The sequence below is a fragment of the Dromiciops gliroides genome, chromosome 3 (assembly GCF_019393635.1).
Source record: "Dromiciops gliroides isolate mDroGli1 chromosome 3, mDroGli1.pri, whole genome shotgun sequence".
NCBI lineage: Eukaryota > Metazoa > Chordata > Mammalia > Microbiotheria > Microbiotheriidae > Dromiciops > Dromiciops gliroides.
The window spans coordinates 81,016,946-81,089,034 of NC_057863.1; the positions used below are offsets into that span (position 1 = coordinate 81,016,946).

Sequence of the window (72,089 nt, forward strand, 5' to 3'; positions counted from 1 at the left end):
ACAGGGGTTTTTTTCTGAATGTTGAGAACATTTTCTATTATGAGTTCTTTGAAACTGTTTTGGATCATTGCACTGCTGAGAAGAGCCAAGTCTATTACCATTGTTCATCATACAATGTTGTTGTTACTATGTGCAATGTTCTCATGGTTCTGCTTCAATCAGCATTAGTTCATGTTAAGTCCTTCCAGGTTTCTCTGAACTCCTCCTGCTCATCATTTCTTTTTTTTGTGTGTGAGGCAATTGGGGTTAAGTGACTTGCCCAGGGTCACACAGCTAGTAAGTGTTAAGTGTCTGAGGCCAGATTTGAACTCAGGTACTCCTGACTCCAGGGCCTGTGCTCTATCAACTGTGCCATCTAGCTGCCCCTCTGCTCATCATTTCTTATAGCACAATAGTATTCCATTACATTCATATACCACAACTTGTTTAGCCATTCCCCTATTGGTGGGCATTCTCTTGATTTCTAATTCTTTGCCACCACAAAGAGAATTGCTATAAATATTTTTGTACATGTGGGTCCTTTTCCCTTTTCTATGGTCTCTTTGGGATATAGACCTAGCAGTGGTACCACTGAGTCAAAGGGTATGAACAGTCCTGTAGCCCTTTGGGCATAGTTCCAAATTGGTTTCATTCACTTTTTGGTTTTTGTTTTTTTGGGGGGGTTTTTGGTGAGGCAATTGGGGTTAAGTGACTTGCCCAGGGTCACACAGCTAGTAAGTGTTAAGTGTCTGAGGCTGGATTTGAACTCAGGTACTCCTGACTCCAGGGCTGGTGCTCTATCCACTGTGCCATCTAGCTGCCCCTGGTTTCATTCACTTTTGATTTAATTATTTTTGTTGTATAGTTGTTATTTCTATTTACACTGTTGTAGTTATTGTGTATGTGTATTGTTTTCTTGGCTCTGCTTACTTCACTGTTTATCAGTTAATATAGATCTTGTCATGCTTCTCTATATTTATCACAGTACATCATTTCTTAAAGCACAGCAATATGTCATTACATTCATATACCACAATTTGTTTATCCATTCCCCAACTGACAGGCAGTTACTTTGCTTCTAATTCATTGCTATCCCAGAAAGTATGACTGAGGGGCAGCTAGGCAGCACAGTGGATAGAGCACTGGCCCTGGATTCAGGAGGATTCAGGAGTTCAAATCCGGCCTCAGACCCTTGACACTTACTAGTTGTGTGACCCTGGGCAAGTCACTTAACCTCAATTGCCTGCAAAAAAAAAGCAAAACAAAAACAAAAACAAAAAACCAAAAAGTATGGCTGCAAATATTTTGGTGGATTATGGGGACTTTATATCAGTTGGCTTCCTTGGAATACAAGCCCGTTGATGTATTTCTGGTTCAAAAGGTCTGGAGATTTTTGTTATTTTTGTTTGCAATAATTCCAAATTATTTTCCAAAATGGTTGTCATTTCAAAGCTCTACCAACAATATATTAGCACACCTATCAGTCCACAACCACGCCAACATTTGCTATTACCATTTTTGTCATTTTTGCCAATTTGCAGGGTGTTAGGTGAAACCTCAAGGTTGTTTTGATTTGTATTTCTGTTTGTATTACTGATTTGGAACATTTTTTCATGTGGTTGTAAATACTATGCAATTCTTCTTTTGAAAATCATTTGTGGGACAGCTAGGTGGCACAGTGGATAGAGCACTGGCCCTGGAGTCAGGAGTCCCTGAGTTCAAATCTGGCTTCAGACACTTAACACTTACTAGCTGTGTGACCCTGGGCAAGTCACTTAACCCCAATTGCCTCACTAAAAAACAAAAAACAAAAAACAAAAACAAAAACAGAAAATCATTTGTTCATATCCTTTGATGGACTTTTCTATTAGGGAATGACTATTAGCCTTATGTTTATTGTTTATATATATTGGATCCCAAACCCTTATCAGAGAAATTTTATACATAGATTTTTTTTTCCCCATTTGACCACTTCCTTTCTTATCCTAGGTATATGAAATTTTTCTGTACAGAAGTTTTTCAGTTTCATGTAATTAAAGTTTTCTAATTTATCTTTTGTAAGTGCTTCTTTCTCTTGTTTGGGTTAGAATACATCACCTACCCATAGCCATGAGAAGCATATGTGGGCATTGAAATTAGCCTCAGGCTCCACAAGCAGAGCTTCACCTCTCCCTCCATTTCACCTGGGGGTGGGGGGGCCTCTGAGCTGGGCTAAGCTGTGTGGTCGAAAAACTCCAGGCCACGGCGGGCACAGCCGTGCACACAGCGGGGAGGCACAGAAAAACCCTCAAAGACACTGGGGTTTGCTTCACCCAGCCTCCAGCTCTGCCCAGGGTGCACAGGCTCAGCCGGCCTTGGCATTGGCCAGTCCTGGATTTTACCTGAGAGCAGGTTAATAAAAAGGGGGGCTGACAAGAGACAAAGTTGGAGGGGAGATGGTACAGTGGGTAGAGAAAGCGAGGAAGGGCTATGATACAGAGACGCTAGAAATGCCAGGGGGTTGGCAACAGAGGTGAGGACTCTAAGGGGCTTTTCAGGAGGGTTGACAAAGTGAAAGGGGCTTGGAGTTAAAAGAAAGGAGCGGAGCAGTGAAAGTGGAGTTGGAGTGAAGGAGTGAAAGTTGGAGAAAGCTGGAGCATACCCTAAAGCAAGAGGCAACAGCCCTTATTATATTAAAAGCAGTCAGGTTGTATAATTTGCATTTCTTGACCCTTATTGTTTACATTGATTCTATAAATAAACTCTGCTTTGATTATTTAGTTAAGAGACTTCTTAACCATTTGCTTATCAATTTGGGAGTGGAGCAAGTATGGGGGAACTTTTTAAATGGCCCATATTAAATTAATAGTTGTCAGATAGCCAGTGAGTCAAAAATCCCCAGATTAGTCCTCCAGTTAGATTAGTTCCCCCCCCCCAGTCAGGTTAGACCCCAGTAAGTTAAAATATTTTTACAATTGAATGACAACCACAAAGGGACTTACCGCCCAATTATAATTTTTCATATAAGTCCAATTATATAATTTTTTCAGATTAGATTAGATATCATTAATAATTTTTTTACACCTATCATCTGTTTCTCTTCTAACTTTTTAATAGTATGATTTTTAATATTTAGGTCACATATCCATTCTGGAATGATGCCACCTGCTGGAGACTTACTGTAGGAAAGCTCCACCATGAGGAGAAGGCCTCTTAGGGCAAGGCCATGCAGATTTTATTTGGTGTCAGGACGTGACATTGGCTTGTGGGAGGAAGAGAGAGAGAGGCTGGCTCTCTTGCTCTCTTTTGTCAGGACTCTAGTAGAGAGTGGAGCTAAAAATGCACTCTCCCTTTGATAGATAGATGAATCTAGGCCTTTCTCTTTCTCTTCACCAAATCCTTATTCTCCCTAATAAATGCTTAAAAGTCTAACTCTTGCTAAAGCTTATAATTTATTGGCGACCACTGATTAGGTATTTTATACAGACTAGCTAGAATTTTAGCACCTTACAATTCAAAATGTATTATGACATATGGAAAAAGGTTAGAACAACATCTTATTCCATATACCATAATAAATTTTATAATTAAATCTATACAAGTTTTTGTATGCTTTGGTAGATTGATCACCAGATATTTTATGCATTTTGTAGTTATTTGGAATTGGATTGCCCTTTCTATTTTCCCATTCTTGTGTTTTGCTATCATTATATATTGATTTGTTGCTGATTTTTGAGTATTTTGTGGCCTGCAATTTTGCTGAAGCTATTGTCTCAATTAGTATCATTGCTGATTCCCTAGGATTTTCCAAGTACACCATCCTATCAACAGCAAATAGGGATAATTTTATCTCCTTTTTATGCCTTTACCTTTATACCTTTAATTTCTGCCTTTCATTTTCTGATTAGTCATTTTTATTTCTTCTAGTTTTGTTGTAATTTAATCTTGTTCTCTTGCTATTTTGTTGATTTGATTTTCCATTCCTTCCAATCAGATTATCTAAGTATTTAACAATTTTATTAGTCTTTTCAAAGAACCAGCTTTTAGTTTTAGTTATCATTTCTGTGGGGGGGTTTTGTTTCCAGTGTATCTCTCTCCCCTCTAATTGTTAATATCTCCTCTTTTGTGCTTATTTTAGGTTTCTTCATTTGTTGGCTTTCTAATTTTTAAATTTTTTTTTATTTTAATTTTTTTGTGTGAGGCAATTGGGGTTAAGTGACTTGCCCAGAGTCACACAGCTAGTAACTGTTAAGTGTCTGAGGCCAGATTTGAACTCAGGTCCTCTTGACTCCAAGGCCAGTGCTCTATCTAATGCGCCACCTAGCTGCCCCCAACTATTTCTATCTTTTTACATTTTTAGCAATATCTCTGTACCCTAGTACATTGTCAATTTTTATAAAAGTTCTATGTAGTACTGAGAAATGTTTACATACATATATATTTTTTGCAGTCCCACTTAGAAGATTGCCATAAGTCTTTTTTAACTTTAGCTTCTCCAGCAACTTCAATTTTTTCCCTTTTGTTCATCTTTTCCCCATCCTCATCCCCTAAGCCTTTTTTTACACCTCTAGCCCAGACACATTTGAAAACAGTTAATAATTTCCTTTGGGAGCACCATCTTCAAAGACAAAGGGCAGCCGAGTTTGAAAACTATACATTGAGAGAGACAGACAGAGAGACAGAGAAAGAGAGACAAAGAGAGAGAGAGAGACAGAGGGAGAAAGTTATCATCTACCAGGAGTCAGAGATAAGACCAGACAGCCAGAGTTATCTCAGAGTATGACACTGATAGAGACAAAAAAAAAAGGCCTCTGTTCAGTAGACCTTCCAATAAAAGCTTATGGAAGGGGGAGGGAGAAAAATCTGAAATTGTAAAGCTTGTATAAACAAAAGTTGAGAACTATCTTTACATGTAACGGAAAAAATAAAATACCTTATATGTAAAAAAAAAAAAAAAAGCTTATGGAAGGCCACAGGCAAGAATCACAGAGAAGACCAATTTGAACGGATTTGAACTCAGGTACTCCTGACTCCAGGGCTGGTGCTCTATCCCCTGAGCTAGCTAGCTGCCCCGCATTCACTTTTTTTTAAAAAAGCATTTTATTATTTTCCAGTTACATTTAAGGATAGTTTTCAACATTTGTTTTCACACGATTTTTAGTTCCAAATTTTTTTCTCCCACCCTCCCTTCCTCCCTCCCCAAGATGAAAAGCAGTCTGATACAGGAATTTGATTTTCAGTCTGCACCAGTGAAGAGAATGAGATAATGGATTTATTGAAATGTGTGTGTGCTATGCTCACCCATGCTTGTGTATATAGACTTAATGTATGTTTGTATGCATGTGTCTATATGTATGCGCACATATATATGTGTATGATATGATTATGGATTTGAGTCAGATTAAACTCTGAGGATGGGGTCTGGAAGGTACCCAGCCCTGACCCAATATAGTTAGTTTAGAAGTTTATTGCTTGTCAAATTCTCACTGTCTCCTTTAAGTTTAATTGCCAATTATTTCTTTGACTTCCCAACATAGCCGAAGATAAATTTTAACCCTGTCATCCTTATCTTTAGAGACAGGGGCCTGGAGAGGGGAGTCAGTGGGAACTGTGAGATTTGAAACATCTCTCACTCCCCTGTTCCCTTTTCCTTTGGTTTGACCTTGTTCCCCCTCCCCTTTTCCCCCTTGCTCCTGGAACACGTATGCATGTCTCCATACATTGATCACGAGCTGAACACGCACCTTGGATGAGACAGGATTGGATGTTAGATTGTGAGCTCATCCACCCTAGGTGTACGTGGGGACAGTCCTTTTCAAGATTACTATAAAAACCGAGAGGATTGGGCATATCTTTGCAAGACTTCAATGTGTAATTGGGTTTTGCCCGTCCTCATGAGGATGTAATAAATCTGTCTCTGCTTGACTTGGTGGTCTCCTCGAGTTATTTGGGTAAACTGAGGCAGTTTGCTCCAAACATATGGATGCATGTATGTATCTATGTATACAAGTATATACTTATATATGTATGAGCTTTAAAATCATAAATAAGAGACATCTATATCATGTTTAGTATCTGAGACTGAATTTGAACTTGGGTCTTCCTGACTCCAGGTCCAGAACTCTATCCATTGTGCCACTTTGATGCATATCTAGATATAATGTATACATACATTACATTTTTACATGATGTAACATATACATACACAGACATACACACACACACACACACACACACATATATACAAGGAGTGTCTTAAAAGATTTATAGTTTAAAACTGCACTAGACTTTTGGGACACCAAATACATATAGCAATCAAAGTAAGCATTCCCCCCTCAACTCCCATACACACGCACTCAGGCACGCATACACAAAGAGAAAGGGCAGACAGACAGACAACACTTAGTATACCTTACACTATCTATTGAAATGAAGTTTGGTTCATTAAGCCTTCAACTCAGGAAGATCTGGGTTCAGCTCCAAACTCTGATGAATACAAACTACCAGACCCTGGGCAATTCACTTAACTTTTCAATCCTTCAGGAAACTTGCTAAGACTATAAATTAGAGTCAGGAGTGTGACTACATTTTCTACATTAACATTTTCTTTATGCTTTCTTAAGTCTAGACAATCAACAAAACAATAAAGGAAGCCTATTAACATTTGCAGATTTCAGAGATGTAAATGCTCACACACAACATTTAGCAATTGCTCTCTCTAGCCCATAGGAACCAGCTCAAGCACAAACCTGGTTAAGGTCTAGTTATTGATTTATTTTGGGTAGGGAGAATTTCCAAATCACGAAATCACTGGTCATCAGAAGTTCTTAACCTTTTTTGTATCCTAGAGCTCTTTGGCAATCTGGTGAAGCCTACTTAAACCCTTCTCAGAATAATGTTTTTTAAATGCATAAAATAAAATACACAGGATTACAAAGGAAACCAATTATATTACATATTATTTTAGGGGAAATCGGTGGGGGTTTGGGGTAGGGGTTCTTAGGAATTCCTCTTTAAAGAATTACACTCTCTTGCACACAAATGCAATTAGAATAAAATAATACTTTATTTAGGCGCTAGGGAAAGGAAATCAAGAGAGAATTCCTTGGACTTCTCATGGGGAGAAGGCATGGCACAGAGGCATGGTTCTCTGAGATACCTATCTCCTCCAGCAGGAGACAGGCAGATAATTTTATAAAGGACTGATGCTGGTCCGATGGGACTATCTTCTGACTGTGGAAAATTCCCTTATTAGGGGAGGATCATCCCCCACTGGTGGTGGGTGGGGAAGTTAGGTGAAAGGTGACTCCAAGCCATCTCCACCCCCCCCCCCTCACACCACAAAGGCAGCAGCCTATCTCTTTGGGTGTGTCTGTCCTTTGGTTTAGCTTCTCATGGAGAAGCTTCCTTGATTTCCCCCAGATAACTTCTGAGGTACCTCAGGCCCATAACAGTGTGATAGATAGATTTTTTTCTTTTTTTTTTTTGGTGAGGCAATTGGGGTTAAGTGACTTGCCCAGGGTCACACAGCTAGTAAGTGTCAAGTGTCTGAGGCCAGATTTGAACTCAGGTACTCCTGACTCCAGGGCCGGTGCTCTATCCACTGCGCCGCCTAGCTGCCCCAAGATCATTTTTTTTTAATAGTCTAGGAATAGGGGCAGCTAGATGGCGCAGTGGTTAAGCACCGGCCCTGGATTCAGGAGTACCTGAGTTCAAATCTGACCTCAGACACTTGACACTTACTAGCTGTGTGACCGTGGGCAAGTCACTTTACCTCCGTTGCCTGCAAAAAAAAAAAAAATAGTCTAGGAATACTCCCAGAGAAGATTGCTGTTGTCTCCCTTTTCCCCCACAGATAAATCCTTACTCTTTCAATTTTTCTGCTAGATAGGAAACTTCCTCTCCTGAGCTTCATATTTTTCTCCAGCAAGGGACCATATACATTTATTAAGTCTTTTGTTTTGGCCCAGTGAGTCAGGGGTGAAGAGGGGTGGGAAGGGGTGAAGAAAGCAGAAAAAAAATAACTGCCCCATCCCCTTTTGGTGATGAGTTTTTCTCAACCTACAGATAACAATCTAGTCTTTCCAGGCCTTAATAATAGTATTCAGTATGTGTCACACACACACACAATTGAAAATAAATGTGGGGGGTAGCTAGGTGGCCAGTGGATAGAGCACTGGCTCTGAATTCAGGAGGACCTGAGTTCAAATGTGGCCTCAGACACTTGACACTAGCTGTGTGACCCTGGGCAAGTCACTTAACCCTCATTGCCCCCACAAAAAAACAAAGAAAGAAAGAAAGAAAGAAAAGAAATGTGGCAGATTTCTAGTCCCTGTGGAAGGAGAGTGCTCCAAGAGGAAGGAGCCATATCTTGGGATCATATCTACAATCTTATAGGCTTGAGTGACAATAGTGTAGCCTCCTGTTCCTTTGAGTTTACTAAGAACTGACTGATCCTCACCCAGTCTCCATTGAGTTTGGCCTGGGGCTGACCAGACTTTATCAAATTTAGCTTCTGATGATTTATTTATTTATTTATTTTTTAGTGAGGCAAGTGGGGTTAAGTGACTTGCCCAGGGTCACACAGCTAGTAAGCGTCTGAGGCTGGATTTGAACTCAGGTACCCCTGACTCCAGGGCCGGTGCTCTATCCACTGCGCCACCTAGCTGCCCCTGATTATTTTTGTAGATCTCCCAAAACTCTCCTCCAGAGATTCCCAACATTCCTTCCTTCCTTCCTTCCTTCCTTCCTTCCTTCCTTCCTTCCTTCCTTCCTTCCTTCCTTCCTTCCTTCCTTCCTTCCTTCCTTCCTTCCTTCCTTCCTTCCTTCCTTCCTTCCTTCCTTCCTTCCTTCCTTCCTTCCTTCCTTCCTTCCTTCCTTCCTTCCTTCCTTCCTTCCTTCCTTCCCAATGAGGGTTAAGTGACTTGCCAAGCTTTCTTTATGTACTTTTTACATCACAGCTTGTTCTGTAAAACAACTTACCTTGTGAACCACTGAGAAACTTACTCTTCCCTAGGGCAGTCTCATAGAGTTCTGTTACCCCATATAAACCCTGTCCCCAGTCCCCATTTTTTGGTATTCCTAACAATCTGCTTTGTGATACTCCCAGTTATAACTCCTCTGCTCTGATTAAAGACTTTAATTCTGCCATATTAATCGTCTCATTAATTGTCAGGTTGACAAGTTTTACATATTCTAGTATTTATATATCAGTCACCAAAGATAGTCTACTATGTACCGGGCACTGTACACCAGAGACAGAAAAACATGAAACGCCAAGAGCTTACATTCTGTTGTACATCCATATAGGTATATAGAAAATGAATACGGGTAATTTTGAGGAGGGGGGCACTAGGAGATGGGGGAGGATCAGAAAAGGCGCTATGCAGGAGAGGCGGCATTAGAGCCAAGCTTTGAAAGAAACTTCGAATTGTGAGCTGCCTAAGGGAAGGGACTGTCTTTTTGTCTTTCGGTGCATGCATGCCCAGCGTTTAGCACAGTGCCCGGCTTATGGTGGGCACTTAATGAATGGCGGCTGGTTTGACCTGACTTGGCTAGGCTTCCACTCTGTTTTGGTCCCCTTTTGTAAAACGAGGCTCTCTAAGATTCCCCACTCCCGCGAAATCCTAGAAGCCAGCGGCCCGACCCCCGCTGGTTTTGCAGTATTCGTCCATTGGCTTGCCGGTGAAAGCTCCGGTGGTCCGATTGCGGTGGGCCAGCCCCCGGAGGCAAATCGGGGGACTTCCCCTCCCCTTTCTCCTCCCAGGTCCCCGCCCCCCGCGCTTCCCGACTCTGGATGCGCCGCGCCCCCGGCCTCGGGGGAGCCGGATTGGGCGGAGACCCGGGAGGTGGGCTGAGCTGGGCGGGCTGCGGAGGAGGGAGGGGACAAAGCCGGGGAGGAGGAGAAGCTGGAGAAGCAGGAGAAGGAGGGGCCGAGCGAGCTGCCTGCCAGTCTCCACCTCGACGTTCGGGCAGGAGGTTTGGCCGAAGCGGTAACCTGCAGCCGCGGCGCTGAGCGTGGACGTGAACGTGAACCTTCCGGCCCTTCCCCTTCTTGGACCTCGCCTCCACTGCGGGCTCGCCCGGCGGCAGGTAACGGGGCGCCAGCTGGGGCACCGGCTTCCTGCGGCTTGCGGGGTTGGACCTGATGACTGAGAAGCTTTCGCTTTGCACTGGGCGGAGCTGGGAAGCCGATACCCTGCCACCCCGCCCCTCCCCCTCCAGGCCTCTCCAGTTTAAAGGTCTTAGTGTACTCGAACCGTGGTGGGGGAGGGAGAAAAAGGGGGACGCGCCCGGGAATGAGGAACTGATCCCGCCCTTGCCTAGCACGTTCTCCTTGCAACTGTTCAGGCTTTCAGTGAACATTTATTAAGCGCCTACTACGTGCGAGGCACTGTGTCAAGAGCCTACTATGTGCCAGGCACTGTGTCAGATGCCTACTATGTATGTGCGAGGCACTGTGTCAAGCGCCTACTACATGCGAGGCCCTGTGCCAAATGACTGGGGATACAAAGAGAAAGAAGTTATGGCCAGACGGGAGACATCTGTACACCGGGGACACTTTCGGGGCTCCCTAGATCACAGAGACTTACACCCCCGCACCCCGAGGTGCGAGAACGTTTCCTACTTACAGATAGGCACGGGGACACGCCCGTGGCCACACGAATGCACAAAGAGACAATCGTGTTCCCTTAACCTTTAACTGAAAAGTGCTTCAGGGGCCTTTCAAAAGTGCCCTTTGCCCCCCTCCAGACAAAGCTAGACCCGAAACCAACCAAAGCTAGCTAGCCGACCCACACTTAGAAACTTAACCTGATCTTGACGAGGGTCTTTTGAGCTGGTCTGTGATCTCTTCATTACTATTTTATCTTGGGGAGAGGGGGGTTGTGCTATTTGTTTTCTCCCAGGAATGAGTGCTTTGGTTTGGTTTGGTTTTTAATCTTGCCTTGGCAGGGGTGGGATGGTGGGGTGGAATCCTTTTAGATGAATAAGAGAACTAAGGTTTTGGGGTAATAATGGTTGGTTGACTCAATGAACTTTAAGGTTTGCAAAGGGCTTTATCCCATCGGATGCCTCTCAACTCTGAGCATCAACGCTCTACCCATCTTACAGATGAGGAAAGTGAGGCCGGGAGGGGTACCATGATTACATATAATAAGTAAGTGTCAGAGGGAGGTTTCAAATCAGGCGTCTTCACCTGACTGCTAGTGCTGGGTTCTCGCTGTTGCACCTCCAAGCCGGTGAGGCCATTGATGAGGTGGCTGTAACCCTAAATGATATGAATGGAACCCCTCCTTACGGTGCTGAGACTAAAAAAAGCTCTGGCGATGAGTTCTTTAGATCAGGGCTTCTTAAACTTTTCCCACTCGCGACCCCTTTTCTCCCGAGAAATTCTTACGCCACCCGGGGATGTAGGTGTATAAAACAGGCATACAAATGAAACATTGCCAAATTTTCCGCGCCCCCCACATTCAGTTACGCAACCCAACGTGGGAGTCGCGACCCACAGTTGAAGAAACTCTGCTTCCGACCTCAGTGTAATTGGTCTCCTTCGGGAATAAATTGATTGAAGTGAATGAGCACCCCAGTAATCAGTTTTTTAGGTTCTGCTTTCTTCCCGGAGCGAGGCCGTGAGGTAGATAGTGAACAGAAAAGTAGCCTCAAAGCTATCTTCTAACCACCATCCCCCCCCCCCCCAAGTCCCTATCTCCTTAGCTATTTGACCCTGGAGAGTCCCCTCCAGGCACTTCTTAGGGCTCCGGGCAGACTAGACTCCGGCTGCTCTGTATTGCTAGAAGGAATGAATTTCTTCAACCCGGAGTTCTTACGGGAATGAAATCACCGGTCCCACTCCCTAACCCCATTTTGCCTGAAATTGCTTCGTAAAAGGGACCGTTTTCATCCTGAAACTCTGACAATTGCATGAACCGAAAGCCTTGCACTGTATTTCCTCTTCCGAAAATAGCATGAAGGGGGATAGCAATACACAGTGACTTCTCTCAAACCTACTTGGTTAATTCCAATTTTCTGAAACTGCACGACTGTGCCTTGGGATTGGGATTCATCCGCTTTAGGTTTTCCTGAGTTTAGAGTTTGTAGGGAAGTTTGCAAAGGAGTCCTTACTTAGCCAGGGCTGTGGAGGAGATAGGAAACGAGAAGGAAAGACCTTGCAGGGGCTACTCTGATGGGATTCCTTATTCCTCTGACCAGATGTAAACTGTTTTGATTATAGTAAGTAGTTGTAAGATGAATGTTGCTAGTGGCCATTTGCATAGTGATAGGCCAGTGAGTAGAAACTGGGGACATTTTATCCAACCGAATGTGAGCAGGCCATTCCTAGTACTGTAATCAAAAAGACATAGTATGTAATGGTTTGCATCAGAACTATATATTCTCCTCACGGTTAAAAATAAAGGCAGCAGGGGCAGCTAGGTGGCGCAGTGGATAGAGCACCGGCCCTGGAGTCAGGAGGACCTGAGTTCAAATCCAACCTCAGACACTTAACACTTAACTAGTTGTGTGACCCTAGGCAAGTCACTTAACCCCAATTGCCTCACCAAAAAAGAAAAAAAAGTTTGAGGGAAAAATCATGTAAAGTATACAGATAGGATCTAGGATACTTGCCAAAAGTAATTCCCAGGTAGGAAATGGGTGGGGCACCTTCCCTGTAATTTATAGCCAAAGAGAGTTGCCTTCACTGAGCATGGAGAAGTTAGTTGCCGGAATATGTTTCAGAGGCAGAATTTGAACTCAGTTCTTCCTGACTGAGGTTGGCTTGCCATCCTCTATAGTAAGCTAAGTGAAAGAAGCCTAAAATGTTTCAATCCAGCATTAGTGTAGTGGAGGAAGATTGGGGGGGGGGGGTGGGGAGAAAGAGAGAGAGGAAGAGAACTTAATACTGAGAAGGAACAACGAAATAACTCAATAGCTAGAAATTCTACCTTACTATTAACTCTGCTTGTTTAAGAAAAATTGCTTAGTCGTTACTGTTGCGCAATAGATATTGGGTCAAAGATCATGTGTTGAGGAAGAGTGTTACATTTTTAAAAAAATTAATTTCCAAGTCAGAACAAATGTAAAAGTGGGATGCAGAATGGAAAGTAAAATTATTTTTAATACTGCTAGTATTTATCATATTATTAGAAGTAACTTATAGGGGCAGCTAGGTGGTGCAGTAGATAGAGCACCGGCCCTGGAGTCAGGAGGACCTGAGTTCAAATCCGGCCTCAGACACTTGACACTTACTAGCTGTGTGACCCTGGGCAAGTCACTTAACCCCAATTGCCTCACTCAAAAAAAAACAAACCAGAAGTAACTTATAGGTAGAAGAATCAGAGTTAATCGTTTCCCCTTAGGACGAGTTAATAGGAAAAACAAACCAGCTTTGAAGTTTAACGCCCCCCCCTCCTTCTCCCACCTTCTCTCCATCACTGTGCTTCATACTGGAAATGTAGCCTTTTCTTCTTTGTTTAATGGTTTATTTAACTGTATTGTTTTACTCAGTTCATTCTTTTTATCCTGGTTCCTGATCTGTGACCCCTGGCACAATTTAAGAATTGTTAGGATCTAGGGGCAGCTAGGTGGCACAGTGGATAGAGTACCGGCCCTGGATTCAGGAGGACCTGAGTTCAAATCCAGCCTCAGACACTTTACACACTTACTAGCTGTGTGACCCTGGGCAAGTCACTTAACCCCAATTGCCTTACCAAAAAAAAAAAAACCCAAAAAAGAATTGTTAGGATCTCATCCTTGCCATCTGAATATTTCCCCTGAGTCTAGATGAGTAGAGGAATCTATCTTTTATCTCTGGGAGCTGGGGAGTTACTTTATTTATTAAAAAGGTGGCTGCAGCAGACCCAGTAATGGTTTTGGAGTCAGAGGACCTGTGCCCACCTCTTGGGTCTACCATCTATTCCTTGTGGTGTGAGTTTAGGCAATTTATCTTTGGACCATAGTTGATTTCTTCATATGGGCAACGATGACATAGATGACCTCTAACAACCCATCTCTAAATCCATGATCCTATGAATCATGAAAACCTGTTTTTTTGGTTTTTTGTTGTTGTTGTTGTTGTTGTTTGTTTTAGTAAGGCAATTGGGGTTAAGTGACTTGCCCAGGGTCACACAGCTAGTAAGTGTTAAGTGTCTGAGGCCAGATTTTTTTTTTTTTTTTTTTTAGTGAGGCAGTTGGGGTTGAGTGACTTGCCCAGGGTCACACAGCTAGTAAGTGTTAAGTGTCTGAGGCCAGATTTGAACTCAGGTACTCCTGACTCCAGGGCCGGTGCTCTATCCACTGTGCCATCTAGCTGCCCCAAAACCTGGGTTTTTAAGGCCCAGCTGTTTTAAGAGAGAGTTATCTACCATTTCACCTTGATAATGATTTTGTTTTATGATTCAAACCTATGACTATGACTTCATCTGTGTGGAGAACTTTTATTTCCACACATAAACATGAAACTAAGAGGCAATGTGTATAAATGTATGCATGCATACAAACATACACATATATATATATGCATTTATAGATATATGTAATCTAGTAACTGTTAGAGACAAGATTTGAACTCAAATCATTACTTCAAGCCCAGTACTCTATTCATTTCTACCATACTCTGCTCAACCTAATGTTATATTTACAATAATATTTTTATTTTTTAAAAAGATGTCCTTTTGAGTTGGTCTCCAAATAAAAAATGCAATCAGTGTCTCTTTTACATTTTGTAATGTTATTCATCCTTGGAAAATTGCTTATCCTTTCCTTTTTTAAAGATATATTGAAGGCAACATGTCCAAAAAAATCAATGGAGGTTCTGTGGTGGAAATGCAAGGAGATGAGATGACTCGAATCATTTGGGAACTGATTAAGGAAAAACTCATTTTCCCATATGTAAATTTGGATCTACACAGGTAATTAATTTTCTTTTCCTATGGTTGACAGGCTAAGAGGATGTACAACTAAACGTTTCCAATATTAGGGCACAGTTTCTATTCTAACATTGCTGTCTAAAATTCTGATGGAAAACTGTTTTGTTTTTGTTTTTGTTTCTGCTGGGGTAGATGTAGACATATCTCGAGCTTCATTAGAAGGGTCACCTTGACATAAGAACAGAAAACTCTGTAGAGTTCTGTTTGTCTTATTAAAATGGGGATAATAGGTCACTAACTAGGAAGGGAAAAATGAGCTCCTTGTTGATGTAAGGTGTTTGCACATACAAGTAGCTCTAGCTGAGAATGATTTATCTTTTTTTTAAAGGAACAATGGCTTATATTGGGAATTTTTGCTTCTTTTACTCCCATAGAGGAGAATGAAATGGCAAATGAAACAGTGAAGTCAAATGTATTTTTCTAAGACATTTTGTCACTACTACATGCATTTTTGTTCACTCTATTGTTAGATTCCCGGTAGAATTTATTTTAACCTTCCTTTCTTGTCCCTTCCCTCTTTTATGCCATTTTGTAACTGAAAGTGACCATGAGCAAGGCCATAGAGCCTAACCTCCCACATTCAAGCAGCTCATGAAGAAATAAATGAAGAGGCAGCTAGGTGACGCAGTGGATGAAACACCGGCCCTGGAGTCAGGAGGACCTGAGTTCAAATTTGGCCTCAGACACTTAACACTTACTAGCTGTGTGACCCTGGGCAAGTCACTTAACCCCAATTGCCTCACCAAAAAAAAAAAAAGAAAGAAAGAAAGAAACAAGATCAAAATTTATACTAGCCTGTTCCCCTGTGCATGGTATGCCTTACCCCTCGAAGCCCACACCCCCTACACTCACTTTAAATCCCTATACATTCTTTAAAAGATCATCTTGACAATTCTGCCCTTCCCCAACCCTCAACATAATGATTTCCTTGGACTTCACACAGCACTTTGTCTGTACTTGTCTTTGGTGTTCATGTAGGATGGTTATTTGATCTTCCTACTAGATAATAAGCACCATGAAGGCAAATGCCAAGACTTGTCTAAACTTTGTATCTGGAGCAGACACTTAATAAATATTTGTTGAGCAACAGACATCGTTTTTCCTCCTGAGAGCATAGAAAACACCAGCACAATTGAACAACGTTATTTCAGTCAAGTGATTTAGTTATAAATCTGATTTTGGTCTAGACACTAATCAAAAAGGCTATCGGGGAGCTATTTGGGGTGTGTGTGTTCATTCTTCAAGTAGACGCTATTAGGGTGTCTCCTATTTTGTAAGATACTGCCGGTTTTGATATGACCATGAACATGAGCAAATGCCTATAAATCCAGGTTAATTATATACGGCATCAGGCTGTTAAAAAACCAACCAAATAAAACCCCCTTTCTAATAGCTTTAAAAGATATTTAGTAAACTCTTTTGTGTGAAATTTCTGAGGGAACTCTTTAATATTGTTGTTACAAGAAACATTTTCCCTTTGCCTACTGACTTTCTTTTTTCAAATTTGTTGTTGTTGTTTTTTTAATTATCTTTTGAGATTGTCTCCCCTTCTTGGGCAGCTAGATGGCTCAGTGGATAGGGTGTTGGGTCCAGAGTCAGAAGACCTGAGCTCAAATCCAGCCTCAGACACTTACTAGCTCTGTGACCCTTGGCAATTTACTTAATCTCTGTTTGCCTTAGTCCACTGAAGAAGGAAATGGCAAACCAGTGCAGTATCTTTGCCAAGAAAACCCTGTGGACATTTTATATGGGCTGAAAGTACATCAGGCAGCCAGCCACTCAAGGGCCCAATCACACCCTCGCCCCTGCCCCCCATTGACCTTTGACTTGTTTCCTACCTGGCTAATTTCTCCTTCCTTGGGCATCCTGGTAGCTGCCTGCTTTTTCAGGGGCTTGCCATAAGGTGCTAATTTTTGTGTGTGTGTGTGTGTGTGTGTTTTTTTTTGCAAGGCAATTGGGGTTAAGTGACTTGCCCAGGGTTACACAGCTAGTAAGTGTTAAGTGTCTGAGGCTGGATTTGAACTCAGGTCCTCCTGATTCCAGTGCTCTATCCACTGCACCACTTAGCTGCCCCTAGGTGCTAAATTTAGTGTAGGTCCCAGATGGCCTTTAGTCCTAGTTCATCTCAGAACTCCTGAACTCAAGCTGTCCACCAGCCTCAGCAGGGATTACAGTACTTCACCAAACCTGGTTCCATGAATCCTCCAAAGAATATCCAGCCAATATCCTGGAGTACGCTCCCTTCTACTCTTTCACTTTCTATTCTTTTACATCACTTGGGCTGTGTCTCTCAGATGATCATTTTCACTACATGACCAAGGAATACCTCCTTTTCTGGTCTTATAAGTCCTCAGTAGGTTGTCTACCTGAGTAGTGACATGGACAGTAGTCTGAGGCAATAAGGGTAATGAGAAGGGCTGGGAAAGGTGGGTCGATGTGCATGGACTGTGACTTTTTGCAGACCTGAAGAATTTTGTTATCAAAATAGCTTTTTTTGTTTAGTTAAAAAGCCACTGGGTCATGGTGACTTGTCACATACCATATTTTATTCACGTGACTTCTGATTTCTTAAATTCTACACAAGACAATCACCTAAATCCTACTGTCTTACTTGAGGCTGGAGCCAAAGGTGAGGGCTGTATTCTAGGGACCTTGAAAACCTCTGACACAGAATTTTAAATGAAATTATTTTAGTTTATATCACTAAGTGAAATAGGCCATATTTCATCAATTCATGAGATAAAATTATAAATATGACACTTTCAGCTCAAGATAAGAGGATGTGTTGTCCTTCTTCCCCAAAGATAATTGAATAATACATTTAGAGGTAGAAGGGACCTTGAAAGGATTTGAAAATATTTTCATTTGAAAAGTGGCTTGAAAAGATCTCCATGGGCATGCATGGTTAATGGAGGCTATTCAAGAAAAGGAATGTGTGGAAACTGGAAAGGTATGCCAGAGGCCAAAGAAATAATTCCAAAACTATTTCCTTAAAGAGAAAAGTGAATGGCTGTTTCCATTATTGATTTCCTTCACTTTAGACAGCTCCATCTGTAGCCAGTTAGCTTTGTCATCTCATAAGTATTGCCTGACTTGGCCATCTTTTGGTATTTTCAGCAGATAACCCACTCACTGTCTTTTTAATGATGAATGAACCCCAGACTCAGTGGGAAGGTATAGTATATAGGCTGTGCCACTCCAATTAGATGCAGAAGATTTGGCAGTTACAAATCCAGTAGTAATGCCTTGTGGCAGTCTCCAGAACAAAGGGAAATTACTCAATAACTGGGGAAAGGGTCATGGACTTCAGCTGACTGACAGATCTTTATATTTGTGCAATAACTGCCTCATGGAAAATTCTCACTACTTGAAAGATAAAATGCCAACTTGGCTTACCTTTTCCCTACTTTTTTTTCCTTTTTTTTTTCTTTTTCTTTTTCTTTTTTTCTTTTTTGCGAGGCAATGAGGCTTAAGTGACTTGCCCAGGGTCACACAGTTAGTAAGTGTCAAGTGTCTGAGGCCAAATTTGAACTCAGGTTCTCCTGAATCCAGGGCCAGTGCTTTATCCACTGTACCACCTCCTACTATTTTTTTAAAAATTAAAATACTATTAAAAGTATTTTATAATTATGGTTCTGTCTTGTTTTAGGGTTTTTTGGTATCCATGTATAGAGAGGGTAAAAAAGGAAATTTAAAGAAATATTCTATGAATTGCTTGCCAATTACACATAGCTTACTCAAAATCTATTGCTTTCTCAGTTGGTCACTTTTAGGTTGTACTATCGTTACAAGCTAATAGGTCTCATATGTAATTGGTTCTAAATGCAAAGTGAAGGAGTATGATAAATATATCTTTAACTTTTTACTAACTGGAAACTGTCTCCTAGCATATAAGGTTCTTAAGGGCAAGTACTATTTTTTTTCTTTTGTCCAGCTCCTAACATAGTATGTAAGTGCTTGTAATAAATTCTTGTTGAATGGAATTGCCATCAGTAATTCAAGGATTCATCTGAAGTTTCTGTGCCATATTTCCTCTCTCTCCCCACTTCTGTCCCCAGCTATGACTTAGGGATAGAGAATCGTGATGCCACAGAGGACCAGGTGACTATTGATGCTGCAGAAGCTATTAAGAAATATAATGTGGGCATCAAGTGTGCTACCATCACACCTGATGAGAAGAGAGTCGAGGAGTTCAAATTGAAGAAAATGTGGAAATCACCAAATGGGACTATCCGAAATATCCTGGGTGGTACCGTCTTCAGAGAAGCAATCATCTGCAAAAATATCCCCCGGCTAGTGAATGGCTGGGTCAAACCAATCATCATAGGCCGTCACGCTTATGGGGATCAAGTAAGTGGCTTTGGTATAATATCATTTTTGCCTAGTCTCTTTGTCTTTAGAAGTGCAGAAAAAATTCTAAGCATAACTTCTCTCTCTGTCTCTCTCTCTTTCCCTGGAGGCACTTGGGTTAAGATTCTTACCCAGGGTCACACAGCTAGTAATTGTCTAAGACCAGATTTGAACTCAGATCCTCCTGACTCCAGGGCCAGTACTCTTATCTAGCTGTCTCCTGCCTTTTTCTTTTTTAGTTTTTTCTTATGCCCACCTCAATTTCCTAAACAGGAATAGAGGAGAGAATTGGAGTCTCAGATCTAGGTGTACATACACATTTACATAATCTTAACCTTTCAGTCTGATTTTTCCAAAATATGCTTTCCTTCCCCCCCCCCCTTTTGTTTTTTTACCAAAGTAATATTTAAGATGTTTCCCTTTTGCACAAATTACTTGCTTAGAAACATTTTCATTGTTGTCCTTTCTGCAAGAATGGGCCCATTGCCAAATTAAAGAGAACACATACTGAGCCGAATCCAAGTCCTGTGACTAAACTGGAGTTTTAGACTTTGATATGAAGTAGATTGTTGACTTAAGGTTTAAAGACCAGCCAGTAAAATATTTCTTAGTTAACATTTGGCTCGGTGAAGAGCTGTGTTAACAGGTCTTTCTTCACAGCTTCAGTCCCTGAACGAGATGGATTAACATTGCTCTGTTCCATGACCATAGCTTGCCTCTCTAACCTTGGCCAGTCATAGGACAGCTGTGGGCTGTAGTTCACAAGAAACATCAGGCAAGAGAGATATAGATGTAATTAGTGCAGAGTATCATCACACAGGGAAAAACAGATCAAAACAAATTAGGCTACATCTTTGTCTATGAAGAAGGACATTCTTACAACATGATTATGTGGGAGATCGTTTTGTTGTTCTGTCATTTCAGTTGAGTCTGACTCTTTTTGATCCTGATGGGGGTTTTCTTGGCAGTGATCCTGGAGTGGTTTGCTATTTCCTTCTCCAGCTCATCTTACAGATGAGGAAACTGAGGCATAGAGGGTTAAGCGACTTGCCCAGAGTCACAAAGCTATTAAGTGTCTGAGACCAGATTTGAATTCAGGAAGATGAATCTTCCTGACTTCAGGTCCAGCACCAGGTGAATCCGAAGATTAAATCAAGGATCACTTAAAACATGGGCAAGTGTGAGCCAAATTCTCCTACCTCAGCTTTTCCACCAGAGAAATGTAAGAAAGAACAAGTGCTTGTGAAATGCGTTATATCTCAGGATTGCTCTGTATAGGGTGGTTCATTAGCAGGTTGGCAATCCTACAACATTCGATTTCTCACTGTTATCTCTGGAATTTCCAGGCAATAGACCTTGGCGAAGATAAATAAACAGATATGACTGGTCGCTTTTGCAACCTGACACCTGGCACAACATGACTGTCTCTCTAGCTACTCAGAAGCACTTAGAAGGACTGGTTGGGAGTGGTTCCCTCGAAACAGCAGCCCAAATTTGTATAGTACTCTGCTATTTAGAAAGTGGTTTTCTTCATAACTACCTTGTGAAGCACATTATATAAATATAAATATACCCATTTTACAAGTGAAGAAACTGACACTTAAAGCTACTTGCCTGCAGTTTCACAGATATTAATTGGGCCTAGCCAGGACTCAAATATAGACCTCATGACTAGTGTACTAGTCTCCATTATATCCCACAGGCCCCTTGGTGTCCTTGGGAACCCTGTGGTAGGACCCCAGAAGTGCCACCAAATTATTCTACCACTGTTGGCTCAGACAGCCAACTCTCCATGTTGGTATTGGACTGTCCAATACAAACATGCTCAGATGCCATCTTTTACTAAGAAACCTTGCCTAACCCCTTTGGGCCACTATAGGGGCAAGTTGATAGGATGGAAAGAACTCTGGATTTGGGTAGCTGTGTGGTTAGAATTCAGGATGTAGAGCCAGGAAGAACTGAGTTCAAGTCCTACCTCTGATTCTTACTAGATGTGTGACCCCGGATGAATCACTTAACCTCTCTGTGCCTCAGTTTCCTCTTCTCTAAAATGGGAATAATTATAGCATCTACCTCCCAGGTTTGTTCTGGCAATCAATTGGGTTAATATACATAAAGCACCTTGCCAACCTTAAAGTGCAATCTAAACGCTAGCCGTCATTATTATCATTTAGAGTCAGGTCCAAGTTCTACCCCTATATGACTGACTAAACAAATCATTTAAGCTTTCTGAGCCTCAGTTTCCCCATGTGTAAAAAGTGAAGATAATCCCATTTGTTTCCCAGTACTGCCAAGACATTTATATACTGCTTCATATATTACAAAGTGAACTATTCTCTCCCTTCTCTGAATTTCTGTGAGTGCCTCTTTTCTGCACCATTCATTTGGCACTCATATACCACCTTGTATCATCATTCACTGTTTCATAAGTACATCTTGTATCCCTACATAGAGTGTAAGCTTCTCGAAGGCAGGGATTATATCTGATACTTCTCCAATATCCTTCACAGGACCGGATAGTGCCTTGTACATAACAAGTGCCCTGGAAATGTTTGTTAGTGGCATGTAATGGTGCCCCCAACTGGTTTCTGAGCATGTCACCTTTCTGGGCCTTGGTTTATCTATTATAAAATGATGGCATTAGATTTACAGAACACAAACAACCTATCTACTCAATATCCCATTATGATTTCTCAAGGACTCGAATTATAGTTAATTTCATTTCTTTATTTTTTTTCGGTGGGGCTGTAAGGGTTAAGTGACTTGCCCAGGGTCACATAGCTAGTAAGTATCAAGTGTTTGAAGCTGGATTTGAACTCAGGTCCTCCTGAATCCAGGGCTGGTGCTTTATCCACTGTGCCACCTAGCTGCCCCCTATAGTTAATTGCATCTGGGGTTTGTTGGATTAAAATCTCTCAGACCTTGTAATCTCTCTTAAATAGTACAGAGCAACTGACTTTGTCGTTCCTGGGCCTGGAAAAGTGGAGATAACCTACACACCAAGTGATGGGGGCAAAACAATGACATACTTGGTCCATAGTTTTGAAGGTAGGTACAACCCCTCAATGGGAAATGATACTGCTTTTAAAAAAAATTAAAGTTAATATTGACAGTATTGATTATGTCTAAAATTCGTTATGTAATACAACTTGAAAACCTTGTAGGGTCGATTATATAAACAAGTTAATGTTTGTAGAACAGAAAATCCAGCAGGGAAAGGTCATTTTGTGTCTGCTGTGACATTTTATGCATCATGTATCTATATAAAGTAAAAGGCTTTGTGTTTTTCTTTTCTTTTCTCTCTCTCTCTCTCTCTCTCTTTTTTTTTTTTGGTGAGGCAATTGGAGTTAAGTGACTTGCCCAGGGTCACACAGCTAGTAAGTGTCAAGTGTCTGAGGCCGGATTTGAACTCAGGTCCTCTTGACTCCAGGGCCGGTGCTCTATCCACTGCGCCACCTAGCTGCCCCTTGTATTTTATTTTCATGTAGTTAAATGTGTACATATTGTCTCCCATGGTAGAATATAAACTTGTTAAGGACAGAGGCCCTTTTGGTTTTTTGTCTTCATATCACCAGCACCTAGATCAGAACATAATGATGTTCTTAACAAATACATGTAGATTGAAGTGTCCATGGCCACGAAGATGATTTTATATGGCAGGGGTGTGTGTGTCTCTGTGTCTGCATCTGTCTGAGACAGAGTGACCAAAGGTGAGTTGTTTTTTTGGTTTGTTTTTGTTTTGGTGAGGCAATTGGGGTTAAGTGACTTGCCCAGGGTCACACAGCTAGTAAGTATCAAGTGTCTGAGGCCAGATTTGAACTTAGGTCCTCCTGATTTCAGGGCCGGTGCTCTATTCACTGTGCCACCTAGCTGCCCCCAAAGCTGGGTTTTGCTTCAGTTTTATGAATTGTTCGAACAGGTAAGATACACATCAATCCACAGAAGCCCAAAATACAGTCTACTTCTGTTACTTCAGAGTCCACAAGTGGTAAGGGTTGGACAAAATACAAATATCTGTTGATCCGGATTTATTCATCTGGGACCCTCTTTCTCATGAATTAATCAACAAGGATTTATTATTACTATTATTTCCCAGGTACTTTTCTAGTCCCTAGAGATACAAATACAAAGAATAAACAGTTCCTATATATGATGAACTTTTGGCGGGGGGGGGGGGGGTCAATGAGGGTTAAGGGTTAAGGGTTAATAAGCGTCACATAGCTAGGAAGTGTCAAGTGTCTGAGGCCGGATTTAAACTCAGGTCCTCCTTAAATTTCTATAAAAATCCTAGCTGTTATTATCTTTGACTCTTCCCTTTATTTCATTTCTTGTCCAACAGGTATTGAATAAGTAGACAGCACCACTATTCCTATTGCTTCTGTTGTACTACAGAGCCTCATTACCACTGGACTATTATAACATTAGCTTTTCAATAAGTCTTACTGCCTCAATGCCTTCCACCCTTTAGTCAGTCTTTCAAACTGTTTAAGAATAACTTTTTCCTGGCATCTAAATTTGGTACTTCCCCCTCTGTGCCTAGTAAACAACAAGAACATAGTAAATTTCGAGTCTGAATTTTAGGAGAGTTTAATGAAATAAAGTGACAGAAAATACTATTTGTATCTTTCATGAAACACAGCTCAGTTATTTCCACTAACTATAATTTTCACTGACTACCAAGTTTCCATAGACTATGAATGAATTCAATTCTAGCAACATTGGCATTTGATCAAAAGCTGGGTAAGATTTATGACATCAGCATCAAAAACATGAAGCTAAGTTGGTTTGCTAATGACAGGTTAAGAATCTGTTAGCCTTTGACATGGAGTATGTTTACATTTTTGTGTGACATTTTTTGTCTACCCTGGTGTCACTATAGAGTTCAAATCTGGCCTCAGACACTTGACACTTACTAGCTGTGTGACCCTGGGCAAGTCACTTAACCCCCCATTGCCCCGCAAAAAAAAAAAAAATGGTGCTCTTTGAGAACTAAATGAGAATTATGTTTGTAAAATTGGCTTTCCTCCTACTGGATGCTTTATAAGCTTGTGGTATATCCAGAAAGCTTCAGTTCACAAGCCTGGCTGGAGACACCAGTGGCCAGGTGACCAGGCATTTGGAAATTCTTAGGAGGGTTTTGACAGGGCTGCATCCAAATCTCCTTTATACTGCTCTCATTCACCTCTGCCTCTCATCTTCTTTCTCTCTGCAGATTGTGGTGGTGTTGCTATGGGAATGTACAACCTTGACAAGTCGATCAAGGATTTTGCACACAGTTCCTTCCAGATGGCTCTGTCTAAAGGCTGGCCGCTGTACATGAGTACCAAAAACACTATTCTGAAGAAATATGATGGACGTTTTAAAGACATCTTTCAGGAAATATATGACAAGTAATGAGGGCAATTTTATTTCTCTCTTTTTTTTTCTTTTTTTTCTTTTTTTTTTAATAAGTCAGGGCCTTCTGCAGAGAATATATCATTATCTTCTGTTGTCTTGGGGAAAAGGTGATACCAACCTACACTGTCACTCAAGGATTCAACAGTAACAAGATTTATCAAATGTTGAAGTAACTACTTGCTTGCAGTCAGGATGTTACCAAATTTTGACGAAACACAATCCCTGCCCTTGTTGAGCTCTGTCTAGTAAGGAGACAAGAAACAAACACAGATAAGCGCATGAGAAAATTGCAAAACAAAGAGCTATATGAGGTGGTTTTGTTTCATTTTTTTTTTGTTTTGTTTTGTTTTGTTTTGTTTTGTTTTTTAGTGAGGCAATTGGGGTTAAGTGACTTGCCCAAGGTCACACAGCTAGTAAGTGTTAAGTGTCTGAGGCCGGATTTGAACTCAGGTACTCCTGACTCCAGGGCCGGTGCTCTATCCACTGCGCCACCTAGCTGCCCCTCGTTTTGTTTTTTTAAAAACGATGAGATTTCAACAAGGCTTTTATATAATGATAAAAAGAAATAGCTAACGTTTATATGGTGCTTTAAGGTTTGCAAAGCACTTCACATATATTAACTCATGTGATCCTCACAATACTCAGGGGTAGGTGCTGTTATTATCCCCATTTGACACATGAGGATACTGAGGCTAAGAGAGGTTAAGTGACTTGCTTAGTGTCACCCAGCTAGTATCCTAGTAGGATTCTGAATCAGGGGAGGAATAGGAAAATAGGGTATGTAGTGTGTTTGGGAGAGCAGAGGGCAGACCATTTTGGATAAAGCTTGGAGTACAGAGCGTGAGACAATAGGAAAGAAAAGAATCAGATTACACAGGTCCTTAAATGCCTGGCAGCGGAGGTTCCCTCAGGTGGTGAGGGATCATTGAAGATTATTGAGCAGTAGCCTAACATAGCTAGATCCATGCATTAATTTATAGCCAACAATCTCGATTTTTCCAGGACATTGTATTTTGGCAACATGTCAACAACGAAAGGGAGGAAGTAGTCAAAATACCACTTTGTAGGCAGTTCCTACTTAAACCTGTTCCTAGTGACAAAGGAAAAAGATGTCAAGTCATTATAAAATGTTACCACACACACGGTTTCTCTAAGGACCACATGTGAACACCAAAGACTTACAGTTAAGGAAGACTTATGATTCTAGCTCAATCCATGGTAAACACTTTCTTCCTCAATAAAGTGGGGATAATAAAATCCATTCTGCCAATATCATGGGGTGATTGAGAGGATAAAAGATATATTCATTTATTCATTTGACAAGCATTTACCAAGGCCTGCTATGTGTCAAGTGTTACACTAGGTACAGTAGATAGAGAGAAAAATGAGTCAGTTCTTGCTCTTAAGGAAAAGCTTACCTCCTATTAAGGGAAATAACATGTACACATAGAAAGAAAATCTAATGCTCATATACCCCAAAATTACTCTGGGGAAGGGAGGATCTGGAAGGCCTTGTAGAAGAGATGGCTGTTAGGGATTCTAAGAGTCAAGGGCATAGAGGGAGCATAATCCAGCATGGGGAACAGACAGCCTGTGCAAAGGCATGGATATAATAAAGGAATAGGACCGAACTCAGTATGATCCAACTCAGAAATGCCATTCTCAGTTTTGTTTTTGTTTTGTAGGACAATGAAGGTTAAGTGACTTGCCCAAGGTCACACAGCTAGTGTCAAGTGTCTGAGGCTGGATTTGAACTCAGGTCCTCCTGAATCCGAGGCCAGTGCTTTATCCACTGTGCCACCTAGCTGCCCCCCCCCACTTCAGTTTTATAGCTGAAATATTGGACAGTAATGGTTAAGACATAAAAGCTCTCGTGTCTCCTTCAGTTTTCCATCAGGGAAAGACACAGAAGACCCCCTTCAGACCTGTAATTTATTGTTATCCTTCTCATTTCCTAGACAATACAAGTCCCAGTTTGAAGCCAAGAAGATATGGTATGAACATAGACTCATTGATGACATGGTAGCCCAAGCTCTGAAATCAGAGGGAGGCTTTGTCTGGGCCTGTAAGAATTATGATGGGGATGTGCAGTCTGACTCCATTGCACAAGGTAAGGAGCCTCTGAATACCGTGGGCAGGACTGGTAGTGCATAGAATAAATTACTCTGGGGTGATAAGAGTTCACGAAGCAATTTTGTATCAATGGGCCCCCAGAATAGTAATGGACCAAAAGGAAGAGAAGGCCATTCCTTCATCCTCTTTCCACCAATGTGATAAGCTTCAAGCAACATTATTCTGAGTCAGTGATTGGCTTTAACTGGTGATTATATTGTTTTGGTTGGCCAACTCGCTGCTGAGTTTGTACCACAACCAGATAGTGATGGGGTATAGGTCTGAAAGTATTTCAGCCAAATACTACCATTCCCACCACTGCCTGATGGGTCCCCTGCTACCTCATGGATAATTTTAATAGGTTCATTGGGACAAAAAAGAAATGTATTTCAAGTTTACCTAAATTTAAGACCTAGGATGTAAATGGGAAAAGAGCATTCCTAATTATAGAAAGGTCATTTACTTTGTTAAATATTTCCTAATTACATTTTATTTATTTATTTATTCATCCATTCATTTATTTATTTATCTATCTATCTATCTAGTTACTTATTTATTTTGTTGAGGCAATTGGGGTTAAGTGACTTGCCCAGGGTCACACAGCTAGTAAGTGTCAAGTGTCTGAGGCCAAATTTGAACTCAGGTCCTCCTGAATCCAGGGCTGGTGCTTTATCCACTATACCACATAGCTACCCCTCCCAATTACATTTTAATCTGGTTCAGGCTACACTCAGGAGCATTGTGGGACATGTAGCCCACCAGCCATGTATTTGCCACCTCTACCGTAAGTCGTAGTGTAAGTCACCCTGCCTCCCCCCACTGAATTGTACTCCAGTTGCAGTAACTCTTAGTTATGGCTCTGGTATTCAACAACACCAGCCCAGTCTGAATGCTAGGAGAATTAGAAAGAGCACTGGGGGTCCTTTGTGAGGGGAGAAATGAGATTGCATAAATACATTTTATTTAATAATCAATTATTCTATAATAAAGCTATATAAAGAACACCAATTCCCTTCAAACAGAGTTCTTTGGGTAGCGATTTAAGAAAGCAATTTAATAGTGATTCGTAGTTATTTAAACAGCATATGGAAACAGTAGATGTAATCAAGGTTCTAAATGTAGCAAGAATATTATTACTGAGGAAACAAATGCTATGTAACTTTTAGCTAACTAGTTGCTCTCTAATTACTTATATTCAGAGAATTGTGCAATAACTGTGCCAACCCACCCCTAGCAGTATACTGATAAAGAATCAAGCCCCGTGTCCTCAGGAAGGCTTGCAGATAGAAGTAGCTTCAACCTACCAGTGTTAGCAGTGGAACAGACTACGTAAGCAAGACTCAGAAATAGTTGAACACAGTAACCCAGCGTACTATGAACCTAAGAACATAAACAACTAGAGGGGAACCTCCTTATTGACGAAAATCAAAGAGAAAAATAGAAAGCATTTTGGCAGAAAATAAGTTTAGACAAACATCTTACATCATGTACCATGATAAGCTCCGAGTAGATGACAAAATACTTTTTAGTCACATTTTTTAAAAAATAGAAGAGAGGGGGGCAGCTAGATGGAACAGTGGATAAAGCACCAGCCCTGGATTCAGGAGGACCTGAGTTCAAATCTGGCCTATGACACTTGACACTTACTAGCTGTGTGACCCTGGGCAAGTCACTTCAACCTCATTGCCCCACAAAAAACAACTACAACAACAACCCCCCAGTGTCACAATTATGTATGGGGCCCAATTCTTGAACAAGGGAGACTGGTGATGAGAAAAGAATAGATTTGCATAATCTGATGTGTAAAATTTGAAAAGTTTTTACCTGGACAAAATGCAGTTAGACTAAGGAGGGAAATTGTCAAATACGAAAAAACATCTTAGATTCAAGTATCTCTGATAAATACATGAGAGCCACTGAGTTGGAATAAAGCTGTAGAAAGATAACTAGATTTGGAATCAGAAACTTGGGCCAGGTCCAATCTCTAGCACTTTTATTACCTTCAGCAATTCAATATGTCCTGGCCTGTTTTCACATCCATAAAATGATGTCAAAGGTATCTTCCAACTCTAAATCTATGAGCCTATGATCCATTCTCCAACAGATAAGTGGCCAAAGGGCATGAGTAGTTATCAAAAGAATTGTAAATTATCTACAAATCACCATTAACAAGAGAAATATAAATTGAGCCAACTGTAATTCGATTGTTTGATTCCTTTTTTGTTTGGTTTGGTTTGGTTTTTTTGGTGGGGCATTTCGGGTTAAGTGACTTGCCCAGGGTCACACAGCTAGTAAGTGTCAAGAGTCTGAGGCCAGGGGCAGCTAGGTGGTGCAGTGGATAAAGCACTGGCTCTGGATTCAGGAGGACCTGAGTTCAAATTTGACCTCAGACACTTGACACTTACTAGCTGTGTGACCATGGGCAAGTCACTTAACCCCAATTGCCCAGCAAAAAAAAAAAAAAAAAAAAGAGTCTGAGGCCAGATCTGAACTCAGGTCTTCCTGAATCCAGGGTCAGTGTTTTAACCACAGCACCACCCAGCTGCCCCCCTCATTGTGGATTCCTCTACCAAGTTGCTTCAGGGAGACAGATAAGCTATCAGTGAAGCCGTGAGTTGCACTGACCATCCTGGAAAGCACTAATGGAATTATTTGAGAAAAGTCACTAAACCATTCATCCCCTTTGTCCCAGTGTATATGCTGGGCATATACACTAAGGAGATCAAACACAGACTTGCTATGTACCAAAATATGCTTAGCAGCATTTTTTTGTGGTAGCAGAAAACCAAATCAATATCTATTAGTTTGGGTATAGATAAACTAATTGCGGTTTATGAATGCAATGGAATATTATTGTGCCATGAGAAATGTAAAGAATTGATAGAAATTTGGAAAGAGTTACGTGAACCGATAAAGCAGAAAAGGATAAAAATGTGCACAGTAGCTATCTTATTGTAAATGAACAAGCCAGTAAGTGAAGCCAAATACTGAGTAACTGCAGTGGCCAATGTGGTCCCCCCCAAAACAGGTGTGCAAACACTCCACTCTTTCATTAGGGAGGTGCAGGGAGGATGGGTGCTGCAGAATGTTGCATGTGTTGTCATATGTGGTCATCATGTCAGCTGATTGATTTCCTTTTGTTACAAGAAATGGTATGAGTGGCAGGGCACTCTATCTGGAAATGACTATGATGTGGCATAATCAAAAGGCATCCTTAGAGTTGATTATGTAAAAGAGTAGGGTCAGCAGAGTTGGAGCCTTTCTTTGAAGGTAATCTTTGGACCTGCTGCCAACCTAGTGGTATTGCTGGATCAAAGGGTATGCGGTTTTCTAGCCCATTGGGCAGAATTCCAAGTTGCTCTCCAAAAAGGCTGTATCAGTTCACAAAGGAGTACAATTCTTGAGCCTTCTAACTTTTGTTGTACCTAGATGACTCACCCCATTTATGGTCCCATAAGTCACAGTATGTCTATGAATAGCTTTAGCAGGACAGTCACCGACATGACAGGGGAAAATAATTTGCTTTGGTCTTTTTATATCCTTACCCCAACTCTCCTCGCCTTCCCCACTCCTTCTACCAGGGGCTGAATGATGCTATTTTCAAATGAACTTGACACCCTGTCCTTTATCACTGACAGGCTATGGGTCTCTGGGAATGATGACCAGTGTGCTGATCTGCCCAGATGGCAAGACAGTGGAATCTGAAGCTGCCCATGGCACGGTGACGCGTCACTACCGCATGTACCAGAAAGGTCAAGAGACATCCACTAATCCAATTGGTAAGATGCCTTCTGCTCTATTTTTGACCAGAGACAACTCTGATCTTAAAATGGCTCCTTATTGTTACTGTCGTCTTTGTACCAAGTTGTCAGCATATCCCCAACTTAAGCGTTACTTTATACTCGCCTTTGGACTTTGTCCCAGATCACAAGAGCTCCGTTAGCTGTTCTCTTGGCATGGACTCATTGTCCATGTCTCTATAACAGAGTTTGTATGATACAGCACATTAATGAGTGAATGAATAAGTGCATGTATGTACACAAGGCATTATTATTATTATTATTTTTTTTTAGTGAGGCAGTTGGGGTTAAGTGACTTGCCCAGGGTCACACAGCTAGTAAGTGTCAAGTGTCTGAGCCCGAATTTGAACCCGGGTACTCCTGAATCCAAGGCCAGTGCTTTATCCACTGCGCCACCTAGCTGCCCCTAGACAAGGTATTATTAATGATCATGCTTTTCCTATTCAGTATAAGGGAACATGAAGCATCTAAATGCCACATGGATATATTCTTCCATTCAAGTTTCAAGGGCAGCTCTCTGAAAAGAGATTGTAGCCTGAAGAGAAGGGACAGATATGGACAATGTAAGGGAGAAAGACTAAACTCTGCCAGCTCATTACATACCCCAAATGTCCAGCATCAACTACCCCAGTGAGGAAAATGCTCTCTCATTGATACTATGTTCCAGTTGAATCTTAAACCTCTTTTTAAAAGAAAAGAAACCTCTTAAATGGAAAATTTAAGTTTAATTCTGTATGGGTTTCTTTTTCACATGAGCCTTTTTAAAGGTTGGCCTCCAATCTTTGTTTTGTTTTTTGTTTGGTTTGGGTTTTTTTTGTTTTGTTTTGTTTGTTTGTTTTTTGGGTTTTTTGGGAGCAGGGTGATGAGGCTTAAGTGACTTGCCCAGGGTCACACAGCTAGTAAGTGTCAAGTGTCTGATGCCGGATTTGAACTCAGGTCCTCCTGAATTCAGGGCCAGTGCTTTATCTACTGCACCACCTAGCTGCCCCTGGCCTCTAATCTTTCTTAGGCAATATTTGAGACTTCCGTGAACTACACTGCATCTCAGCCATTCTATAATCAAGCCTTAATCTTTTCTCCCCCAGCCTCCATTTTTGCCTGGACCAGAGGGTTAGCTCACCGAGCTAAACTGGATAACAACACAGAGCTCAGTACATTTGCAACAATTCTGGAAGAAGTTTGTGTTGAGACCATCGAGTCTGGCTTCATGACCAAGGACTTGGCTGCCTGTATTAAAGGCTTACCCAAGTAAGTACGAGCCCCTCTTCTCTATTGCAAGTGCTACCTCACCAGAAAGAAAACTTCACCCAGAACATTAATGCTCATTGGAATTTTATTAATTGTTACATAATAGAAAGGCGACGTGATTCCAAATTCTGCCTCTCTCCCCCACACCTTTGTGGCTATAGATAAGCCTCTGGGGCTATGATCATTACTTAACCTTGCTGAGCTATACCTGCCCTTGGGAAGCTCACAGTCCAATAGGGGAAGCAACAGGAAAACAATGATGGACAAACAAGCTACATGCAGGATAAATTGGAGATGTTTTTCAGTGACTTTGTTCATAGGATTTTTTTCCTATTCCTTCAGTTGTAGGATGTTACTGCTCTATGACTAAGGCTCACTGAATGTTTTGGGTTTTGTTTTTGTTTTGTCTTTCTTCCTCCGTTAGTGTGAAGCGCTCTGACTACCTGAATACATTTGAATTCATGGACAAACTTGGAGAAAACTTGAAGGCCAAACTCGCTCAGGCCAAACTTTAATACCACATCTCTCCTCAACAAAGAGGCTGCCCCGTGGGATAACTAGTTTCTTTGGTTTACAGTTTTTCTGGATGACACACGAAGTTCAAACGAAATCAATTTTGTAATTTCTCTAGGTGACAAGTTATCTTTTCTATGGGTTTACAACCTTTTTTATATGGTTCCTATAGTTACTCCCAATTTGCCTGCCACATTTAATGTGACGGGAGACCTTTTTTATATAGCAGCCAAGAAATTACTTTCTTACTGGTTTGTTGTTGTTGTTATCCTCACTGTCACTTTTCCTTGTCCCCAGAAGTAGGTGACCAAAATCAAGAGTATTTAATACGAAAGGAGAAACGGCCTCCATGGTACTGTGTTGTAAAATCAGTTATAAATAAGACCGAACGTTCCTCCTTTCCTGGCCTTGTTTATGGACTAGGTCACTGGACGGTTCTGTTGTTAGCAGATATTGCATCATGTCAACAGTAGACTTGACAAAGTGAATTTCTATATGAATCAGGAATTATTATAGCATGACTGTAAGGAAGGCATGTTAAGATCTCTTTAGCAGTTGTAAAGAGCTTTTGTTGAATGTTTAAAGATGTAAACTTTTTTTTTTTTTACAGGGCCCACATGAGTTAGGATTTTAGAACAGTGGTGACTTGTAGGTTACCCTCCTTTCCTTGTTTAATAAGTGTTATACTACCAAAAATGGCATATTTCATCCAGGTGCAATGAAACAAGCTGCTTTTTTGGACCCCTGCAGGCCTGTTTATTTCTTTTGTATAACTGTGATGTTTTGAATTATTGTTAAACACTAATCCCTCCCTGGTCTTTGTCTGAACTGTGATGTAACTTTTAATTAAAATTAAGTTCTGGTAACTGTGGTCATTGTTATTCTTAAGGTCGTTGTTGAGTCTTAAGGGTCCCAGGAATATAATTGCTGAAAACTATGTTTGACGTAAGAGAAGTCATCATGTTGAGAATATCCCAGTAAAGTTATTTTCCCTAATCTTTTGCCCTCATCCAGTTCTATACTGAATTAAAAGGGAAGAAGCCTGTGAGTCTTAAGTCCTCCATAGGCTGGTGTCATTTCACAGCCAAGAGAAAAGAGGGGTAGGATGAGCCTGAAATGACTAAATCTAGTATTAGATTAGGTTCAAAGATAAGTACGTATACATCTCCAAACGTACACCTCGAATTATTTATATAAATGGGCACACTTAAACTAAAAAAAAAAAAACCAACAACAAAAAACCCTGTGATTGGAACTCTCCAACAAACAGGAAATTGTCAGGAAATTCACAAATTAGGGTCTCATTGATAATCTCTTCCAAAAGAGACTCCTTTTGTCAATATAAGAAGCATGCCATGATGGCCATCATTGCTGATTTGGGATCATGGGTTACAGAATGTTAGAGCTAGGAGGAATTTCAGCTATAATTTGGCCTCACCAACCTCATTTTGTGGAGCCTGAGTAAGAAGGAATCTTAAAGGGCAATCTAGTTCAACTGCTACCTAAGCACGTGATATTCCTGATACATGATATTCCTGACACTCTTTGGAGGCCTTCTATAAACGGGAACCCTGAACCTCCCAAAGCAAACCATTCTAATTTTTGGATGGCTCTCATCATCACAACATTTGGCCCTACATCAAGACTAAATCTGCCTCTAGCTACTGCCCTTTGTTTAGAAAAGTAGGTATAAAATTTGTATGAACTTGGAAGCTCAAACATATTCTCTTATGTACGCAGTAATGAATCTCAAACTAAAAAGACCTGGGGCAGCTAGGTGGCGCAGTGGATAGAGCACCGACCCTGGAGTCAGGAGGACCTGAGTTCAAATCTGGTCTCAGACACTTAACACTTATTAGCTGTGTGACCCTGGGCAAGTCATTTAACCCCAATTGCCTCACTAAAAAAGCAAACAAACAAAAAAAACCTAAAAAGACCTAGCTTCAAATAAACAAATGATTATTGTGAACAGTGAGTATAAAGACGCATCTAATTATTTGGCTTTAGAAGTCTAAGGCAAATCTTTTTTATGGTGAGAATTCATTTATTTAGAAATCAAGGGGGCAGCTAGGTGGCACAGTGGATAAAGCACTGGCCCTGGATTCAGGAGGACCTTGAGTTCAAATTTGGCCTCAGACACTTGACACTTACTAGCTGTGTACCCTGGGCAAGTCACTTAACCCCAATTGCCTCACCAAAAAAAAAAAAAGAAAAAAAAGAGTCATGCTTGAAAAAGGAAAGAAGAGAGAGTAAGAAAGAAAGATGTATAATTTGTATTTAGGACAATTGCTATTTAAAAAAAATGATTTTGGGGCAGCTAGGTGGTGCAGTGGATAGAGCACCGGCCCTGGATTCAGGAGGACCTGAGTTCAAATCCGGCCTCAGATACTTAACTAGCTGTGTGACCCAGGGCAAGTCACTTAACCCCAATTGCCTCAAAAATAAAAACATAAAAAAAATGACTTAAAAAAATTTCTTCAAAGGGATGAGTCAACATTTATCTAGCACCCATTATGTGTCAGGCACTACGCAAAGCACAGGATAAATCAGTTATCTGGGGAGGGGGCAGGGAATCACTCCCTCAATAGTTCCATTTAAATGATACATTCCCTAAAATTTTGACTATTAAGGTTTTCATCAATCTCAAATTGTCTTGTAAATTCTAAGATTGGGGGGGTGGGGTGGAGCAATGAGGGTTAAGTGACTTGCCCAGGGTCACACAGCTGGTACAGCTGGTAAGTGTCCAAGGCTGGATTTGAACTCACAAAGGAGTTTTTCTGACCAGAGGCCTGGTGCTCTATGCATAATGGTGCCACCTAGCAGCCCAAACTTTATTATGGTATCCTCTCCCTCCCCACCCCACATAATGGAATGATACTTTATGCTTTTCTTTTTTTTTCTTGATGCTTTTGAAAGTGACTCTCATATTTATGTTCTCATTTGATCTTTATAAGAGCCTTTGGTGGTAGATAGGGCAGCTATTATCCCTAGTTGTATAGACAACGAAACAGACATAAGAAGCTGACTTCCCTGAAGATATGACTACTTGGTAGCTGAGCTGAGCAACTCTCAAAAAAAACCTTGTTGATATGGAAGTTTATCCCAATGTCTATGCAACAACAGCTTTCCTTAAGTCAGTTACTATTTTATATATATATGCACACACACACACACACACACACACACACACATATATGCTTTGGGGGGGGGGCAGGGCAATGAGGGTTAAGTGACTTGCCCAGGGTCACACAGCTAGTAAGTGTCAAGTGTCTGAGGCCTTGAACTCAGATCCTCCTGATCCATTGCGACACCTCGCTGCCCCAGTTACTATTTAATATTGCTGTCTAGACCAGCGACTGCCTCCTCTCCTGGACCACTCTGTGGAGCCACTCTGGGCTCGGATAGGTGAGCTCTCAACTTCTCTTGCTAGAGACCTGATTTCCCAGCCACCAGCCCCAAACTATGCCACCATATGCGTAATTCCAATCCTCATCCCCCCTTTCCAGCTTCGCTTTAAGTGTTGCTTCATTAGAATATAAGATTGCATTAGTATCCTCAGCAATTAACACAGGACCTGGCACATAGAAAGTGCTAATAAATTATCTTTATCCATTTATCTGTCTCCCTATCTATCTAGCATTTTTTTTTTGGTGAGGCAGTTGGGGTTAAGTGACTTGCCCAGGGTCACACAGCTAGTAAGTGTTAAGTGTCTGAGGCTGGATTTGAACTCAGGTATTCCTGACTCCAGGGCTGGTGCTCTATCCACTGCGCCACCTAGTTGCCCCTCATCTATTTTGTTTTGTTTTGTTTTGTTTTGTTTTGTTTTAGTGAGGCAATTGGGGTCAAGTGACTTGCCCAGGGTCACACAGCTAGTAAGTGTTAAGTGTCTGAGGCTGGATTTGAACTCAGGTACTCCTGACTCCAGGGCCGGTGCTTTAACCACTGCACCACCTAGCCGCCCCCCCCCCCATCTATTTTTAATACAAGTCATTTCCTTATATACCATCCACTATCAGTGAACTCTTCCTTGTAACAAAGAACATTTAAGCAAAATCTGTTGACACAGCAGTCACATCTGTGGGCATACCCAGTACTCTAGCTAACACAATAGTTTCTCACCTCTCTTTTTTTTTGGTGAGGAAATTGAGGTTAAGTGACTTGCCCAGGGTCATACAGCTAGTAAGTGTTAAGTGTCTGAGGCCAGATTTGAACTCAGGCCCTTCTGAATCCAGGGCCGGTGCTCTATCCACTGCTCCATCTAGTTGCCCCTATTCTCACCTCTCTTTATGTAAACTTTTAAAAAATGTATGGATAATTTTAAGTTTAGTGAAATCTATTGATGCCAATAAAATGTTAAGTTTTCCCTAATACAACTATTTTTAGTATATATATATATGTTTACATATGTGTGATACCCTTATCATTCATCCATATCTAAAAGAAGCTGCAAGCAAAAAAAATTCAACCCTTTCAAATAAAATTGAGAATTAAAAGATTTGTCTTTATTTTAAACTTTAGTTTTAATTGTTTTTTAAGTACAAAATGAAGAAAAAACCCACGGGGTTCCATAAACCCTTAAAATACCACTGACTTGTTATCTGTTATGTGTCAAAATAACTTTTTAAATAACTTGAAGGCTTTTAAACTCTAAGTTTTATGATACTCCTCATAGCTCTTCCTCTATTCGGAGTCTTTTACTATTTTTCACTATTTCCTTTCTTCTGTTTACTGGAGAATGAAGAAACAGTGTATCTGTGAATGGGTCACCACGCCTCAGTTTGCTGCAGAACAGGAAAAAAAGGCATCATTTTTCTTCTTTGCCTGGCAGAAAGTTATTTTAAGCAGAAAGTTGTAAATGATTTTTAGAAAGTCCTGATCCAATAGGATTTTGTGGACAGGGGGTTCATTTTTGAACAATTATAGCCCGTTTCCTTCCTAGTGGCCTTTATTTAATCAGTCATTTATTTAAAGAGCCCTACCTCGGATTTCAACCTAAATGTAAAAACTCAATGGGAAATTATTTACTGAGGTTCAGACACTTTGCAGATGTGGACCAGATGTGGCTACGTTTTGGGTAGCATGGTGTGGTAGAAAGAGTACTAGACCTGCATCTGCTACTTACTAGCTATGTGACCCTGGACAATTACTTGCCCTTTCTAGGCCTCTGTTTCCTTGTCTGAGAAGTAATAGGGCAGAATTAGATGATTCCTTCCAGATCTCAACCCTAAGATCCTATGAAATGTCTTGGAGTAGATCTAGGATTTCAACTATATAGGTAGCACCAGGTGAGAAAAGTGCCTCTCAGAATGCAGATCAGAACTGTTCCTCAATTTAAAGTCTTAAGAGAATTACCTAGAGTATTAAGAGGTTAATAGACATGATTAGAATCACACATGGGGGTAGGCTGTTAAATGTTTTTTTGTTTGTTTGTTTTTGCGGGGAAATGTGGGTTAAGTGACTTGCCCAGGGTCACACAGCTAGTAAGTGTCAAGTGTCTGAGGCCGGATTTGAACTCAGGTCCTCCTGAATCCAGGGCCGGTGCTTTATCCACTGTGCTATCTAGCCGCCCTGTTAAATGTTTTAATAACCAACTTTCCTCTTTGAAAAAAAATTAAATCTGAATTATTAACATTTTCTCCATCACTTTCTTAAATCTGAACAATCACCAAACAATACAGCAAGCCCTGACTTGTAGTGTTAACCCATTTGTAAGATGAGAATGTTCACACTAAAAATTTAACAACAGGCTCTCAAGAGCAGGTTTGAACTGACCCAAGCACAAAGACAGGTAGTCTGTGGCCAAGGTAGGACTTGACTTGAAACTGATTGGTCACAATTCAGAGGCCATTTCTCTATCCATATGCCATGCTGCTTCTCATGAAGCACTATGATGGGAAATTATTCAGACACATTGAAAAAGGGTCCACACATTCACTCTCATCTGTAATATACTGCCTTTCTAAGAAAGTGATAACTGGCTGCACTTCCTTTTTTTTTTTTTAAAGGCAATCAAGGTTAAGTGACTAACCCAGGGTCACACAGCTAGTAACTATCAAAAGTCAGATTTGAACTAAGGTCCTTCTGACTTCAGGGCCAGTGTTCTATCCACTGCATCATCTAGCTGCCCCTGAATTTACTTCTTAGAAGACAACGGAATCATCTTAATGGGAACTAGGTATATGTACAGAGTCTCAACCTGCAGTGAAAGATCTGATACCAGGCAACAATATTGAGGGAAGAAGCAGATCCCAGAGGGAATAGCCATGCAATAGAACAACAGAAATAAGATGCAGCTATTTCTGGGAAGGCAACACCTCAACAAGATTTTGAAAATCTGAACTGATACAAAAAGGGATCGTCAGAAAAAGTTGGTACAGTCAAAGGATGGTATCAGACACTTCCAAAATAAGGATGTCTAACAAAAAGTTCAGACAAACAGAAATAAGGGGAGAAAATAATGACAGAAACAATACTTACCAATTGAGCCTCGGCTCTCGGTAGCTAACAAGATGTTCTTTCTTTCTCGCTGAACGTCTCAACGTGGTTCTAGAATCTCTCAGGAATTTTGATGTGGGAATAGGGGAAGAAAATCTGGTGTTCTCCAGGTTGTGTAATTCTTGATTGTCTGGGTGCACACCAAGAACACACATAACCCATAAGTCACTATTGTTTCAAAAACAAATGAAAACTCATTTGTTAATTGTGGAATCTGTTAAGGAAAAGAATTGTAACTCAGTGAAACCAAGGAGTTTGTTGACCGACAATTCTGTGCCCATTTTTGTAGGCATCGTGCCAGCCACTGTAGAAGATACCAAAAATACAAAACACAGCCCCTGTACTGACGGAGCTTGTAACCTTGTTGGGGAAGCCACACATGTATGAATATGAAATGAAACATACGTGCAACTTCATAAAGAACAGACGGGATTCAGTAAATTATTAAATTGTGTGGATAAAAAGAGACAGAGGAGTTCTGGGGAGGCAATGACCACATGGACCAAGTCACTCATTTCAACAGATACTCATAGAGACAAGAGACTATGCCAAGTACAACGCAGAAATACAAAGATGATAAAACTCAACTGATGGAAGGGGGATGAAAAGGATAGGGAGTGCTGAGTGGGACTGAGGTGCAGCAGAACACTCAACCATGAGTAAAGACGACTTGAAGCTCCAAACCCTTATCAGCTACCAATTGCCTTGTGCTATTTTTCAGGTTTCCTGCTTCATACCCCCAAACCTTATTACCTTTCTCCTCTCCTCCTTTGTACCCATATCAGAGGAAAAGGGGTCCATCTCTCTTGCCACAGCTAACTCCTCTACTCATGTTCCTGAACCCAGTCTCATTTCTTTGAGGGGTTTACCCTCCACACACACTCATCTTTAAAGAAAAGAGCAGAAAGCTTAAGACCAAATCTTGGGAGACATCTATGCTTAAAGGGTAGGAAGGGGGGCAGCTAGGTGGCACAGTGGATAGAGCACTGGCCCTGAAGTCAGGAGGACCTGAGTTCAAATCCGGCCTCAGAAACTTAACACTTACTAGCTGTGTGACCCAAGGCAAGTCACTTAACCCCAATTGCCTCACCAAAAAAAAGGGGTAGGAATGGTAGGAGGAAGATGAAGAACCAATGATACAGAGAGAAGAGCAATCAGATACGTAGGAGGAGAACCAGGAGGCCGAATTATCATGAAAATCAAGAGAAGAGAACATCTGGAAAAAGGGGGTGCTCAATAGTGTTGAAAGTCTCTACAAAGTCAAGGATTTTAAGGACTGAGGATAGGACCTTGGTAAAACCAAGTTTAGAAGGGGCAGCTAGGTGGTGCAGTGGATAAAGCATCAGTCCTGGATTCAGGAGGACCTGAGTTCAAATCCAGGCTCAGACACTTGACACTTACTAGCTGTGTGGCCCTGGGCAAGTCACTTAACCCTCATTGCCCAGCCCCCCCAAAAAAGAAAAGAAAGAAAAACCAAGTTCAGAGCGGCAAGTCCAGGTGGCAGAATGCAAGGGGTTTGCTAAGTGAATGGATGGTATATCAGATCCAAAATTCTGGCTGCAATCCAACTTGCAAGTCTTCAATACTTTGAGCTCTTGGGTTATTTTGTAGGAGGGGTAAAGGATTGCCAATGAGGTTACAGGGTGGCAAAAGGATTTGTCCAAGGCCACCCAGCCCCATTTCTTACCTTTTTTTGGAGAATTTTTGCTCAGAGAAGAGCCTCTAGGAAGAACCGCCGCACTCCAACTATCTTCAGGGCCAGAAGGGGATTTCCCTCCTTTGGTGATTTGGAAGCTTGCTAGCTCCGCAGGAGGGGTTGTTAAAACTCTGCCATTTACCAGATGGGGTTCCAGAACTTGGAAGACTGCTAAAGAAGTCCTGACAGGCCGTTCTTGAGACAAGATCACATTGGAGGGTTCCAGAGACCTAAGACTATTTGGGAACAAATTTTTGGTGGCCCTTTGGGAGTTTTTCTCTGTTTTAGAAAGGCTACTATGTACTTCATTCTGCCTCACTTGGCCAACTTCTGTGGGTTCATGTTCTCCCGAAACACCTTTCTTTCCAACAGTAGTTTGGTCATTAGCTTTAAGAACATTTTCAACCTTTTGCTTTGCTTTCTTCATTGATCGTGACATGTCCCTAGTTGCGTTGACTTGAACGGTCAATAGTGTCTGTTTTTTATTCACGTTATTTTGGATGTCCTTCATACTCTTCACAGAAGCATGGCGCACATTTGTTAAGCCTGGTTCCACAGACCTGGATGCCAGTCTAGGAATTCTAGAGTTGCTGCCTACATGGCTTTTCAAGCTTTGCTTCTTTCTACTGGGTGAATCCCTTATATTGCTTTGTCTACTGTTGGAATGAAAAGCATCCATTTCACTATTCAGTAAGCATGCCTTCCTCTGTTTTATTTCTCTTCCTTTAGTTTTGTGCATAGATGTGTGTTCCTGAGAATCAGCCTTCAAGTTGCATTCCAATGGACTCATGTTTTCCTCTCTGTGGTCGCTGGCTTCAGTGTCATAAGTTCTCCTGCTCATCTCCTGCTTCAAAGGTCCATTGGTCATTTTCTGCAGGATTTCCACATTGGGCATTCTCACACAAGCTAAAGAATGGGGAGCTTGACTCCTTGCATTTGGGATCTGCTGGTCCATATTTATCACTGTATTTTCTGACTCTTTTTTGCTTTTTTCTATGGAGTCATTTATTTCACTAACAGTGTTGTGTAAATAAGTAGACATCCTGTTTCCTATCTGTTTTATTTCCCTATTTATCTCATTTGAGAATATCTGCTTGTCAGGGACCTTATTCTTTTGAGATAATTGCTTCATGCCAGACCTCTCACATGGAGACTTACAAGTTGGATCACAGCTTGAATTTGGGCTCTCGTTTGCTACCTCAATCTCTTTTTCTGAAAAAGTTTCCCTTCTCTTTCCAGAAGAAGGGGTTGCTATCTTTTCTTGTCTAGTTGGACACACCTCACTACACAGATAGGTTTGCCTACATTTTCTAATTCTGTCACTTACTTGGTAAAGCTGGTATTTAGGAGGCCCACTGCTTGTGGGGGTTGGGTTTTCTCCCAAAGAGTTCATCTCTGTTGGGAACACAGATGATATCAGTGTTAATTTACTTGATGTCTGGACCACTGGGCTCAGTGTTATAAGACTCTGGGAGTGTTTTTTGCTATTATTGTCTGAATTCTTAATAGGATGCATTCCAACTGTGTCTTGGACCTCCTGTTCCATAAAACCACACTTCACGCTTCTCAAAGGTGAGGCGACATCTTTGTCAGCACCACCTTTGATTTTGTTTTGGTCTTTCGTTGAGGTTGTGAATGATCTATCCTTCTTGTTGTTACTGAAACACCTATTATTATCTACTAATTCCTCTGACAGCTGCTCAGAAAGCGTTGCATCCTCTGGTAGAGAGGTATGGCTGTTGAGATCACAGCAGAGATCAGAGAGCTGGGAGGAGTTGGAAGCTTCTTGTCCATTCGTTTCTCTAGAGGGATTTCTGGGGCCAATGGTCCACCGGGAAAAACGATGCGAGCACACGTCTGTCTCAAAATCCACAGCTATAATTTGACAGTTTAGAGAAGAGGAAGAGGTGCATTTCTTACTTTGAGTGATGTTTGCCCAAAGTGGTGATTTGTTTTCATAGTATGGCCCCTGAGTCTTATCATCCTTCCTTACAGATAAAAGATCAGTCAGTTCCGATTCCAAGATACTCAAAGCATTCACCTGCTTGTTTTCTATAAAAAGAAAAACAAAACACACATTTCATTTACAGGAAGTAATCTTAACTGACAGAAGAGTAGTGTATCTTCTCCTTTTTCACAGGGCAAAACCCTTTAATACATTCAACATAAATATATTTTACTTTAGGGAGGAGGGGGCTGGATCTTTGATATAAGGAACTCCCAATGTTGACATACCTTCTGCCACTAGAGCACTAATTTGTCTGTACCTTATAGTCTAGCTTGAGTCAGAGGACCTGGGTTCAAATCCTGCTTCTGCCTCTTTTATTACCTGCATTTTTTTTTGTTTGGTCATTTTTTCAGTCAATCTGACTCTTTGTGACCCCATTTGAGGTTTTCTTGGCAAAGACACTGGAATGGTTTTCCATTTCCTTCTCCAACTCATAACTGAGACAGAGTTAAGTGACTTGCCCAGAGTCACACTTGTCCAGTGTCTGAGACTGTATTTAAACTCAGGTCTTCCTGAGTTGCCCTTATTGCCTTCATAACCTTGAATAAATTATTTAACCTCTTTAGGCCTCAGTATCCTAATCTATAAAATGAGAGGGCTGGGCTAGACAGTATCTGAGTTTCCTTCTCATTCTAGATCTGTTTCCTCATTTGTATAAATGAAGAAGTTGGATACGATGGCCTTTGTGGCTACTTCTAGCTTTGAATCTATGATCCTATGTCCCAGAATCAAAACGTGAGCAGACAACTTCCTGACTCCAAGGCTAGTTCCATTATCTGCTACATGACCATTATTTTAACAATAAGAATGATTCCCCTTTGCAGTACATGTGCCTATAGGATCTTTTACTACAAACAGACTGAACTGTACCCTCCTCAAGCTAGAGTTAGTTCAGAATTGAACTGGCCATTGGGAGTGTGAAGACTGGGTTCTCTTCAGCTCATTAATTGCTGCTAGCTGTCCTTTCCTCATCCAGTTTAAAAGGAGGTTCCCCCAGAACCCATTGCTCAGATAGGCCATCTTCTTCTAGACTCTGTTCCATGTGTCAAATACATATGGTATACTTAAAATTTTTGGAAGTGAATCTACATAGGATCATAGTTTAATAAGTTTAGAGCTATAAGGGATATTTATACAATCTCATTGATAATGATTGCCTGTTTTTATATATTTGGGGCATATATATATATATATATATATCAACTTAGGTTATCGTAAACATATTAAGGGAAGAGAAGTGGAAGAACAAAGGAAATAAATAATATATTGGAGTTCAACAAGGATGCTTTGTTTTTTTTTTTCAATTCATTCAACCTCCATCAAAATTTGAAGGTTCCTCCAACCCCAAGTGATGTTGTGTTTGGGGGCTTTTTGTCAGTTGAAGGAAGAGATCTTTGACACCAATATCTGGCTGTTTCCCATTTTCTACATCAGTAGTTGGATCCTTCAGTGATGATTTGGTTGACCTGAAATAAGAAAAAGAGGTTTTACCAATAGTCAGGAATATAATTCTAGATGTGACTAACACCATTCCGCAACAGTTCTGGAAATGGGAAGAGAAGTAAATACTTTATGAATGTAATTGAATACTATTGTGCTTTCAGAAATGATGAGCAAGAGGAGTTCAGAGAAACCTGGAAGGACTTACATGAACTGATGCTGACTGAGAGGAGCAGAACCAGGAGAACATTGTACATGGTGACAGCAACATTGTGTGATGAACAATGGTGATAAACTTGGCTCTTCTCAGCAGTGCAATGATCCAAAACAATTTCAAAGAACTCATGATAGAAAATATTCTCAACATTCAGAAAAAAGAACTGTGGATTATGAATGCAGATTGAACCATATTGTTTCTACTTTTGGACCTTTTTTATTCCCCTTCTTTTGTGAGGTTTTTCCCTTGTGCTCTGATTCTTCTTTCACAATATGACTAATGCAGAAATAAGTTTAATGTGATTGTACATATATAAACTGTATCAGATTGCTTTCTCTACTGGGGAGGAAGAAAGGAAGGGAGGGAAGGGAGGGTGGGAGAAAAATTTGGAACTAAAAATCCAATGAAAACAAATGTTGAAAACTATCCTTACATGTAACTGGAAAATAATAAAATACTTTTATTAAAAAAAAAGAAGTAAATACCTACCTTGATTTCTCTAACACTGCTGAGTAGAAACCAAGATTTGGAATAGGTCATTAACTGAAATTCAGTCAGCAAAGAAACAAGACTAGTCTAGTTTATACTGAGAAAACAAAATCCTGAGCTCATAATTCTCAATTTTTGAGTTTTTAAAAGTTATTATTTTAAAGCTAAGTAGGCTAAAGTATCCTATAGTGCTTTGAATCTTAAGAAAACAGAGATTATTTACTTTAAAAAAAAACAAGTAAATCATGACCCAAATTGCATCATAAACGGGAAGGTGCTGTTAAATGTTGAACAAGTGGTTCTTTGAAAAAAAGAACCATCACCATATATTATCTTTACATGTGTAATATATATGTATATATGTATTATACATATATAACCACAATACACTTTCTGATAGAAGGTTTTTTTTTGGGGGGGGTGAGGCAATTGGGGTTAAGTGACTCGCCCAGGGTCACACAGTTAGTGTCAAGTGTCTGAGGTCAGATTTGAACTCAGGTCCTCCTGACTCCAGGGCTGGTACTCTATCCACTGTGCTACCTAGCTGCCCCACCACAATACATTTTTTTTTGTGAGGCAATTGGGGTTAAGTAACTTGCCCAGGGTCACACAGCTAGTAAGCATTAAGTGTCTGAGGTGGGATTTGAACTCAGGTCCTTCTGACTTCAGGGGCAGTGCTCTATCCACTGTGCTACCTAGCTTCCCCGACCACGATACATTTTTAAAGTGTAATCTACATTATTAATATTTTCTCCATTACTCCCTTAATTCAGACAATCTATAAAACAATGAATCAAGTCTTGATTTGTAGCATCTACTGATTTCTGAAATGTAAATGCTCATGTCAAAAATTTAACTGGCTCTCACTAGCTGGTTTAAGCTGGTTCTAGCATACCCCTAAAAAGTAGACAAGGGTATGTTGGGGAATTAGGTATATATCATTTTCTATTTGTATTCCTAATCACCAAAGTGAAAAGTATACAGTAACCTTACTAATGTAAGAGTGTGTTAGAGTTTTCTAGTTCTTCCAGTAACAAGTCCACTTGGATGGCATTGAATATGGGTCCTCCCCACAGGGATCCACAGCTGAATGATCCTGATCAGTGGCTAAGAAACTCAAAATTCTGTTATAGAGAATTACAAAATTACCATGCCTAACACTTACTGAATGAATGCCTAAGTATGTGTACAAAGATGTGTTTTTAAGCAAGGTGGAGTTGCAAAGCAATCTAATACAAGGTTTCTTCACTCAAAGGGTTTGTAGTCCCAAAAGAAAGGTGAGATAGGTGCTTCAAAGTAGTATATGGTAAGGTCTAAATGTGTGATATAAACAATTTATATGGAAATTAAGAAGAGAGAGATCAATCATTCAGGGGCCTGAGAAGTGCACAAGGACATAGAATTTGAGCTAGCTCTTTGAGGTGGGAAAAGACAAGGGGGCATCATGGGGGTAGTTTACTGCAGGCAAAAAAAAGTGTGGTATCAAAGAGCCTCTATTGGAGAGGGGTGGGGAAAGTATATGGTGGATTTTGAAGAAAAAAAAAACAGACCAGTTTGACTGGAATGCAAGGTTTATTTGGGAGTGTGGTGAAAGATAAGATTGAGAAGTTAGTTAGGAACTAGGTTGTAGAAGCCTTGAATACCAGACTAAGTATTATAGGAAGCCATTGAAGATTTCTATGCACAAAGAAATGTTTTAGAGAAATTACTTTGACAACAGCACATAGAAGAGATTGAGGGGGCAGGAAGTAGGAGCAGAAAGACCAGTTATACTATTGCAGTAGAAAATGTCTATGGTGATAAGGGATGATGGCAGGATGATGATAGTGGGACTGGACAGAGACGTAAGCAAGATGTTAAGGAGGGATTAGTAAATCACTGTGACCAAGGGGACACAGAAGCAGAGGAGAAAATAGAAATTGATGATTGCTCCAAAGTTTAAATCTGGGTAAGTAGGGTAATGACGGTACTACCATCAACAAAAATAGGGAAGTCCAGAGAGGAAATAGGGGAAAGATGATGGTTGAGGCAGGTTGAATTTATGGTAACAGTAGATCATAAAGGTGAAGATGCCCAGCAAGCAACTAGACAGGTGAAATGGAATCCATGGGGAGAAATCAGATCTAGATGGGTAGATCTGGGAGTAATCTGTTTAGATATATAAAGACATCCCAAAGGTACAGAGAGCCTAGAATAGGTAGAGAATAGAGAACTAGAGATTTGGTCTCAGGGTATGCACAGATTTGGGTATGTAAGGAATTAATTGTGATTTGGGGTTTCCATGACCCCATCTTTGCTTCACTATGGTCAGTCTGAAAAGATGTAATCTTGAAAAGCCTAAGAGAAGATGGGTGTGTGTGTGTGTGTGTGTGTGTGTGTGTGTGTGTGTGTGTACTTGAAGAGATAATAGAACAAACAAAAGGAACTCTGATCAGATTTGTCATGTATATTAGGTTGGACTGAATAACACAAAGAACATTTATTGAGTCAAAGTATCCAATAAAGTATCTAAGCCCGACCTAGGAGTTCCCCCATGCCCACATGGGCTTGGCCAAATTATAATGGGGACAGCCTAGGGGTATGTTGAACCAACTGGAGACTCAGCATGGCTAAGAACCTCCCTTCCTGTGGGAGAGGCAGGAAAGGGAAGAGAGAACTCTGGGAAGATCAGGGAAGAAAGGGGGAGAGAGAGGGGAGCTGGTGGTGGTTGACCTTCGGACCAAACCAGGAGACACTACACAGCTGATTTTTCTCAGAACTACAGATTCCAGGTGGTGGTGAGTTTGTGTTGTTGAAGTGAGGCTGGCTCTTTAGGCCAGCTGAGCTGGAAACAAGTTTAGGGTTTGAGTCAGTTTTTGTTCGAGCCAAGCTGTTCTGAGTAGCTAAGGAAGCACAGTTTATTTAAGGTACCTTTTTATCCTAGAGATTTAGATTCTAACCATCTGGGAAGTGGGTCATATATTTCCCTTTCTCTATTCCCTTTTTCATAGTCCGTGGCTCTATTAACTTCACTTGTGTTGTAAATTTTGTTCCCATTAATAAAACCTGATTTGTTTGTGGAAAAAATGCTGTTGTTCTCCTTTCTTATCAGTCTGAGTGACATAATAAAAAAAGGTAGTTTGGAAGAGAGGAAATTAGACCTAGAGGTCTCCCATTATTTTCTGAACCCCAATATTATGGCAAGCAGCCCAATTAACTCTTCCCATACTAAATTTGGCCCAAACAGGTATAAAGGAGAGAAAAGCAGAGCCAGAGAAGGAGACAGAAGAGGAAAGGTCTATGAGGAAGGAAGAGAATTAGGATAAAATAATGCTAATTATCATCATCAACAACAACCACCACCCAAGGGTGGAGAGACTTTCATGTATGAGAATAATGAAATGCTACAGAATGATCAAAGTAGATTAAAATAGAGAAAAGACCACTGAATATGAATAGTGATGCTAACCTAAAATTATAAGCATTAGATCCCAAGAGATATAACAGAGCTAACATTTCATACCTACCCATTTGGTGAGCTGTTCCTGTGCTTGTTGGCATTATCACGAATGAACAAATTTTCTATACCGATATCCTCTGAAATCTACAAAATGGAATAGGAGCCAAGTTAGACAAAAACAATAAAATCACAACTGATATAATGATAATAAAAGAAGGTTGGGGAATCAGGAGAACACTCTCCTAAGAGTTAAGATTCTCATTTAAGTTACAAACCCCAGCTACTGATCACATTGGGTTGCTTGCACAGTATGGCAAGGGTCTGGAGAAGAACATCGAGAAAGAAGGAGCTATAAGGACTTGCTAGAGGCTTTATTTATTTATAAGCTGGTTAGATTTTTTTTTTTTGCTGGGCAATGAGGGTTAAACGACTTGCTCAGGGTCACACAGCTAGTAAGTGTCAAGTGTCTGAGGCCAGATTTTGATCCCAGGTACTCCTGAATCCAGGGCTGGTGCTTTATCCACTGTGCCACCTAGCTCCCCCTGGATGGTTAGATTTTTATGGAATTTTATGTAATATAAGCCAATGAAATAAAGAAATATCGGATATCTAATCCAATCCACCCCAGAATAGGGATCATTGACAAGTGTTCATCTAGGCTTTATTTGAAGATCACCTCTAAAAGGGACCCCTCTACTTCCTAAAGCAACTGATTCTACTTTTGGAAGTTTGACTTCATACTGAATATTAATTTGCTTCATTGTAACCTCCACCCATTGTTTCTTGTTTAACTTTCTGGGGCTAAACAGAAAAAGTCCACAGGAGAGCCCTTCAGATACTTGAATATAGCTAGCTCACAAACACTTCCAAATCTTTTTCTCCACCAGCCTAAAAACACTGGCTCCTTCAATGGATTCTATGGAAGGAATTCAAGGCTTTTGGCCATGCTAGTTGCTTTTCTCAAGATACTCTTCAGCTTACCAAAGTTCTTCCAAAATTGTGGTCCCTAGAACCGAACACCACATTCCAAAGCAGAGTACAGTGAAGATATCACTTTCTTATTGCTGGAGGGCATGCCTCTCTCAATGCAACCTGAGATTCCATTGGCTTTCTTTAATGATTCAATGCAACAAGCATCATCAGAATTGTGTCTTTCTGCATCTTTAGAATTTAATTTGTGAGAATTATCCATTTTTTCTGGGCTAATTTTCCTTATAAGATTTTTTTCTTTTCTTTCTTTCTTTCTTTTTTCTTTTTTTTTTTTTTTGCAGGGCAATGAGGGTTAAGTGACTTGCACAGGGTCACACACACCAGTGTCAAGTGTCAGGCCAGATTTGAACTCAGGTCCTCCTGAATCCAGGGTTGTTGCTTTATCCACTGTGCCACCTAGCTGCCCCCTTATGAGATTTTAATCAGTGTAATCCTATCTGTCCTTTCTCTGAACCCTTTGAAATCTGTACTCTCCAGATCTATGGTACATATCAGACTACTCCCAGATTTTTTTTCATTTTTGTTTGTGTGTGTGTGTGTGTGTGTGTGGGCAATGAGTGCTAAGTGACTTGCCCAGGGTCACACAGCTAGTAAGTGTCAGATGTTTTAAGGTCAAATTTGAACTCAGGTCCTCCTGAATCCAGGACCAGTGCTTTAACCACAGCACCACCTAGCTGCCCCCTGCTCCCAGATTTTTATCCCTTTTCCACCAGCAACTATAAAAAGTAATGGACCCTTCTTGCTCACCACGCACTCACCCACCTATGATTCTCAATTTCCATACTAGCAACTAGTACTTCCCTATTAGTAAGAATCAGATCCAGAAAAAAAAAGTCTGCTTTTAAATTTCTTTACTTTTTCAAGGATGAAATTATTATTAAGGTGTCAATAAATTATTAGCTTCTCTGCTTTTGGCAGAGACTTAACACATAAAAGGTAATTATAGTCCTCCATTACTACCATAGTGTGACTCTGTGCCTGCTTATGATTTGTTTCTGAACCTCTCCTCTGTTTCTTTCTTCTGACTAGGTGGTCTATAGCAAGGCTTCTTAAACTTTTTCCACTTATGACCGCTTTTTACCCAAGAAATTTTTACACAACTGGGTATATGGGTATATAACAAAGCTTTTTAACCTTTTACTATTGCCAAATTTTTCATGACCCCCAAATTCAGTTACATAATCCCATATGGGGGTCTCAATCCACAGTTTGTCCTTTGTTCTCAAAGAAGACCATGATATTGGGGCAATGTCATGACTTTCAGTGAATTGGATTTAAGTGAGGAAGGACTATGCAAAGTCATCAGCCTCACTCTTTCCTCAAGCCATCTGGGTCCAGTGGCAAGACATAGATCAGTATGAATGGAGATGACCCTGCATGTTTAAGGCAATTGGGGTTAATTCACTTTCCCAGGGTCACACAGCTAGTAAGTGTCTGAGGTGAGATTTGAACTCAGGTCCTTTTGACTCTGGTGTCTGTGCAACACCAAGCTGTCCCTACCCACAGTTTAAGAACCTTTGCTCTGTAGTATACTCCTAACAATAATACCTTCTGTTTCTGCTTTTATTGACCTTTACTGAGATGCTCTTCATGTGCTACTCCTTTTTGGTTCTAAGATTTCCTGGAATATCTTCATAGTATACAATGCTACTCTAACCTCCAACCCTATCTGTCTCTTTTGATTAAGCACTTTATTTTCTGGTTCTAATCTACCTTTCTGGTCTTATTATACATTATTTCCCTTCACACTCTACAATCCAGATAAATTAGTCTTATTATCTTTCGTACAAGATACTCCATCTTTTGTGCCTTTGCATGTGTGTATATATGGAGCAATTATAAATTAGAGAATGCCTCATCACTAATCAGTTGCTAGACAGACTTCAGGCTTCTTGAGGGTAGGGACAGTTCCATTTTTCTTTGTATCCTTAGTTCCTAAAAGTTTGAGGGACATAGTAAGTACTTAATAAATGCTCGTTAATTGATTTCAATACCCTTCTAGAGCCACATTTCAGTCTGGGATCTCACCCCACGAAAGTATTGGTGATACCTTTTGAAAATAAATTTGCTTCCTTGCACTATGATCTCTGGTTCATTTTTCTCATTACCTCCTCTTCCTCTTCTTCTTTTTTTTTTTTTTTTGCAGGACAATGAGGGTTAAGTGACTTGCCCAGGGTCACACAGCTAGTAGGTGTCAAGCATCTGAGGTTGGATTTGAACCCAGGTCCTCCTGAATCCAGGGCTGATGCTTTATCCACTGTGCCACCTAGCTACCCCCTCATTTTTCTTGTTACCTATTCTTTCTGAATTTGTTTATAGAAATGTGATGCTATGGGCTTTGTTAATGTTTTTTCACCCCTGGGATTTCATGCCCTGTGAACTGGGTATCTCAAGTGCTATTACTCTTTCTTATGGCTACTCTTTATGGTATCTAGCTTGGTAAATATATGTAGGCAATTTTCTTCCTCTCCCTTTCTTTTAGTTTAAAGTCCATGTCATAAAATTTGTGATATTCCAGACAAATGTTATCTTACTAGCCCTTCCCAGGTATGTTAGTTCCCTAACCCTTCCTATAATTTAGACTGTAGTCTAGAAATCCAAATTCCATTCTCAGACATCATCTTCTTACCCAAATAACCAACAACTAGATTGCTTTGACCTCTCATTTCAACCTCTTTTAGTTCTTGGGGATTCCTTCAAGGCTCAACCCCAAACCCATCTTTTTAAAGCGATTCGTCCAGGTCTCTTCCTCATTCCTCCACACTTTAAATGCTTTCTCCTTTCAGATTACCTCCTGTACACATTGTATCTACCTTGTGGGCAGGGACTGTATTTTTTTTGGCTTTCTTTCCATCCTCAGGGCTTAACACAGTTCTTTGAAACTATTAAGTGCTTCATAAATGCTTTTTGATTGACAAAGATTGTTAGTGAATTCTAAAAGCAAGAATACTACTAGATGGCTTATTTTGCCCATCACATTTGGGCCAGATGGCAAATAGAACCTGAGGGTCAGTTTCCAAATTGTAAACCTGGTTCACCAGGGGATGAAGCATTTTGAGCAAAACAATATAGTATCTTGTAGGCTTGGCTAGTCATTGTAAATCTTGGCAGAAGGGCAAAGATAAAGACTCATAATCCTTACTGGGAGGAGCTGAGGGAAAGGCTACACATCAAGGACAAGAACTTGTGTCAATACTTTTAGTCTCTAAGGCATCATCACTCCAAGGTCAGGCAGCAAGCTTGTGCTCTTAAACTGGCTCAGTTTAATCTTATCCACGTGGCTGCACCTGTTCAGCTTTACCCTGCCTGCCATTCCTCCATGGCTTTTAGATTGAAAGGACCCTCACTGCTTTTAGACCAAGCAGCACTTTCCGACAGGGACACTTCTTCCTAATGGATCAGGGATTTCAGAGGGGGATCTGAAGACTTTTAGATCCCCAAGCTCTTGGCTTCCATATTATTTCTGTCACCTTCTAAAACAGAGGCTCTTGGGGCAGTTAGGCAGCACAGTGGATAAAGCACTGACCCTGGATTCAGGAGGACCTGACTTCAGATCTGATCTCAGACACTTGATACTTACTAGCTGTGTGACCCTGGGCAAGTCACTTAACCCTCATTGCCCTGCAAAAATACAAAAAAAACAAAGAAAAAAACCAAAAAACCCAGAGGCTCTTAATCTAGGGCCCAGGGATTAAAAAAAAAGTTTATATATATATATAAATGAATACATATATATATATACATATATATATATATAAATGAATGAGGGTATTTCACCATTTCATTTTATTTAATTTTAATTTTTTTTTTTTTGGTGAGGCACTTGGGGTTAAGCGACTTGCCCAGGGTCACACAGCTAATAAGTGTTAAGTGTCTGAGGCCAGAATTGAACTCAGGTCCTCCTGACTCCAGGGCTGGTGCTCTATCCACTGTGCCACCTAGCTGCCCCCTAAAGTAATATATTTTGATAGCTGCACTTCAATTTAATTGACTTCCTTTGTGATTCTATGTGCTTTATTTTTAAAAAATATTATTCTGAGAAGGGGGGTCTGTTGGCTTTACTAGACTGATTGCCAAAGTGGTCCGTGACATAGAGAAGGTTAAGAACCCTTGGTCTAAAGGCTGGGACAATTCGATTCAATAGACATTCGTTAAGTCCCTCTGATTATAAGGTACTATGTTGTTATTGTACAATTGTTTCAGTTGTGTCCAACTCTTTGTGACTCTATTTGGGGTTTTCTTGACAAAGGTACTGGAGTGGTTTGCCATTTCCTTCTCCATCTCATTTTACAGATGAGGAAACTGAGGCAAACAAGGTGACATGACTTGTCCAGGGTCACGCTGCTAGTAAGACTCTGAGACTGGATTTTAACTCAGGTCTTCCTAACTCCAGGTTTAGTGTTTTATCATTGGCTACCTAGCTGCCCCTTAGGTACTATATAAGATGCTAGGGATACAAAGATACGTGATGACAGGCTCTCTTCTCAAGGAAGTTACAATCTAATGACTATGCTACAAAGGATAGTGAGATAAGTAGAAATGAGAGGGGCAGAAATTTAAGGAGGAAGAGATGACCAGCCGAAGGATTTGGAGTCAGAGGACATAGAATTGAACTGCCAATTGGCTGTATGATTTCAGGCAAGTCACAACCTCTCTGGAACTCAGATCCTCATCCATAAAATGAAGGGACTGAGTCAGATAGCCTTTAGGATCCTGTCTAGTTCTAAATTTGTGACTCGATAAATCACGGAATTCAGCCTCAGACACTTAACCCGTACTAGCTGTGTGACCCTGGGCAAGTCACTTAACCCCAATTGCCTTACCAAATAAATAAATAAATAAATAAACAAATGAATAAACAGATAGATAGATAAATACATGCATACATATATAAATCATGGAAAGCTTCATGGAGAAGATAGTAACTGAATTGTGCCTTGGGGGAAAAACAGGGAGAGCCTTCAAAGAAAGGAGCTGGTTAGTAATGTCCATCTCACATGCGGGGATATTAAAATCAAAGGCACTGAAACAAGAGAGGGCAGGATGAGGATGGACAAGGATGATACACATGAAATTGGTTTTCTATGTTATGGTAGAGAGATATCCTGTATCCCCTGAAGAAAGAGACTTGATCTGGCCCACAGTTCAGTCTAACGTCCCATACAGCACAGCACCATACACTGGAGTATATTACATACAAGGAATGAACTTCCAAGGACAGTTCCCCTGGGTGATGCTCAGACAATAGGCACTTACTGTATAGGGATCACTCTCTCTCATTGCACTCAGGAGTTTAGCACTTATATATGCTTCCAATTCTCTAAGGACCTTATTCTGAATAAAAGAAAAAAAAAGGATTAATCCCACTGAAAAACAATTGGTGTTAAAATAATTTTAAAATACAAACTACAAGTATATAATAGATGCTATATGGCTTATGAGGAAAGCCGAGTCTTGACCAGGTCAAGACAAAAACTATCATAAGTTCAGGTCTGACAGACCAGAGCCCTTAATCCTTACATAACAGGGGTATTCTCTCTCCCACCCCCTATGGAGCATGCTCAGTGCCACTCCTGGAAACTACATAGAAGCTGGGAGTGTTCAGCTTCCAGCCATGCATGACTCATCTCTGAGGGGCCTGAAATGGCAGATGACAAGGAATTTCCCTAACTGGCCCCTGAACCAGAAGAGAGAATGTCCTTATGTCAGATCATGTCCTTCTATGAGATTCTGAAATTGATCCAGGATTGCAAAAAGTCACTTCAATTTACAAGTAGCTCTGGTTCTCTGACTCCAAAGCCAAGGCTCATGTCTCTATCCTCGCAGCACTTAGTATAGTGTGGGTACTCTGTGAACTTGCTGGGAGATAGTCAGACTTTGTACAGTTCTAAACATGCTGTACCTGGAAAAAATCTTTTTAAATAGTTCTATTTATTTGCCGAATGAATTCTTCTGATGAATTTAACCAAAAGAAGAAACAAATGCATGGTCTGAGTGCTCCTGACCACGTAATCAAGATCAAGGTTTTAAACCTTAGGTTTCCGTATGCATATGAAGGCATTGAAGAGGGGCTTGAATAGGGGCAGAGGTTTGGTGTAGACCTGGGATGTCATCGGTGTAGGGAACTCCTCCCCTCTAGGATAAACAGGTAATCTCTCTATAATTTTTAGTCCTATAGAGCCTGGGGGGGAGGGGAAGAGGAGCTAGGAGATTGGCCACTTTTGCAATCTCTGCTACTGGGGAGGTCCTGGACAAGGCTGGTGGACTTGTTGAGCAGGGGAGTGCCCAGGGTTTAGGGGCTACCAGGCTGCCTAAGGAAGAGTAAACTGGCCCAAGTTGAAAAAGGAACTGGTCAAAGCTCCTGGGCCATTGGCACCAGAATCAGGGTTATGAGTGGCTGCCATATTGGAGCCTACGCCCGATAAGGAGACCAGGTCTCAAAATCACACACATGTATATGTGTGCATACACATACATAAAGGTATGTGTATTGGTATTGTACATGTACATGTACATGCTGTGTGTTATAGATGCATTGTGTATTAATATGCAATTCATGTATGTATAAGTTTATACCAACTCAGTTCTTATATTCATTATATATGTATACACAGTCATATGTGTATATCTGTAGTCATATAACTACATGTACATGTGTGTATACACACATGTGCTGCCTACATACCCATGTTTATGTGCACTTGTATACACATATGTATGCATATTCTCGAAGAGATGATGAGGGCACTGAGGCATTGATTTACCCATAGGTAAAGACTTGAACCCAGGTCTTGCTGATGCTAAGGCTGACTCTCTCTAGTCCTACTCTACCCCCCTACACTTATTATTATTTTCTAAATAGAAAAATTGGATGCCCCAGTATTATAAATTGCTTAAGTTCCAGGAATAGAACAAAACATAAGGGGAAAGACTTCTTGCTTTCCTACCGTATGAGAGATGGCTCTTCGGAGCCTGGCATTCTTAAACACCCACACTTCAATTTCTTTCATCAGGAACGTCTTGTCCTCTATAAGCTTCTGACCAAGAGCCTTCTCAGAATTGAGGGCAAGGGCCAAGGCTCTGTTGTTTTGTTTCAAAGACACCTTAATGATAGAAGAGTTGTCTGCAGTGCAGGTGACAAACACACACACACACACACACACACACACACACACACACACACACACAACATTTTAGCAAAGGGATTTCTACTTCTTCAAAAGCTTTCCTACTGTGCTCATTTGCATAAAAAGCTAGATATGGGTTAGGTCAAAATTGCCAGCACTAGCTAAAATGCCTGGTTTTCAGTGTAAACTCCTGGTTCCAAAAACTGAAGGTTAAAGAGTGTTCCTAAGGGATAGAGGAGGCCAGCTCCAAATAGCAGCACTGGGCCCACATATTCATTCCTGCCTTAGCCACTTTCCTAACCATATGCCTCTTATCCTCTACCATGTCAGCTTCTGTCTGACCACTCTTTTTTTGTTTGTTTTTTTTTTGTTTTTTGTGAGGGGCAATGAGGGTTAAGTGACTTGCCCAGGGTCACACAGCTAGGTAAGTGTCAAGTGTCTGGGGCCGGGTTTGAACTCAGGTCCTTCTGAATCCAGGGCCAGTGCTCTATCCACTGCACCACCTAGCTGCCCCTCCCTACTATTTTTTTTAAGAGTGGTCAAGGGGCAGCTAGGTGGCACAGTGGATAAAGCACTGGCCCTGGATTCAGGAGGACCTGAGTTCAAACCCGGCCCCAGACACTTGACACTTAACTAGCTGTGTGACCCTGGGCAAGTCACTTAACCCTCACTGCCCCTCACAAAAACAAAAAACAAACAAAAAAATAGTATATCTATCTCCCATGTATAACAGCAGAAATATTTTCTCTCGCTCAAGACCAGGATCATTTTTTGGTTAAAGATTCCCACAATCCTTAAATAATAAATACTTTTCTAGTCCAGGCTTAAAATTAATGAAAGTTGCTTGCATCTGTTTTTTAAAAATTCTATTTTCGGGGCGACTAGGTGGCACAGTGGATAGAGCACTGGCCCTGGAGTCAGGAGTACCTGAGTTCAAATCCGGCCTCAGACACTTAACACTTACTAGCTGTGTGATCCTGGGCAAGTCACTTAACCCCAATTGTCTCACTAAAAAAAAAAAAAAATTCTATTTTCAAAATCTAGTATTGTATCTAGGGAAACCTCTAACCATTTAAGTCTAACTTAAGACTCAGAATGAATGGTCCTAGTTGACACTGAGTTCTGTGAAGTGTCAGCAGAATTGGCTTTATACCTTTCATTAAGATCCACTAAAAAGTAATGCAAAACACGCCTTGCCTTTACTTTCTTTTTGGACTCTCAAGAATCAGCTCAAATCCCACTTTCGCCAAGAGCCCTTTCTCAGTCTCCCCATTACCAGAACCTTCCCTATGTACATATCTGTATGTACGTAGATGTTTACATGTTGTCTCCCTCGTTAGAATGTAAGCTTCTTGAGGGCGGAGACCTTATTTTGTCTTTTGTTGAATACCTAGGGCTTAGGTACAGTGCCTAGAACATAGTAAATGTTTAATAAGTGCTTTTTGACTGGCATTATAGAATCATGAAAAAAAAGAGAAGATAGAGGAAAACTCTCTTAGCTAAATTCCTTGAATTTCTCTGGAGACCATTTTACCCATTGCTATAACATATTGGACAAGCAGCATGGCAAGGTAGAGAGGCAGGAAGATATGGGTGCAGTTCTTGCCTACCATGGGAAGAAAGTCATTGGATCTTTCAGGGTCTCAAGGTAATTCCTTAAGACTCTAAGTTACGGAACAGTTGCTGATTTATACATGGAGGGTGTTTCTATGTTGGGTGTTCCCCACATAGATGAAATAACAGGTCCAGAACCCACTTCCTCACCCCCCCACAGAGTAAAATACTGAGATCATTCATTCTAAATGCTTAGTCCATACAGAAACTCATAGTAGAGCATTTGTCTGTTCTTTCTGATTAACTTTTTTCATACCACCAACCTTTAGGAACATGGCCCAAAATAATTTATGGCTTTCTAGTTTAGGCATAAAAACTAGGAGAAATTATAGAGGGGAGAACAGAATACCAGAGAAGGTTAAATTCACTAGTTATAGTGATAAATCAAGGCATAAAATTTCCAGAAGGAACAAAAGCCACAATCATTTTAAAATAAGTTGGCTTTTTTTATTCAGTATCATCAGAAACATTTTCTCTGAATACCCAAAGAAATAATTATAAATAGTCTAAGGAGACTATTAGCCTCAAAGATTAAACACCTGCTACCAACAAGAGTAGATTTAATTTGTTTCATCAACTAGGGACCATTAAAAAAAATCACTTTAATGAAATCCTTACTTTCCACAATCAGAGTACAATCAGTTTCAGAAATATTGGCTTAAAAGGATAATTATTATCCTAAATGATTAGATGTTTGCCTTGCAAAACAAGCTATCTAGAAAATAATTCCATCTCTTTAATAACATACTGATATTAAACCCAGAGATTGTACAAACACCTATGTGCATGCCTAAGGTAAAACAAGCTACTCCCTGATTTCCCCAAGATAAAGATGATAGCCACCATTTATAAAGTGTTTTATGGTGTGCAAAGCACTTTACAAATAATATTTCAATTGATCTTCACAGCAACCCTAAGAGGTAGGTGTTATTATCCCTATGATACAAATGAGGAAACTGAGGCAGACAGAGGTGAATTGATTTGCCCAGGGTCACACAGTCAGTCTAAGGTTAAATTCGAATCCCTGTCTTCCTGAAACCAGGTCTCCATCCATTGTCTCTATCTGGTACTATGTCAATTATGCCATCTAGCTGCCTAATAGTCATCTAGCTAGACATAGTGAAATAGAATCATACACTTTGGTAGGTGGCAAGAGACTTTCTGACTTCCAATTCAAAGTTCTATTCATATTCCCAGCACTGAAACTTCTTTTCTCCATCAATGATCCAACTACATGTTTGATGACAATATACTCTTTTTTTGGGTGGGGGCAATGAGGATTAAGTGACTTGTCCAGGGTCACATGGCTAGCATCAAGTGTCTGAGTCCGGATTTTAACTCGGGTCCTCCTGAATCCAGAGCTGGTGCTTTATCCACTTTGCCACCTAGCTTGCCCCGATCCATCTACATGTTAACCAGCAGAAGATCACGAAATGGTAATCTGTCCTCTCTTCTTGTCTTGGAAAAAATTTAACTCCTAGTGTTTTTAGGGATGTATGTCTAAGTAGTCAGTTCAGCTTTGCCCGAAAGTTGGCTATATTCACATTAAAGAATATGGCAATTCACTCAAAGAAGTCTGAAGCAGGAATTTTATTTTAAGTCAGCTGCATTACTTTATAAACATTTTGAGCTTGTATTTTTAAAAGTAAACACCTCAGAAAGTTCTCTCTCTGTTCTGTTTTGTTCAGCCTTTGTTTTCGAAGAAGACCAATGACAACACAGAGTGATGTCTTGACTCCTACATGAATTGGATTCAAGTGAGGCGGAGTTGCACAGTCATCAGCCTCTCTCTCTCTCTCTTCCAGAGTCATCAAAGTCCAATGGCAAAACAAAAGTCAGGATAACAGGTGGTGGCCTGGGAAGCAGTGGATAACCTTGGTGTCTTTGATGTTTAACCAAGCTCTAAGCACTCTATAACCCTGGCTTCAACTGTTTTCTTGGCTGTTCGAACAAATTGTTCTCATCTACCCATTCCAGTGGGAGAAGTCTTCACATGCTTGGGGTGTGAGGCTGCTCAGTAAGCCTCATACTTGTTTAGCCCATAAGCTGAGATGGTTTTACTGGGGTATAGCTGCTATAGCTTCTAGGAGCCACAGGTGAGAATTGGGTGATAGGTGGATACCAAAGGTGAATGAGTTGCCCTGAAAAGGGATTGTCAAGGGGCAGCTAAGTGGAGCAGTGGATAGAGTACTGGCTCTGGAGTCAGGAGGACCTGAGTTCAAATCCAGCCTCAGACACTTGACACATTTATTAGCTGTGTGGTCCTGGGCAAGTCACTTAACCCCGATTGCCTCAACCTCTCCCCCCCAAAAAAAAGAAAAGAAAAGGGACTGGAAAGCTCCCATACCTCCTGAACACGCCATACACCACCCCAAATCAAAATATTTCTGGAGTTCCCCCAAAAGATAGTTTTAGGCCATATAGGAAAAAAGCCATCACCTTCCTTATTTTATTCAGCATCTCACTTTTAAAGCAATATTACTCAGCTTGATCACCAACTTCATTGATCACACTTGGTCCCAAATAACTTTTCTTTTCTCTTTTTTTTTTGGTGGGGCAATGAGGGTTAAGCGACTTGCCCAAGGTCACACAGCTAGTAAGGGTCAAGTGTCTGAGGCCAGATTTGAACTCAGGTCCTCCTAAATCCAGAGACAGTGCTTAATTCACTGTGCCACCTAGCTGCCCCTCAAATAACTTTTCTTTCTGAAAGTGAAATCTACCCTTGGAATGTGAAGATCAGCTGCTATACAGGATATTAATAAGAATATTTGATAGGTTCTGAACACAATTCCAAAAAGTGAATTTCAAAGGAAAAAAAAAACATTTGGGCAGTGGCAGCATCCTAAGCAGATTCTGTGGAATGGGGGCCCAATCCTAAAATCATAGACACTTGACACTTAGTAGCTGTGTGACCCTGGGCAAGCCACTTAACCATCATTGCCCCCCCCTCCAAAAAATAATTAATATTGGAACAGATCTCAAAGATCAACAAGTCTAGTCCTTTCAGTTGAATGAAATTCTTAATGTGTTTTAACTTTTTAAAAAATCACTTTATTTGGAGAGAGTCAAATAAAATTTGAAAACCATAAAACTGCAAATAAATGCAATGTTTTTTCTTTATATGTATTTCACATATTAGAATTCCTTCTTCCTCAAATGATGGTTGGCAACTGTCAAGGTTTAGTAACCATACTATTCGAAGTTTTTTGGCGATATCTGTTTTATATCATCTTTATTTTCCAATATATTCCCCACCCACAGATCTGTCACTTAGTACAAAGAATAGCACTATTGAAATGAAGTGAAACTTACTTATTATTTTATTTTTTATTTTGGATGCAAGAGAAGCATTCTGCTTTGCACTCTTCAGAGATCCACATCTCTTCTCCTTCATGCGTGCTTTGACATCACATAGCTTGGAGGAGGTGTCAGTAGCCACTTGGACATCCATGGTTTTTATTCTAACAAAAATAAAATGTTTAAAAATAATAGAACATAAACACTTCTTACTTTTACATTTAGGTTATCAGACAACTAACAAATCATTTAATTTCTATGTCAGTTCTTGTTATTCTAGTGCAAATAAAAGCTGTCATGTCAGCTAAAGGATATTTGTTGTTCTTTAGATATAAAGTCAACATGAGTTATATCTGAGAAAATAAGGCTGTTAACTTTTTAGTGGGGCAAGCTGGGTCATGGCAAAAAGTGACAGACACTGAGCCAAGACTAATATTTAAGGTCATTTGAAAACAACTTTCCAAACTAGACTTCCAAGCTTCATCATTTCAGCACAGGCAGGGCACTATTCAATTATCAGCCAAAGAACCACATGGCCTCTGTATTGTTCCCTCTCCCCCAGTTGTTGTGAAGTCACCTGCTTCTGGAAAGGAATGTAGTGACCCAAACATATACCTCTACAATAGGAAATTGTGGCAGTGTCTGGACCACAGGAAGTTAGAATCACACAAATCGCAGAATATCTGAGTTGGAAAGCACCTCATGCCATGCACCCTTCCCTCCCCAATAACCCCTTTTATAATACACCCAATAAGTAGTCATCTAGCTTTTGCTTGCACATCTCTAATAAAAGAATGTCTGACAGTGCCTTATTCCACTTTTGGAAAGATTTAATTGTTAAAAAGTTCTTTCCTTACCTGTAGCCTCACTTTGCCTCTCTTCATTTCTACCCATTTATCCTAATTCTGCCCTCAGGACAAACAGAACAAATCGAATCCACCTTCTAAGGTGCCATCTCTTTTGTGTGTTTGTGTTTGTGTCTATGTATGTGTGTGTGTGTGTGTGTGTGTGTGAGGCAATTGGGGTTAAGTGACTTGCCCAGGGTCACACAGCTAGTAAGTGTCATGTCTGAGGCCAAATTTGAACTCAGGTCTTCCTGAATCCAGGGCCAGTGCTCTATCACTGTGTCACCTAGCTGCCTTTGTGCCATCTCTTTAAATACTTAAAGATATTTATCAACATCCATGAGAGAGAACAGATAATGTTTCACTGGCAACCATAAAACATTGAGACACCTAAAGGAAGGCTTGTAACATGATGGTTAAAGCTCTTTGGTTCATAGAAGGTAAGAGATGAAAATCAGTTATTGTCTAAGGTCACCAGATAGCTGGTACACATACGTATGAATAAATGTTTGACCAATTGACTTTCCTTTTTTAAAAAATAAATTTTGTTGGCTTTTGTTTTTATATCACCTTGATTTTCTCTTTGTATTCTTTCTTCTCTCCTCTCCCAGAGACCTCTCTCATATCACAAGGAAGGAAATCAGTGTGTATATATATATATATATATATATATATATATATATATATATATATATATATATATATATATATTTTAAAGTGAGGCAATTGGGGTTAAGTGACTTGCCCAGGGTCGCACAGCTAGTAAGTGTTAAGTGTCTGAGGCCGGATTTGAACTCAGGTACTCCTGAGTCCAGGGCCGGTGCTCTATCCACTGCGCCATCTAGCTGCCCCACAGTATATATTTATTAAACTCTTACCATATGGCAGGTACTGTGCTAAGTGCTTTACAAATATTATTTCATTTGATTCTCACAACATCCCTGGGAGGTAGGTGCTTTTGTTATTATTATTATTATTATTATAGTTACAATTGAGAAAACTGAAGCAGATAGAAGTTAAGTGACTTGCCCAGGGTCTCACACAACTAGTAAGTCAGTCTAAGGCTATATTTAAACTCAAATCTTCTGGATTCCAGGTCTATTTACATAACGTTTCATAACCATGGACCTCTCATCTCTGCAAAGGAGTCAGAGGAGTTCTCTCCTCATGTCTCTTATTTGGGGCTTATAATAATAAAATAATAATGATTATATATTATATATAATTACATAATATAATAATTATATATTATTATATATAATAATAAGCATGGGCTTATTCTTTGTCATTTTGTAAGATTCACTTTTAATTGTTTTGTGGTTATTGTTCTCTCCATTTACATTGTTGTTGACTGATTTTCTACTATGTCAAGTCATATAATAAACCTAGACATTGCCAAATAACTATTTGTAGGGTATAATCCTTTCCACTGTGAGAAAATAAAGGGATTTGGCAGATACCCAAAGGATCACCTGGAGATTAATCTAAACTGATTGAATTAAGTGAGAGTGATTGACTTTGCTGATTAGCCTACTTCAAGTTAATTAGATTGTAACCACACCTGGCTGGCCCTTAAGAAGGTATTGTTCTCAGAAGCTAAGGACTTTGAACTCAACTCAAGACCACCTTCAAGTCCAGTGAACCAATGGATTTGGATGATGCCTACCAATCAGCTTGCAGCAGTGTGTAAGGACCATCTCTGCTCCAGACCTATAAAAAGCTTCCACACTCAGTTTGAGAGTTCAGTTCATGATTGAAGCAGACTCATGGTGGAGGACTTGAGGGAGAACCAGACCAGGAACTCTAGGCAAGATAGGTCTTTTCTTAACTCCACATGTTGTTGTTTTTTTTCCTAATACCTAGTATGCTTTAATAAATGCTTAATACCCAAAGACTGGTGCTAAAGCTTCTAATTTAAGGCAACCACTCATTAGATTTTAGACATCATAGCTAGAATTTTAGGCCCTTACAGTTGGCGACCATGAATTTAGATTTTAAACATCACACCACTGATTTAGCCATATCAGGTCATAATAAGGTCTCATGTTCTTCAGGATCAGATATGGCAACTCTAATCTTAGGGAACATATTTTTTATTTTTTTCCTTAATAAAGGAAACAATTAACAACATTTTGCATGTGTGCCAAAAGCAGAACATGAGAGAATTTTTTAAGTACACTCAGAGGGTCGTTGGAAATTTAAAGTATACCAGGTCTACAGTGATATTCATTTGGGAAAATTGTGCTGAAGCACTGAAGGAGAACAGAAGACTGAATTCTGGATACTCAGATTGGCAGTCATGCTCCAGAGCCTGAACACAGTTATCTGTAAGTCCTAGGCCTTTAGAAAATTCTAACACTACCCCATTTTTGAAAACTGTATTCCTGGGGGCAGCTAGGTAGCGTAGTGGATAAAGCACCAGCCTTGGATTCAGGAGTACCTGACTTCAAATCTGGCCTCAGACACTTGACACTTACTAGCTGTGTGACCCTGGTCAAGTCACAACCCTCATTGCCCTACCAAAAACAAAACAAAAAACAAACAAACAAAAAATCGTATTCCCTAGGTGTCACTATCTACCAGAGACCTTGGGCTTCCAACTGTAACACAGGCAAATGGATCCTACTCAATATTTACATACCATTACAGAATGAAACTGTGGATTTTTCTAGTGTTAAAAATATTCACAACTATAAGAAAAGTAAATCAGGGTATCCCAAAAATCTCAGTGTAGTTTTAAGTTTTAAAAAGGCTTTGGAAACACCCTGCATAAGGGTCCCTTGTTGCACCCCGTTGTGCAATGGGGCCTGAGAAGCTGTCCAGGTTGCTGATGTCTAATCCTAGCTATATTAGACTGGGTTAGAGTCAGGAGGAAGTCTCTCTTCCCTCTTTTCTGAGCATTCTGAGCTCAGGTACTCCTGAATTCAAGGCTGGTGCTTTATCCACTACACCACCTAGCTGCCCCCAGGAATAGTTTTCAAAAATGGAGTAGTGTTAGAATTTTCTAAAGGCCTAGGACTCACAGAGTCAGCTCCTCTAAATTATTACTTCTTTCAAAACTTATTTGCTTTTTCCTCCTTGGGGCAGCTAGGTGGTGCAGTGGATAGAGCACTGGCTCAAGACTTAGGAGGACCTAAATTCAAATCTAGCCTCGGATTTTCAGGTGTGTGACCCTGGATAAGTCACTTAACTCCAATTGCCTCAAAACATCTGGGGCCATCTCCAGTATTCCTGATGTATATCTTGCTACTGGACCGAGATACTTCTGGAGGAGAGAGTGAGGCTGGTGACTTTGCACAGCCCTCCTTCACTTAAATCCAACTCACTGCAAGTCATGACATCACTACCCAGTGTCATAGTTCATTTTGAGAACAAAGGAATGACAACAACTTCCTGTGAAATACATCTTTTTTTTTTTTTTTTTGTGAGGCAATTGGGGTTAAGTGACTTGCCTAGGATCACACAGCTAGTAAGTGTCAAGGGTCTGAGGCCAGATTTGAACTCAGGTCCTCCTGAATCCAGGGCCGGTGCTCTATCCACTGTGCCACCTAGCTGTCCCAAAATACATCTTTTAACAGCTTGTGTAAGTATAGTACACAGTCAGGGAGTTTTATTTAAGGGATCCCATTTAGTTTTAGCCTTTTTATTTCTAGCACCCAATGCTGTTCCGGGCACACAGTTGGGGATCACCAACATTTTCTTGAATTCAATGGAAGGTAGAGAGCCCAGCAGAGGAGTTTACATTTGGTCTAAAAGGGTGTATAGACCCATTGCTTTTCATTGGTGCAAAGCCAATAATGCCAACAGTAGGATCACATTTTCCTAGTAGCCTGAGGCATTGTTTGAAATATTAATCAGGCTAAAAGTTCATGTATGAGTGCATACATGCATTGTGCCCCCAACACCCCAACCCGTTTAGATCAATCTGGTTGATCAGCAGTTTAATGAACTGTTCAGCACCAAAACATTTGGCCTAACTGGTTAGAACACTAGCTAAAGCCAAGATTTTACTTCTTTCTTTATCTGAATGGGCCAGTTAGGTTTACTCATGTTTCATAGGCACAAGGCAGAATCCTTAAGCTTAATCAACTATTCCTTCCTTTTGAATATATACCCTTGATTACAAGGAAGACCAGGTGAGAGAAAGCATCCAGATTGATTCTCTCCTATTTGCTAAGCATTTTGAATACAAAATCAGCTTAGATCCAGCCTCTGTTCACAAGGAGCTTTCTTGGTCTAAGGTGAGGGTGGGGGTGGGGTGGGGGGGACAGGGGACAGGAAGGGGAGAAATGAGACACAAACAATACAAGATGACTGTGAAGAGAACAGATAGGAGGAGTCCATAAAAATCTTTGGAAATCATTCCTTCAAATCTCCTCCTTTGAAAATCACTCAAAGCAAATGCTGTAGTGGTGGCAGTTCAGCAGTCATACTACTCACTGACTGTGTTACTCTGGGCAAGTCATTTCCCCTCTCTTAGCTTCAATTTTCTTATCTATAAAATGAAGGGCTTCATCTTAGAGGTTCCTTTCAGTTTCATATCCTGTTTCTCTGAATATAAATGATGAACTGAATTGATCCATGTGAGTCTTAAACATGTGATAAACTGATTAGTGTGCGTCAAGCATTTTTTTTTTTTTTTTGGTGAGGCAATTGGGGTTAAGTGACTTGCCCAGGGTCACACAGCTAGTAAATGTCAAGTGTCTGAAGCCAGATTTGAACTCAGGTACTCCTGAATCCAGGGCTGGTGCTTTATCCACTGCATCACCTAGCTGCCCCTGCCCCAAGCATTCTTAACATTAACATAATGTTTGTCCTTAAACTATTAAAAGTGGAACCTACTCTAAGGTCTAGAGGTGAGTCTGAAGACTCACTCTGCATTGTTGTTTTCCTCCCTAAAAAACATTTGCCAACAGGAAAGCAGAGATTGAGACTGTCCTCCAGCCCCTTTAGGGATACTTTAGGAGACTGCCATCTCTATGCTTTTTCATCTGGTTCATGAAGGTTTCTTTCTTAAAATTTTTTTTTCTTATTTCCTTGCTTCATTTCTGCAATATTTCTCTCTCTCTCCTCCACTCTTACATGTTAAAGTAGGCAGAACACTGGACTTGGAATCTAGAAGGACTCAATTTCAAATCTTGCCTGTAATATTTAAAAGTGTGACTGTGAGCAAGTCATTTAACTTAACCTCTCTGAACCTCGATTTCTTCTTCTACAAGACCTGGAGTTAAAAGGATCTAACAAGATTTTATCTAAAAGTACATTGCAAACCTTAAAGTTAATTGAACTCTCCCCTATTCTTATCCCTCATTTTCTCAAGACTAATGAATCCATCCAAAAGCATTTATTAAGGTCTTACTATGTGTCAGTGAAAAACCTGTCCTTGCCCTCAAGAAACTTACATTCTAATTGAGGAAACAATATAACCATAAAGAGCTACATACTAGAAACTTATAGAATAGCTGGGAAGTAACCTTAGAGGAGATGGGACTACTGGCCGGGGGACAGGACTGTGTTTCATTCAACATCGGGACACTGCAGATCTGCTCAACAAATACCTCTTCATACCCAGGAAAGCCCCTCTCTGCCCGGCATTCCAAGTTGTGAGCATAAAAGTAGGATTGGAGAAACAACTGAATGAAAACTTTAAAGGAGCCTCTTAGGTAATTGAGTTTTTCATAACCTGCCAAGGTGTTGATACTTAAAGGAGGCAGGTGTGGAGGAATGCCAACAAGTAGGTTAAATGGTATGGGGATTATTGGATTTGGAGGACCAGGGATGTCTGTGCTTTTCAAGATTATGAAGATGAGAGTCAGGGACCAGTGGCTCTTCCCGGCCACAGTCAATCAACAAACATTGATTAAGCACTATATGCCAGGCACAGTGCTGAAAGCTTGGAGGATACAGAGAAAAGCAAGAACTATCCCAGCCCTCATGAAGCTCAAATACAAATGGAGTGGATAAACAGGTAAATAACTAGGAATCTACAAAATAACTTCAGAGAAGAGGGCAGATAAACTGCGATGAGGAAACTCTAACAGTTGTGGGTTCAGGGGAGAAGGAAAGGCTTCCGAAAGAAGGTGGGGTTTGCAAAACAAGAGAAAATGGCCTTGAGGAGCAAGATAACGTCTTTGAAGGAATTTCTTAATTGCTGCAAGTGTTAAGTGAAGCCCGGTGGTTGTGTAATACTCAAAAGTATGCAGAATGACTACATGACTAGATGAAATCAACCTAGAGGGAAGGGGAGGGAGAAGTGGGAAGATTAGCAGGGATGTGGAGGTATTTAACCACTTCAGGTTTCTGGGTCCAGAAATGCTTACGTTCTCAGAATGCCTTGTCCTTCCCTCCCACTCCACCTTGTGATCCATCATGCAGCCATAGGTAATAAATATGAGTGTCCTGGAGCTATTCAATCAAAATCCAGTTGAGCAGCAGAAGCAACCAATGACCAATGTTCAATAGTCAGATTGGAGACTTTTTGCTATTGGTTCTTTTGGACCGGGACTAAAACTAAACCCCCCCAAAACCCTTGTTTCTTCTAAAACCCAACTAATGGTCTCAGCCTTGAAGTTGTACCCAAATCACTTAAGAAGCCTAATGCTTGTTTCTCTTGCATAAACCTCTTAGATGAGGGAAAACAAAAGTACCCTCAAACTAAACTCCCAGCAGCTGGGATATTTTCCTTGTGGGTGGCACATGGAGGAAGGACAGGTTTATGTCCACAACAGAACCCTCTTAAGGAAAGTTTGCTTTGGACTGGAGAGGAAAGGATAATATCAGGTTTCTCCAGGTTGTGTAGCAACCTCCAAGGATGAATAATGCATGTACTTCTCTTTAGGGTAACTAATATGTCATCTATCCTGGGGCAAGGCAGCCCAAGACAAAGTATCTTCCATTTTGGTGACAGTGAGAAACAACTGGGATATCCAATAGTTCCCCGAAAATAATAATTGAAAGCTTTAGAGAAGGAACAAAAAGTGTGTGCGAAAAGAATATAGGGAGTGGGGCCTATTCATTTTATGTTAATGGTTTTTTAAAAAAAATGCACATCAAAACCTGGTAATTTTTGTTTGTTGGTTCCCTCTTGTGGCTAAACCAGATGTGGCAGGAGAAAAACCACAGGTTGACCATATTAGTAAACTGTGTAATTTAAGATTCTAAATGTGGATTCTAATCTGTTCCCCCAATTTGGGGGAAACTGACTAAAACTCACTGATAAAACGAGTTTAGGTTTTTAAGGGTTTATTGGAAAATAGAAAGAAAAAGATTGAGAACAGAATTCTAACAGCCTGGCATTCCTATCTTTCCTCAAATTTCCTGTGAAGTCCTCTGCCGCCACCACCATCAAGTCAGGAAGCCAAAAAGGCCAGCGCTCTCTGCGCAGGCTCCCTTTCCTCCTTCCTGTCTCCTCCCAGACCATAGGAGGCTCCTCAAGTTGATTGGCTGGTAGCCTTGATAGACAGCACCCATGAGCAAACGTCATTTCCTGACGCCAAGGAAAAGCCGCAATGCCTCTGAGGCATTTTCCTCATGGTGGAGCTCTCCACAGCAAGTCTCCAGTAGGTGGCGTCATTCCAATCATTACAAAACCAAAGCCAAAATCCAGACCAAACAAAACCCAACCAAAAAAACAAACCACCCCCCCATCCAGACTCTCATTCGAATGCTCAAAATAAGGTATATATACGTATATATACATTTATGTGTGTGTGTGTGTATATATATATATATATATATATATACACACATACACACACACACACACACACACACACACACACATATACATATACATAGAGAGAGAGAGAGAAACTTTAGTATGTTTGGCACCATATGGAAAGAATCACATATATGCATATATATGTGTGTGTATGTGTATGTGTGTGTATATATATATATATATGCGGTTCTCTCCACATGGTGCCAAACATATTAAAGTAATGTAAACTCTATTAAACTAAAATTGTGTAACATGTTGTAGAGTTAAGGAAATTCCTATGATCAATCAACAAGCACATATTAAGCACACCCTACCTGCTAAATGCTGAGGACCCAGAATTAAAAATGAGATAATCCCTGCCCTCAGCAGAAGCAATTTATATATACATGAGGTTTATGCAGGGTAATTTCGTTGGTGTTATTGTTGTTTTGGAGAAAAGCCCTAGCAGATAGGGAGAGCAGAAAAAACTGAGCTTTGAAGAAGGTTGGAGGATGTGGGAGGAGAGGATTTATTTCTTACAATGCTAATTAATCATTTAATATTGTCCCTTTTCCCCTGTTCCGAATCATGCTTCAAGAAGCATGGTAGGATATAGGTTTGCATAAGTCTCCCTTTCTTCCTCATCATATAAAAAGAGTCAAGCTAATGGAGAGAAAGATGGAGTTGGCCTTGGAGAGCTGGAATCTAGTTTTGGCCTTGTCACTAACTAGCTACATAACTTCAAGTTGCTTAACTTCTAGGGGGCTCAGTTTCCCTATCTGCAAAATGGGGAGGAGAGGCTGGGTTAGATGATCTCCAAATTTCCTTCTGGGTAAAAAAAAAGTTTACAAATCTAAGTCTATTCTAACACTTGGGCTTTAAGATTTCCTTTAAAAAAGACTAGAAAATAATTTACCAGTGAAGTCAACTAAGTTTGAATAAAAATCCTCAGGGGTTAAAACTTATTGCTTTCTTGCTGAAGATCACACATAATAGCAAAGGAGGAAGAATAAAATGGATTTCTCTTCCCAGGGCCCAACATAAGCCTTGAAAAACCACATTTCATTCACTTACCTGTGTTGCTGCTTGCCTTTTAATCAGTAATGGTGTCTGTAATCAGTAATGATGTCACTTTCTAGCTATATAGAGGAAGCTCTATCTCAGAGCATTCTGGGTAATGAAGCCTTTATTGGCTCATTCGTGTTTTCCTTCATTGTTTATAGGTCATATCTTTGGTCTGCTGGTCTTTGTCTATAGTAAATAGCAATCCCACTTTGGCATCCACTGTATTAAATCTAGTGCAATTTGAAGAGCCAGATTTTAAAAGGTTCTCCTTACATTTACTATGGGACTTTTTTCTTGGTGCTGTTGTTGTTTTTTAAGTGAAGCAATTGGGGTTAAGTGACTTGCCCAGGGTCACACAGCCAGTAAGTGTTAAGTGTCCGAGGCCGGATTTGAACTCAGGTACTCCTGACTCCAGGGCCGGTGCTCTATCCACTGCGCCACCTAGCTGCCCCGGTGCTGTTGTTTTAACTGTTTAAGAGCTAAAGAATACCTGTGGTGTCCTGGGGGGCATTTGAAACAACTAAACAAGATTGCTATTATTCTAGAGCAGTGGTATCCAAAGTAAGGGGTGGGAGGACTTCTTCCTGTGGGTGGTAGCATGACCCCAAGGGACAGATAGTCAACAAATCAGGGGTTCCAAAGATGAACCATCCTGAGTCTTGTTGCCAACACTGAATCACCACCCTCTGCACCTATTATTGGCCCAATTTTCCCCCTTCTTCCCCCTCCAAAGCTCTGCAAGTTTTTAACCTGTCATCTTTTTACCTGGCATAGGCCCCTTAGGATGGTACTAATATAATCTCAGCTGCTCCGATAGCTGCACAGGTGCCTCATCTCCCACCCAACCCCAGAATATCAACAGCCTACCTCCCAGATTACATTTTAGCTCAAGCAGCTGTGCCTCAACTAGCTCTGTGCTCTGAGGCAGTAGCTGGTGAGTAAACCTCCATTTTCTAAACCCTTTTTCATTTTTGATGGAACAGAGTAAGTCAATCACACGATGAAGAGGAATCCATCAGATTGTCAAGGGCACCACCATTATTCCAGTCTCCTAGGCTTCCCACTATAACATCATCTCAAGAGTCCTCAACTCCGTCACCCCAGATATACAATCAGTTGCTAAATCTTGCTGTATCTAACTCCTCAGCACCAGTTCCCTTCTCTCTAAGCACCATTTGGAACATTTCTCCACCTCTCACCAGACAATTGCAATGGCCTCCTAATTGCCCTCTCTGCCTTGTCTCTCCTCAAGCCAATTCACCCTCCCTACAAGAGCCAAAGTGTTTTTCCTAAAGCGCAGGTGTGACCATGTCATCTTCCTATTCAATAAACCCCAGTGGCTCCTTATTAACTCTAGGATGAAAAC

General features: G+C 40.6%; 1 protein-coding gene across 1 annotated transcript; it reads left to right on the forward strand.

The window, feature by feature from the left end:
- Nucleotides 1-9,850: 9,850 nt before the first annotated feature.
- Nucleotides 9,851-33,168, forward strand: IDH1 (isocitrate dehydrogenase (NADP(+)) 1). The gene is made up of 9 exons (XM_043997443.1): nucleotides 9,851-10,050; nucleotides 14,727-14,864; nucleotides 18,941-19,232; nucleotides 22,175-22,280; nucleotides 24,445-24,622; nucleotides 26,588-26,739; nucleotides 30,380-30,520; nucleotides 31,627-31,789; nucleotides 32,214-33,168. The coding sequence occupies exons 2-9, from the start codon at nucleotides 14,743-14,745 to the stop codon at nucleotides 32,302-32,304; spliced, it is 1,245 nt and encodes a 414-aa protein (XP_043853378.1). The 5' UTR covers nucleotides 9,851-10,050; nucleotides 14,727-14,742; the 3' UTR covers nucleotides 32,305-33,168.
- Nucleotides 33,169-72,089: the final 38,921 nt, after the last annotated feature.

Excerpts from the sequence above, each read along its gene's own strand:
- IDH1 (XM_043997443.1), top strand. The coding sequence starts at position 14,743 with ATGTCCAAAAAAATCAATGGAGGTTCTGTGGTGGAAATGCAAGGAGAT. Across the intron at positions 14,865-18,940 it reads GTAAATTTGGATCTACACAG|CTATGACTTAGGGATAGAGA; the intron begins GTAATTAATTTT and ends TTCTGTCCCCAG. Across the intron at positions 30,521-31,626 it reads GACATCCACTAATCCAATTG|CCTCCATTTTTGCCTGGACC; the intron begins GTAAGATGCCTT and ends TTTCTCCCCCAG.